This window comes from Acomys russatus, chromosome 7, assembly GCF_903995435.1.
Source record: "Acomys russatus chromosome 7, mAcoRus1.1, whole genome shotgun sequence".
Lineage (NCBI taxonomy): Eukaryota > Metazoa > Chordata > Mammalia > Rodentia > Muridae > Acomys > Acomys russatus.
The window spans coordinates 24,816,970-24,889,058 of record NC_067143.1 but is presented as its reverse complement, the minus strand read 5'-3'; the positions used below and the strand labels follow the sequence as shown (position 1 = coordinate 24,889,058).

Below are 72,089 nucleotides of genomic sequence, written 5' to 3'. Positions count from 1 at the left end.
TCATTTTATTTTTTTACTTTTATTTTATTACACATGCATAAAACAAACTACTTACAGCAGAGAGAACCATGTGACAAACATGAGTTCTATAAATGTTATGTTCATAGTGATTTGGCTATTTGTATTTGTCAAACTTGAAGTAAACATATTTCCTGTCTTGTTGGGTCTAAATTTCTGAATGAAATTCAATATCTATCCTATCTCATCTCTATTATTTTGATCTAAAAGGATCTTATGCCCTAATCAACTAGACTTGATTGTAGGACTAAACTATCTGTTCTTCTACACCTCTCAGAGATTTGAGAAAGAATAAAACTTAAATTCCTCAGCGAACCAGAAGTGTAGGTTGGCAGCTTCTAAACCAAACAAAAGGACTGAGACAATTTACTGCCTGAACAGTCACCCAACACTCTCTATAACTTTGGTGCCTCATCTTCATCCTTCTGGCCCTATGTCTCTTCAGACTTATTCTCAAGGCAGGAACTATTGAGGACTTGCTTACCCTGTCTTGGCAGAGTTCGACCATTGACTCTGCCTGCATATAAGCTGCCCATTTTAGGCAGTTGTTTGTGGAAGGAATGAGAACATTTTGCCCAGTGGCTGGTTTACCACATTTGAAGCCATCTCCATAAGGAGGTCCTTTGATGCACATCATCTTCTTTGAGGTCAGCTGTGTGTTGTTAGGAGTTAACTTGTCAAGTCAAAGAAACTTAAGGATAATAAAAACATCTTTAAATGCCATATTCTGTGTGTCTCTGAGGCTTCTGAAGAACTTATTTAACTATTTTACCTCATGTATCTATAGAGTCCTATCTATCTGTTAGACTTAGGATATATATTCTTGTGCTAAAATCTGACAGGTATCTGGCATGCCCATGTTTTGTATCAACATGCTAAATTCTATACCAATTACTTAGACATAACCTTCATTATGAGTAACAATTGAGGCCTTGAGTTAAGGAGTAGGTTTAATCATCTACCTTTTGTTCTATCCTCCCTCTATATTTCCATATCTCCCTTTCTTTCTTTTCAGCTCCTATCTCCTTACCTATGGATGAAAGATAAAGGAAAAGAGAGATGTATGTCCCTGAGTTCCACCTAGTTTTTTCTCTGTATAAGACCAACAATAACTTATAACCACCTCCTGATGAAAATAAGCATTTGTAGAGTAACAGAGCAAACAGAAACCTAACTGACCCCACTTAGAGGAAATAGGATGTCAAACTTTTGAGATTTCTTCAGGCTGAATTGGGGTGAATGATACTTTTGAAGTGGCCCCCAAAGAATGGGGGAAATTGTTTTAAAAAAAACCAGGGATTGCATTTGTGGTCCAGTTTCTAAATGTTGAGAGATTCCACGTTTAATAGGAGACTGAAATGCTGGTCCAAATTAGATCAGAAACTTTCACAATGCTGTCCAGGAAGCTGCCAAAATCTGATGGGTAACAGCAGCAGGGGCATCTGGGGATGGAGCAAGGAGGATGCAGGATGTCAGCATCCAGCATGCTGAGAGGCATGGATCCTGTCAGGTCTGATCCAGCATCAGTGTCCGGTTCTTTTGTTCTGCAAACATAATTTCTCAAAAGCATTATACAATTCTAACATTATAATTGTATGAGGTGTGCGGGATGTACAGAACATTTAAGGCTCGTTCTGTGCTCACTATATGAGCCAATGTAAGGCATCTGCAAATCTTCCTTCATGCCATACTAAGTATGGCTTCTAGTAATAAGCCACTGAGAGTCTGAGGCCAACATGAAACCTCTCTATGCATTTACATTTGTATCTCTACCTGTCTTAGAGTGTAGTGGCATTAGAAATACGTTACTCATTTGTTCTGCAGTTTGAAATCTTTACATCTCAATTGCAGCCCCTCCCTTCACTTTATTTATTATTTTAAAGATGTATTTATTTATTATGTATACAGTGTTTTGCCTGCATGCACACCTGCATGCCAGAAGATCTCATTATAGGTGGTTATAACCCATCATAGGGTTGCTGGGAATTGAACTCAGGACCTTTATAAGAGCATCCAGTGCTCTTAACCTCTGAGCCATCCCTCCAGCCCTCATCTTTACTTTACAGTCATTTTAGGATATATATAGCCTATCTATGCTTACACTCACAGAGATCCTTTGACTAATTTCTAAGAATCCGCAAATACCCTCTGTAACCTCCTCAAAGATATCTTAAGTTCTAATTAGCTTGACTATGATGCAGTTCTATCATGTTTTCCTTTTTAAAAATTGGGCAGTAGCTATTTAGAGCATAAATTACACAGATAAAACTCAACTCACACTTACAGTCCTTTGTAATATACTCTCTATACTTTTTCCTGAACTCCCTTTCCCTATTTCTCTACCCAGACTATCTCAGACCCACACTTGTCCTACCTCCCTGGATCCCGAAAGCTGTGACATACGGATCATACCTTCAGTTGCAGAAGAATGCATTAAATCTTCCTCTGCTTCCAGGAGACCTCCTCAAGGATTCCAATTTTGCTTCTTTCCTAATGTCTATCTCCTGTTCTATGATATTGTCCTAATCCAAAGACCAATTTTCCCTCCACTGTGTCCCAGAGATGTAGACATGCTAGTTGCATAAATGCTTCCCCTAAGTTAACGTTCCATGTTGATCTGCTTGGGACTCATGCACATTGTTTTATGTATCTCTCTTTGCCTAGTAGTTATTTGTAAGACAGTGAGCAATATACCCAGCACTCAGTGTTCCCATTTCCTCTGATTTACAATGATCATAATGAGACCCCTCCCAGCCCTATTCCCAGGGCTCCTTTGAAGAATGGACGAGTTCATCTGTGTACAGAGAATTCATCTATGTAAATAGAGCCAATGGAGTGTTTTTAATTACTGTGACTAACTATTCTTAATATCTGTCCAGAGAGTGGGCATTCAGACTTTCCTAACTTAGCCTTTTCTATGTTTACTAGAAAATCAGCTGCCATGTGTACAGTACTGACCACTGAAGCATGCTGACACGGAATCTGATAGCGTTCTGTGAATAAACATGGCCTTCCTTTCTCTGAGAACCAAATATAGATTAGGAGACCTATAGTCAAGACCATGGACATTCAACATGCAGTCTGTGTGAAAAATAACACACCCGAGAGAAAGGCCAGGCAGAAACCAGAGGGCTGACAATGTGTCATGTTAAATAATGCAACCCATGATGGTGCCTGATGAATAAATGAACAACTTTAATGTAAATTCATATACATTATAGAAACATTCACTCTCAGAATGAGTGTCTAAATACCATGCAGTAAGCTCATATCTAATTTGAGGCAGAATTCTGAAGATTAGCAATCTAAGTAAAATCTTCTCATGAGTATGACTTGACTTTATTATATGATACAGTTGTTTCTACCTGACTGATTAAATAACTGATATGAAGTTTGATATAGAAAACAATGGGAAGAATGGGGGCATGGAAGGACCCAGAGGGTTCAGGAACACCACAAGGAGACCATCAAGGATGGCAGATCTGGACACAGGGGGCCTGCACAAACTGTTACACCAAGCAAGGACAATGCATACAGTGAACCTAGAACCCTTGTTCATATCTAGTCATGGTTGTGGGGAGAGTGGAGACTGCCTCTGACATGAACTCTGGTGCCCCCGATTTGATCACTTCCTCTTGATGGGGAGGCCCAGCAGCAGCACACAGAGGAAGGGGAAGCAAGCTATCTGGATGAGATGTGATAGGCTGTGGTCAGGTGTGGAGGAGTAGGTCCCCTTCTGTCAGAGGTCTCAGGGAGAGGAATAGGGTGGGAAAGGATGGGATGGGAAAGGGAAGATACAAGTGAGGGGATAACAACTGGGATGTAATCTGAATGAATTATAATAAATTAATAATTTTTTAAAAGAAAATATTGGTAAATTGTATAAACACACAGTACCCACATCCTTTCAGTAGTAAACATAAAATAGTTATCTATTAGTGATCACTTTTTTGTTGTGTGACATGCATTATAATGGAAAATTTTGTCATGGTACCATGGATCTTAAATGTCATCTTCCGGTTTGACCTTCAATATCTCCTATCCAAGATCTTAGAGTGGGAACAAAGACCTGAAACACAATTGCAGTAGATTTTAGCAATTAGAAACATCACACACATACTTTCTTTGTGTTATTTCCTGTTTTCCAATGAAGCTTGAATCTAGAATTCTGTAAGTAGTCCAGTCTTTGTCATCTTCAGTTAGTCACTAGTGTGTTCCATGTTCAAAGGAAAACCTAACTTTCCTCAGACCATTTAAGGGAAAGGTATAGCATCTGAAAACTCTAGGCAAGGTGTGGAACTACGCCCAGAAAGAAGTGACACAAAGGACCCCATTAGTTTTCTGGGCTTAACCTGATCCCTGGTAACGCCTTCCTCTGTGATCTCTCAACACAATATTAATCCTGGCAACACCCAAGGAGAGGAATGAAACCTTTCCAGCTTATATTTAAACTTGACTCCAAAGTACATATGCTTATTGGACTCATAAACCCAATGCCACCATAGCACTCATGAGTCAGGAAAGAAATAGACAGTGACTTGTCCCTAGTAATATCATCTTTATCATCTGTTGTATAAGCGTGCCTTGTGTCTGGCAACCCCTTAGCCAGACACCCAGCCACTGTTAACTGTTCAAGAAGCCCTATCTGCTGCAAGAGCTAAAAAAAAGTCTGTGCTCTTAGAAGTGCTTTGGGGAGGAGAAATGTATGAAACAACCAAGGCATTAATCTGATAGTAAAGGAGGCATTCCTTAGAGGAAATGTGCCCTTTCTTTAACACCTCTGCCTTAAACTGGAAGGCAGAACCGGGGTATTGGCTTTGAAATTGAACTTTATCTGTAATCCCTATTTTTATTTTCTGTCTTACCCCCCCTCCCCACTCCTGAAGGTTCTATAAAATGTTAGGGGATAAATAGGAGTGAGCTAGTCTTGGAGAAGTACCATAGACAAGGTTTGACTACTAAACATACCATCCCATCATTAGCCTCTTCCCTCTAGACACATAGGACCAGAGTCTAGGGAGACACTATGCACAGTGGGCAGGAGGCACTGGCCCTCCAGATCATACTTTGTCTTAACACCTCAAATCTGCCTACTTTACCATCAAGGGTGCTCACCCAGTCTCTCCCTAAGTTTTTTTTAAATACAAGGTGGTGGTTTCCTCTCTCCTCTTTCATTCTTCCTCCTTCTCTCCCCCTTCCCTTTCTGGGGCATTCTTTCCCTGCCCCCTCTCATTCTTCATCTCTGGTGGCAGCCCAGGCCAAGTTTGTTGCTTGCAGCAGAAAGACTCAAATGTTTTCATGATCTGACTGTTTTCAAACAGGCTGGGCTCCTGTGAGCCTTACCAGCTGTGACTAATAGCAAAGCGAAGGGAGGAAGAAGCTTCTGGGCCTGCAGGCTTCAGACAGGCAGGCTCTGGGGGAAACAAGAGAAAGCCATTAACTAACCACAGTGTTATCTTGATTCTGTCGGAGAAACGAGCCAGGGACGCCTAATGAACTAGCCTTAATGTTTCAAACTGAATGTGCCTCTGGGAACTCTACTAGAACAAACAGTGTGACAGATCAATGCTTGGTTCCTATATCAAGAGGAAAGGTTATTCACTCCTCTAAGGAATTAGGGGATTAGTCTATCTCTATGATATACTTTCTCCCCTTTTTAAATTTAACTTTTCATAGGATGTGAAGGGATAAACAGTGGGAAGATTCTGGGAGGATATGGCTAGTATAGAGGCAGTCTTTTCACACCCTGGCTTTAAAATGCTCAGCGGCAGCAGGATTTCCTCCAGAAACAATCACCTCTCTTTTTATACTTTCAGATCATAGCTCATCCTTCAGTGCTCTTGCTTCCAGTGCTCTATCAGGAGGGAGATCCCTGGAATCAAACCACATACCTTTCAACTCGGGAGCCTCAGCTGGATGTGGGTCAAGGGGAAGGCATGAGAAGCTCATCCTTTCAGTTCACAAATTCCCCCAAGCAGCCACAAGCCAGAAAGACTGTCGAGAGTGCCTGGGTTGCTTAGCCAAAGCTTCCAAACTGTTCATGTCCTGGGAGGCTTAACTCTGTCAGTCATTTTGAAGAATTTCTTGATCTGAAGTGATGTAAAATAGCCAATTCTTATCTTGTCAGGAGGTGCTGGCTGAGATTGGAGGGCACTTTATAAGTGTCATATGGAAAAGTGACTGAGGGAAATACCAACTGTAGCTTATAGGAAACTGGAGGGTTTTATTCCATATATATGGAATTATTTATGAGTATGGATACACACATATATGAAAATGCATACTGTATGTGTGTATATATGTATGTGTATATGCATATTATATATGTATATATGTATACATACATATGTAACAAAACCCAAAGAAATGAAAAAGAAAAAAATAAGGCTTGATCAGTAGGCTAGTCTAGAATCCTTTGATCTGGTCATTTCGTATGTAAGCACTGCTTGTTTTCATTCTTCAAGGGACTTACTTTAGATCAATTAATATAAATCCTGAGGAGATAATATTTTCAGCTTGAAGACCATCTTCTAACAGGGGCTCCGGCAAACTTCCTGACAGCTACTCTTCCCTAGCTGCCAGGTGTATTTAAACTTGGAACTTACTGTGTACTGGTTTGGATTTCCCTAGATGCCAGGCGTACTAACCCTTGAAAGCTACTGTGTGCTGGGTAGGAGTCCCACCACTGGTTGATTCTAAGCACATCTTTATTTTCATTTTGAAGCAGGGGCTTGCTAAGGTCTCTAGGCTGGCCACGGGCACATTCTGTGGCCTTGGCAGACCTGCTCAGTTGAGATGACAAACCTGAAGACTATATACTTCTTTGGGAATCACAAAATTATTTTTTTCTTTTTCATCTTTTAAAAATATTAGTAATCATTCACTTTACATCCTGGTCATAGACTCCCCCATGTTCTCCCCTTAGTCCAGCCTCCCTCCCTGTTCCCCATCTCCATCCCCTACTCCACAGAGAAAGGGAACCCCACCAACCTACCACAACATATCAAGTCTCGTAAAGACTGAGGCCATCCCCATCTCCCTTGGCCCAGTAAGGCAGCCCTGCCAGGAAATAGTGACAAAAAAGGCAGACAGGTGAGTCCATGTCAGAGCCAACCTCCACTTCCTTCACTAGGATCCCCACATGATGTCCATTAACTACATCTGCACAGGTGACCCAGGTCAAGTCCATGCATGGTTCCTGGCTGGAGCCCCAGTTTCCACAAGCACCCCCCCCCCACCGCTGCCGCTGTGGGCCTTGGTTAGTTGGCTCTGTGGGTCCTCCCCTGGAGCTCCAATCCCTTCTGAGTTCTACATTCTACCCCCAACTCTGTCTCAAGATTCCCAGCGGTCTACCCCATGTTTGGTTGTTGGCCTCAGCATGTGCTTCCATCAAACAGCTGCTGAGTGGAGCCATTCAGAAGGCAGGCATGCTAGGCTCCCATCCACAAGCATAGCAGAGTATTGCCTACAGTGCCAGGGGTTGGCTGTGTCCCATGGGTGGGTCTCAGGTTGGGCCAGGCATCAGCTGAACCTTTCCTCAATTCCTCAATCTGTTCCATCTCTTTCTCTTGTACATCTTGTAGGCAGAGTAATTCCTGGGTTGAAATTTCCGTGGCTGGGTTGGTCTTCCTCTCTTTCCTGTAAGAGTCATGTTTAGTGGGTGTTCTCTTCAGTCTCCATGACCCCCCTCCCCTGATACTAGAAGTCTCAGCTAGAGTCACCCTAATATCCTCCCAGGAGCCTACCCTATTATAGGTCTCCAGCTTGTCACAGAGAAGCCTAAGGTTTCTTTTCTCTCTCCAAGCCATCTGTCTTCCTGTTCCCACTCAGCCCAGGTCTGATATTGACTCTCATTGCTCTCGGTGCTCTCTCACTTAGCATGTTTCCTCTAAGACTAACTTCTTAAGTGCTAAGGAGCTCTTTATGAAGCAGGCATACATTGAATTGGAGCTTTTTACCATCAACATGACAAATCTATTAACAGAGGTAATTATTCGGATAGTATATAGTCACTTAACTTTTCTGTGGATAATTTCCTTCTTCAAATATTTAAAACTTAATACTTTCACCCGTAAAGTCACATTTCAAAAACTGTTTAAGAAAACCAATCCAATGTATATATAAAATGTCACCGTAGTAATTTTTATTATGACAGAGATAACATTATAAGACATACTGTGCATAACGTATACTATATAATAATATAGCTAATCATATGCCCCACCCCATGACAGAGAGTAGCCATGTTAAACAGTTTCTCTTTTACTTAAGAAAATAAATTAATAAATTAATGAATCAATACCTCACACACTGATGGGAAATTTAGGTAAATACCACTTGAATTAAGGACATTAGTCCACCCAGGCTGCCAGAAATAAATGCTTCCATAGGGTAGCTTAATAAGAGGAAGTATTTCTCAGAGTCCAAAAGGTAGGGAATCCAAGACCAAGAAGCCAAAAAACAACATTACATTGTGAGGCCCCTGTTGGTGGCAGTAGCATAGCACCTGCTACTGAGGAGGTGGAGGAAGGGAATAAAGGAAGAGGTATCGTGTCGTTTCCTTGTATCTCTTCTCATAGAACCAATAATCCTTGTGACCTAATTAAACATTAATCACTCTAACTCCTTAGAGACCTTATGATCAAATGCAGACACACTGAGGACAAGGGTTTCAACATATGTATTTAGGGAAAATATAGACACCTAGTCAATAATGTAAAATCTTTTCTGTCAGTGGTAGTATTATTAAGGTTAAATTGGCTAATGCTATGTCATTTTACTGACTCCCAACTGAAACTATATGACTAGACCAAAGTAATCTCGCACCGATAACTCAATGCATGCTCTCTTCTTTGCTATTTCCAAAGCAATCAGAAGGCCTTGACTCTATTCTTAACCAGCTGTGACTAGACATAAGACCAGTAAAATTTCTTTTCAGTGTCTGGATTTTTTCACATCTTTAAAGAGAAAAACTAGATGTGTTTTGAATTTCTTTTAGCTCCCAATTTCATGAAGTGACTATTTCTAATATCTCAGTGTTCTCACACTTATGATACAGCTTCTAAAAATTATAACATGATAAAGACTATATTTTACAAAATTCAGAGTTAAAATTGTATGCATGTGTGATTTATGGATGTGTACTTATTTTCTCACCAGGTTCATTTATAGAAATCTTTCTATATTATTGTTATATGTAGAATAATGAAATATGTAGAATTCACTTTAGTTGGATTCTTGAAGTTGAAGCCAGTGGAATGAAATATAACTCAAATTCAAAGAAGAAATGGGATCCATATTTGGAACTTCAGCAAAGGCAGGAAGAAGGAGGAACATTCCAGGAGTACCATGTAACTCATTTTTATGGATGTAATATTAAAAATCATATTTCACAATCTGAGTCTTCATCTTTATATTAATATTTATTGCCTGGCAATTTCCTTCATCTATGCCATAAAACAATGACATTTTTTTCTGATGGGTTCGAACCACCAATTATATAAACAAGTAGATAAGGGCATAAAACAAAAAAAAAAAAGAAAAGTATAAAGATCATATTTCACTTCAGTGGGTCTTGAAGACTCTTAAAGTTAAAGGTTATCAACATTTGGGCCGGCTCTTGAATGGTTCTTCAGTCATCTATATTTATAGGAGTTTGTGAGTTTGTGAGAGAGGTTGAAAAAACCAGCTCCAGAAAAGGTTCCAGTAGAGCAATGAGTGGCATCTAGAAAACATTAGATGATACTTAGAGATAAAACATTACATTGAAAGTTTTGATGCCTTAATGGATTGTTACTTTAAAAGATACTTATCAGCAATTACCATTAATATACTCACTGGGTAGAGAAGGCCCAACTCTACAAAACTGGCTGGCTACCGTTTTGTATACAGGTATTTCACATGTTTTAATCTATGTTCTTATAACATCCCACTCTTAGTGTATACATAAGCAAAGATCTAGTTCCAACACCCTTCTTGGAAATGCCTGTTTAATATTAGGGAAAGCTTGGACCTCACTGGTTTATCAGAATCAGAATCAATGAATACAAAGTGTAGCACATATGTAAATATGTGAAATTTAGTAATTAGGGAAATCTATAAGATGGTTGGTAGAATTATAAACAACTGAAAATTGCCCTCTTTTGGGGCTATTATTCAGAAAAAAACTGGGCTGCTTATATGACTAGTTTAGATGGGTACCAAAGGAGGCTATAAATAAACACACACACACACACACACACACACACACACACACACACACACACACACGATATCTAGTTACTTTTCCTCTACACTTTACATTCTATATATCACCTAGCATCTTCTTGATCTTAGAGTTGACAAGACTGTATATGATCCTGTAAAACGGAAATAAGTAGAAAGATTGGAGCTTTGCAATCATACAGGGCTGGGCACCAGCACCCTTCCCTCCCTTCCTTGTGTACCCACTGTGTTGTGTTGGCATTAAGAATTTAGAGACAGGGGACTGTACATCCCAGAATATTTTGGAGATTGCTGTGCAGACTAGGCTAGCTTCATCCTTTCAGCAACCCTCTCTCTCCTGCTTCCCAGATTCAGAAATTATGAACAAGTAGAGCTCTTTCTGCCAACTCTATTTTGGTTCTTGCTTTATGTTCTTAAGCTGGCATGACCTGTGCACTCAATAATATCGTTAGGGTCACACAACCTGAAGTAACTTCCTGTCTCTGGTATCATCCCACTTTATTTTTACATGTGAGAGTTTTTAGCAACTGGCGTTTTAATTTAAACATACATTTTTTTTCCATTTTGCACACTAAATGTAAACTGTTAAAGCCAGACGTCTCTCTGCCTTGCCTGCCTCTGTCCCAGTCCTTAAAACAGCACCTGGCCTGAGGTAGCTACTCAGTACTTACCTGTCAGAAGATACTGAATGATTTAATGACCTGGAGTTGCCTCATCCCTCACTCGGGAATGCGTTGCCTATCTCGGAATGTTTCCCGGTAGAGAGGAGGAACACATACTTTAAATTAGTGGCCCACAAAGTATCTAGAAAGCATATCCATTCTCTTCTCTTTCCTGTGTTTACTTCCTGATGCTAATTAGTGAGAGAAATGAAAGTTTCTAGGACTTGAACTTTAGCCATCTCCTTCACTTTTCCATGGTGTTGAAAAGGCTAAGATACACATCCAGGAAATAGATATGCCTGGCAATCCCTTGGTTCCCTGAAGTCTCCAGGGCCACCTCCTTCCTTCAAAAACATTGCTTGCATTCTGTGACTTTAGGTTCTCCAGCGGACTGCTGGGAAGTTCTGCTTACAAAAGAAAGATAGCTCTTGAGTTCATGTTAATGAGTGTTGTCTTTTTTTGTCATTCTCGGGTTACTATTAAGTGTTCTAGTGCATGGGAAAAGATTGGCATCTGAGGTCATGGCTGTGTGGTGAACTTATAGCCACTGACATATCAGCGAGCATCTAAGGGAAATACTAGAGGGGCCATCAAGGCTGTTTCAAATTTCCTGATTGCACATACTAAGACAGGATAAGCTCCAATTACGTGAGTATTTACTTCATATAATGGAGAATCGGAGCCTCATGTGGAGTCTGATCTCTAAGCAGCCAAGTGTATCCAAAATTATGAAAAATAAAATCAACTCTCTATAGTCAGAAGCTCAGGAGAGCTAAGAAGCCAGATCATATCATTTGGGCAAGAAGAAAGGATCATGAGCCTTTAGAGAAAGGGTTGTGACTTTTTACCTAAGGTAGTATGGACCCAAAAAGCAGAGCTTTGTATTTCCCTTTCTTGGTGGTAATTCAGATAAGGCATGGGAATTTATCTTTAATGGCTTTAAACCTTTTTTTCTGTGACCACAGAAAGACCATTTGTACATTAAAATGTGCCACTGATCTGAGATCCAGTTGCTTCTGGGCCTGTCAATACAAGTCAGGTTTCTTCATAAAGCAACAGCCAACTCATGCACAAAGTTTCCCGCACTCTGTATGAGAGGACTTGGGCCTGAAGACAGCTGCTTACAACAGCTGTCTACTTACACAGCCATCTTAGGGGAGAATGATTAATGAACTCACTTGGGCAGCGAGGAGCCCAGTTCGCTGATCCATAGATGCAGCACAGGTATTGATGTGAAACTAATGAGAAATTTGATGCTCAAATTTGAATGTTTATTCCAATTACCAACACACAGATCCAAATTTTTAAAAAGCTAAGCCATTAACCTTTTGTTAGGCATGGGCAGTGTCAGACTGTGGCTTTATGCTGTGTGCTAGAACTTGCAGATGGAAGTGAGTGGTGTCTCACTTGACACGTGGCTCTTTCCTAGGCAGATAGGCTTCCTTGGATTCCCCCATGAAGTTTTCAGCTGTGGAAGGAAAGAAAGAAGGAAATGTTTGCCCCCTGACAGCTACTTAGCATTAAACACATGGACAAGATGATGAATCCTCCCCAAATCAAATTAACATGCTTCTAGAGAGAAAGCATTTCAGTATAAGGCTTAGAACTAGGGCATTGGGCCAATAGACCATCTCTGCACTCATGAGACAAGTCCTAAATTATTATTACAACACTAATTTTTTACCCTTTACTAGAGAGACTTACTAGCTCATCTTTATGCCTAAGAAAGGAAAACCATTGTACAGATTAATAAATAAATAAACTCAAAGCCCACAAGGAGTGATTTACTTAATTGAGCAAGGTTAGGCAAGCTAGAACAAAGATCCCGAGAGGGGTGCAGCAAATATATTGTGGATCTATAGTCTACACACAGTGACTGTGTTCTCCCCACCCTTGTATGACTCTGACAATATAGTTGATATTATTCATTGGTTTTCTTTGCACTGGCCAGGATCTGGACAGAACTTCCGATCAAACAGAGTGATGGTAGAGGTGAAATCTATGTATCAATTTTAAGTGTCAGAGGCTAGGAGCCTTGCCTCATCCCTCTGTCTCCATCTGGCCCACTCCTCTCAGGCCTTTGCTTACCTCCCTCTTATAAATGAGGCCTTCTCTTACCATTTCAGAGGAATGTGCAACTACCAACTCCATTCTGCAAACCATAGGGTTCTCCTTTCTCTACTTCTTTTACTTATTTATTTGCTTATTTACTTACTTACTTCTGATTTTATTCCTCCATAGAATATGAGCCCCACAAGAGAAATCATTTTAAGAGTGGGCGTGGCCTTATACTCATGATAAAAAAAACAACTTTTGTTTCTTGACTACTGTAACCCCATGAACTCGATTCATTTCTAAGTCATAATGAATGTTCAAATGGTTAGGTAAATCAAATAGTAATTTCACTATAATGTTACTATGGATACCCTATGAACAAATGATTGGAATAATTCTTTGCAGCCTTAATATTGAAATAGCTCAAGAAGGTTAAATTCATTTCTGATTCATCAATCAAGGCTGTGGCCTGTTTCTTGACATGGGGAGATCACTGATAACCAGAGACCCAGAGTCCTTGTGTCCACCTACCATGCTGATGGTACACTTCCCTCCTCCCAGGACCCTTCCAAATACCCCATGATGTGCCCATTCTTTCTGAAACTGATTGTTAGAGCCTTCAAGTACTCAGCACAGGCCTTCAGAAACTGCAGTAAGCGTCACATCAGTGTCTGCCTTGGACACAATGCTGGGGTTATCCCATTTGCTCGATTGTCTACTAGCTGGAAAGTACGTATGATTTAGGCTTGCTCTTGCCACAGAGTGGAAGAAATCATCCCAATGTGTAAGATATATTCTCAAGCAAGGGCCTTTTCAAAGCTGAGGGAAATATTTCAGACTTTGGGAACTTCATTTTGGGAAATGGCAACTTCATTGCTTAAAATGAGGCCATTTTGTGAAGAAAGAGTTAAGCTTTCTTCCAGAGGAGCCTGACTCTAAGCCAGTATATGGCATTAAGCACAGAGAAAATTGGGCTGAATAATCCCTTTAGACTCTTTAAGGTGCTGAGCTGACATTTTGATATGCCGTAAGTTGGCAACTCAACGTTTTATACTTTATCTTCAAATTCCACATTTTAAAAGTCTTATTTTCCCCTTTCAGAAGCCCACTATACCTGCAACTACCTTAAGCCTTATCAAAAAAAAAAAAAAAAAAAAAAAACTGGATGTTTTCTGTTAGCTCAGTAAAATGAAAAGTTATTATCCCAATTTTTCTTGAAAAAGGAACTTCATTATATTTACATTATACTTATATTTCTCCCTCAAAACATTTAAGACTTCCAACATTTTATAAGGACAATGTGTTAGAAGATGTGACGGAATAGAATTAGTGCTGTCAAAAATAAACTTGCTATAGGATCGAAGCATGAGTCCCAATCAGCTGAGGCTCTTTTTATAAGGTTTGATTACAGATGTAAGAACACAATTCTTATTCTATTTCTAATCAGACAGTCTACTGAGCATGTTGCCTTCTGAGACTTCCAAATTTAATTGAAAAGGAGTTTTCAAACCCAACTAGTGCATTAAGAAAGCTAAAACAAGGTAAGTCAGTATAGATAGGCTCACAGTTGATGGCCTGAGTCTGGAAATTATTGTACATGTGATATTCTAATAATGAACCAGCAATACCAGGTTTGGAAGTTGAGTTTACATTGGTTTTCACTCCTCAGCAAGCAAACATGCAAGTCTCCTGAACTCCATCCCTATTCTTCCATCTAAGTTTCTTCATTTCAATGTCCCATCAGTATCCACTACTTTTTTTTTGTCACATGTCTCAATGCAAGTTGAAATACCTTTCCCTTGTTGCCATCCTTCCTGGCATGTGAGCTCTGTGAGAGCTGGGCTGAGTCTGTCAGAGTGAAGTATCTCTGGGACCTGAAATAAAGCAGGAGTTAAGGAAATACTTGCCAAATGTGAGTGGGAGGCTCGAACCGGCTTTAGAGCGTTCCCGCTGTGCCAGCTTTCTGCTGGAACTTCATTACATGGAGGGCCGCTGAGACTGCAGCTTTAACCTACTACTTACTGATGCACAGCAAAACTTGCATTTGCTCGGGCTCAGAAACATTTCTGTAGAAATGGAATGTAACCAAAGTGCTTTAGTACCACACTTAGCACCAAGGACATCTTCCATGCCACCCGACAACCTATTTGAGAGTCGGAGGGGGCCTCAGCTGCAACAGCCTTGTTTGGGAGGAAACAGTACTGCAAGCCACTTTGCACACAGGAAACATTTAGCTCTGACAGGCTGTGGTGTCTTCGAGAACTTGCTAGTGGCACCCATGTGGCGTTGATAATGTCACTAGCTCTGCACAGCAAGTAAACAGTGAGCGGCCCCGGATGAACAGCGGAACTAAAGACCCCAGCCCTGTCACCCACACCAGAGAGAATCTTGTACTCCTGATAACAGAGTGGCATCTGCTAGCAGTGTTAATGCTAAGCTTTGCATGTGTCAAACATTGATGGAGAAGCACGTGCTGAGGGAAGACCTTACCTGGAGAACTGTTTATTATACGTAAAAGCATAAAGGCTCTTATTCAGAACAATGGGGTCCAATTAAAACAGGACCTCCTCAATGTCCAGCAACAGCAGTATTCTCTGTATCTTAGTCCTTGTGGATTACTAAAGGGAATATTTCTCTCATTTTATTTCCTACTTTGCTTCTGCCTTATGCAGGCATGTGTGTGGTGTTTCCAGATTTGAAAGGCTTCTTCGTCTTTGTAATACACACACACACACACACACACACACACACACACACACACACACACACACACACACACACTTGAAATAAAGTGCCTGATCTCTTCTTTGGTTTTAACCCCTCTGGTGGGTCAGGGGTCTCTCTCTGAGGAGTTTCCCTGTGTACCAGCAGTCATGCGGAACCTGTTTGCTGGCGGTCAGCCCATGCACTTGAAAGGGAATGCCACGGAGATGGGCTGACCCTCCTGGCCTTGCAACCAAAAGGGAGCCCTGTCAGGCGTACCTGGAGGGGGTGTCTCTCCTCTGGGTAGCATCCTGGCTGTTCACTTCAGTGGCTGTGTTTTAACTTTGTCCTTGTATTCTTTACTGGCCACTGGAAAAGATGAGTGTTTTCTTGCCCTAGCTTCAGAGGCATTAAGCCCTTCACCTTGACTTCTCTTAGAAAGCAAAACCAGGGAAGGTAGCAAGGAAGGCGTGCTGAAAGATGTAACAAAGGACTCTGAAGCTCTTACCACACAGGTAATTATTGTTGTCACAAACATAGGGTGTGGATAGGCTGTGTGCTTGCTGCATAAGATGTCTATTTATAATGCTTCCATTCCCTGTTTTACATATAAAGTCTTCTTAAGTTGATGTACAATTCTAGCTTTTGAGGTTGGTAATCTCTGTCACAAATGTTATTTTTGGAACCTGTCCTTCTGAAAGGAAGGCAGCTACTATAGCTTCACAATTATGGATAAATCTCATAAAACCAATGACCTTAATGAGCTTTGCAGACTGTTATATATGAGGTGCAAACCTGAAGCTTGCAGCTGGCTAAAGCTATGTATGTTGGTAATAGAAATAAACAATATTTGAAGTAAAACTTTTCTGATGGAACATATACATTTAGTATTATTTTTATCTGACTTCACAATTGTGTCACAGTTTCAAACACACCTTCTCGAAGTTTTAAAAAAGTTAGTGATTAACCTTGGACAAAGGATCACATATCTTGCATTTCAGGTTGGGTAATTACAGGCCAGGATGATTCCTAGGTGCATTTCAGAGAGATGAGTTAAATTTTGAAAGGGAAGCCTTCCATTTTAGCTTTCTGAGCAGAGGCAAGTTTACATACTCCAGTTTATATACTCAAGGGATTACTGCTAAGGAAGATGAAATGACTGTGGTGAGATCAAACTACCTCTGGAGCCCCTTTGCCCAGTTTCTAAATTCTCCTGGGGGCTCCCCATTTACTTGGAGAAAACTTGGGTCAGTGGTCAAGCAAAGGTAGATCAAGGGAAGCAGGGATGAATATGCACACCCACCTCCAGAGGCCTGGACCACAGCAAAAATTGGTGATGCCCAGATAATGCAACAGAGGAAAGCACTTAGGCAACACTGAGAAGCTATTGTTATTATCATTCACAGTCCTTAGCGCTTGCCTGTGGTGTCAACACTTTGTTCCAGTTCTTTTTCTAGCTCAGAGAGAATCATCTGGAATCCAGGGCTTGTGAACTCATGCATACAAAAGAATATGGAGTCTGGTTTTGTTTATATACTTGATGGAAGCTTCTGTTTATACAATGTTTTTATATTTTTTATTTTCATTACATATTTCTATATATACATTTATATTATTACACACACACACATATATATACATATATATGTATATATATATGTATATATATATACCTACAGCAAGAAGAACCACAAAACAATCAGGAATTACATACACACACACACACACATACACACACACATACACACACACACACACACACACCCCTACAGCAAAAAGAACCACAAAACAATCAGGAATTATACACACACACACACACACACACACACACACACACACACACATATATATATATATATGTTACATTCATAGTGTTTTAGCTATTTGTATTTGGCAGCCTTGAAGAAAACATCTTTTATTTTAGAAATGGGTAAAACTATAATATCACAGCTACAATGAATTAAATTAGAACTGTTTGGAGATGAACCAAATCACATAGCTAAGCTGGAATAATGTTTTTATATGTGACTGAAAAATCCTTGCTAGGTGGAATTAAGTATTTGCTGCATTTATTTAAGTATATTTTTAGAATGTTTAGTACATTGGTTTATCAGTGTATTAGTGTGTTTCACTCCCTCGTGTGTGTGTGTGTGTGTGTGTGTCTATGCATGCCACAGCACATATGTAGAGGTGTGAACACTAATTGGTGATGTCACTTCTGCTTCTCTCTTTTTACCATATGAGCCCCAGGGATCAAAGTCTTCATCAGTCTTGCAAGCAAGAGCAAGCACCTTCACCCGCTGCAGCATCTCCCCTGACCCCATCCCACACTGCATTCCATACACAAATTATTGAGGCAGCAGTGCTGCCCATGATAGGATTTTTAGTACTTTGGCAAACTTGTTGAGCTCGCAGGGGAGTGATCAGTAAATTTAAAACCCTCTTCCTTTGCAAATGAGATATCCTTACTATTGCTAAACAAACAAACAAAACACCACAACTACCAACAGCAACAAAAACACTCACCATGTTCAAAACTCCCACTCCAAATGTCTTTTTCTTTTGGAGTTTGACCTTCGCACTGACAGCCCAGTTCCCCAGCTTTGGAGTTACATGTGGCCCAGTGTAACTTGTGGTTGGGGTGGGAACAATGCAATGCTCTCTGGTGACACCAATCATAACCAGGAAACCAGGAGCAAGCTTCAGAGTGAGGTGGGAATGGGAAGACTGCAGGTGAGTGGAGCTTTATTTCCACGTTTGAAATAAAGTTGGGTCATACCCGTGGACTTTCATGACTTGTACGCAAAGCTCTGGAAGGGAAAATATCAAAGGATTCCCTTTTTCTGAAGAAAAACAATGTTCGTTTTCTTTTTAAACTTATACAATTTGTTTCTTCATTTTTAAAGATTTACTATGATTATGGTTGCATGTTTATGAGTCTATGTGGGTATGTGCTCCACTGTGCATGTGCCCTTGGAAGCAAGAGGCATCGGAGTCCCCTGGAGCTGAAGTTACAGGTAGTTGTGAGGTGATTGGTGTTTGCTAGGAACTCTGCTCCTATGGATGAATGGTACCTGCTCCTAACCATCGAATCATCTTCCTTCATGGTCTTTTAGCACCTGGATAGTAGAAGATAAAGGGTTCCTTACTTCCTGCTGGCATCCCGCTTGCTCTTAGGATTTCCTGCTTTCTGAGTGGCTTTGCTACTTACTGCTATTGAGTCTAGAGCACGTTTTGTGAACCGAGCATTATGAGGTTCCACTAAGATGTGCGAGACACAGAGACACAATCTTCTGATTAATCACTGTGGTCAGAAGTTGTTGGTTTAAATGTCTGAGGTGATATTCGTAATTGTTTTTGAAAGAGTTTTCTTTGAGATTGAGGAGATGGCTCAATGAATAAGAACACTTATGACTCAAGCAAGAGGGCTCGTAACCTCTATTGTGGCAGAGACAGGGGGATCCCTAGAGCTCACTGACCAGCCAGCCTGGCTGAAACAGCAAGTTTCAGTTTCAGTGAGAGATCCTGTTCCAAAACAATTAAGTTGGAAGACAGGAAACAAAAACACCCAGCCTTCCCCTGTAGCCTCTGCCTTTGTGTCCTCATGTGTGTGCACCAGTGCATACGTGTGTACACACCACGTATATATTCTATACTACAAACCTACACATACTCAAACAAAAACTTCCCTTTGCCCTGATGTCTTTGAATGGGCCTAGAGTTTACTGTGGCATACACATATTTTAATGCCCTTATTCACAAGTAAATAGTATTCTTTGAGGAGGGCGAAATACAAAGTGAATGGGGCTCCGAATGGTTTCAAATTAACTAATATAATTCCATTACTTCACATCCCCCTTATTGGAGAAAATGCAGCCTCCCAAATGGGACTTAAAAAGTGCACCGTGCACCTCTCTGTGTATTCTGCTGTTGCACCTGCGTCAGGGTTTGGAAGCACTTGTCATTTACGAGGGAGAAGAAGCACCACCGGACCAGCCCCTCCAGGGTCGAGATGAGAATCTGTTCTCATCACTCCCCATGGCATTAGCTCTGATGCTGGACGTGTGGCAAACGAGGCTTCTTTGCAACAGTTTGCTCTCGAGGTTGGTGGCCTCCAGTCGGGGCTTATCTGTAAGTTGTGTCTCGGGAGTGAGGCCAGATCAATATTGTATTCTTTCAGGCCTCTCTAAACCCAGCGGGGAAGGCAATCACCGCAGTGCAGCTCCCCGCACCTTCCGGAGCAGATCAATATTCCGACAGCGCGAAGCTTTGTTCCATGCCCAGCTCTAAGATGTTCTGCATGCTCTACATGATTGCTTAAAGGCTTGCTTTCCCTTCCCCATATGACAACACCACTCCCGCCCTGATCTTCCTAATACTATCACTGTAATTGCCTTGACATGAAATAGCAGCACAAACCCAGCGCCCGGCTTTGAGCTGTTTTATCTTTTCTGAACATCTCCATTTAGTAAAGGGTGTTGATTTGACTTTAATATGTGGCTGGAGCTTTAAAGCGAACGTGCACTTATTTACACTGGTTTTCAACCCCACTGAGATTATTTTACCTATGGGAATCATGGAAGGGACTATTTCAGGGAAGAAGAGGAGGTGAAGGACTCAGCTCAGGAATATTAGCTTAAACTTTATGCAGCTTGAAGCCCATTGTGCTTACCCCATACCGCCACGGCAATTGTCTCAGAAGGGCTGTGTCTTACCTGCTTTTTAAGTGGTGCTGGATGAAATGAAATATTTATTTGGCTGTTTTCGGCCAACATTCCATTAAGTAGTAAATAGCAGAAAGGTTCAGAATATCCTATTTTTCCAATTTTTATTTTTCTTCTTGTGGTTGCCTGACAAGCAATATCATTGACAGGTTTTAAATTTTTACTATGCTCACTTCCCTTCTTTTCTTCCCACACATCTCATATCTGCCCACTACAATCGAGATGTGCTTTAAAATATAGTTGTCTGTGGGTATTCATGGGAGTTGCTTCCGGAGATGCAAACACCAAAATGGAAAGATGTCCACGTCCATTATGCAGGAGTATAGATCTTGCACAGAACTTTTTCATAGCCTCATTTGTATTTTGAGCACTCTTCCCATACATTATACTGCGCTATACAATGCCCATACTACACAAATTATTATTATACACTGCACTGTTTCAGGACTAATGACAAGATTAATACACATTTAGTACAGTCATGATTTTTCCCCAAATATTGAATTTATAGACATAGTAATCATCATATAGAGGACCAATAGAATCTATTGAATGATAATATTATAACCCTAATAACAAATGAAAAGCATGGTGCTAAACTGTAAGTCAACTCTAGACATGATGGTGCAAATCTGTAGTCCTGGCTCTGGGAGTCTGAGGCGAGGGGTCTTGAGATAGCCGAGATCACATAGAGAGACCTCATATGAATAAAATAATAAGTAAATAATATTAAGACATAATCTGTACTCAGTGTCCTTAAAAGTGTCTTGGTGGGCTCATCTTCCAAGGTTTTGCCTTGTAGCCTGCACCAGGTCCTCTAGGACTCTGCTGTGGGTCTTCCCTTCTTTTAGACACAAAACTTGGCCTTTGCTTCTCTCAATTATTCCTACATTTTTTTCTTTTTCTTTTCTTTTCTTTCTTTCTTTCTTTCTTTCTTTTCTTTTTTTCTGAGACAGGATTTCTCTGTGTAGCAGCTCTGGCTGTCCTGGAACTCGCTCTCTAGACCAGGCTGGCCTTGAACTCACACCAATCCGCCTGTGTCTGCTTCCCAAGTGCTGTTATTAAAGGCATGCACCACTACTGCCCAGTTTCTTCCTACCTTTTAAAAATGGGTGCCTTCGTGCAGTAAACTTCAAACCCTTACCCAGATCTAGCCAATGGATCTAGCCATTCTCCACAGTTGAATGGAGAGTGGGATCTGACTTTCACACGAACTCTGGTGCCCCATATTTCACCACGTCCCCTGGATGGGGAGACCTGGTGGCACTCAAAAGAAGGATAGCAGGCTACCAAGAAGAGGCTTTATACCCTATGAGCATATACAGGGGGAGGAGGTCCCCCTCAGTCACAGTCATAGGGGAGGGGAGTAAGGGGAAAGTGGGAGGGAGGGAGGAATGGGAGGATACAAGAGATGGGATAACCATTGAGATGTAATATGAATAAATTAATAAAATATAAAAAAAATGGTGTCTTGTCAGAGTTTGGCCGTCAATTTGGCCTGCATCCAAGCTTGCCCTTTTTAAAGGAAAAATTCTGTCTGTGGTAGAAATGAGGACCTTTTGCTCAGTGGCTAGTTTGCCACATTTGAAGCCATCTCCATAAGGTAGTTCTTTGATACTCATCATCCTCTTTAAGGTAGGCTGGGTGTTGCCAGGAGTTAACCTGTCTCATTGTCAATTAATCTTTAAAGTAATAAACACATTTTTAAATGCCATATTCTGCATGTCTCTGAGGTTTTTGAAGACCTTATCTTTCTATAGAGTCATATATATCTGCTACACCTAAGATGTATATTCTTGTGATAAAAGTAGACTAGCAATTGAAATGACCATGATTTAATCTGCAAACCTTTAATTTGTATAACTATTTCTCCTAAACAGCTTGCTATCGCACTTTCAAAGCATTGAAAGTAAACCTTGTATTACAATTAAGTTATATGGGTAGAGTAACTCATATATATAGTGTATATTATATATAATACAGTAACTCATATAGATATATTGTGTATATTATATATTATATGGGTATAGTAATTCATATATATATAGTGTATGAAGAATAATCTTATATTTGAATTCTATACCACTGCATCTAGAACTTATTTTGCATCTATATACAAAATTCTATACCAGTGAATTAATCAATAGTTCCTGCCTCACAAATATGTCTGTCAGATATATTGGGCCAGAAGGCTGAAGAAGGTGCTCCAATGTTATAGAGAGTTTTGGGTGACTATTCAGGTAGGAAACTGTCTCTGTCATATTTTCATTTGGAAAGCTACTAACCTGCACTCCCGGCATACTCAGATAACCAAGTTTACTCCTTCTCAAGTCTCTGAGGGAGTTGAAGACCAGGTAGCTTAGTTTTACAATGAAGTTTAATTGTTTAGGGGTTAGGATGTTTTTAGGTCTACATAGGTGTTCTAAGTTGATAATGGCAAAATGTGATGGAGATTTATTTACAATTTATTTACATTCAGAGTTTTAGACTCACTAAGATAGGAAAGATGTTTTCTTCAAGGTTGTCTAATACAAATAGCCAAAACACTAAGAACGTAACATTTATATAATTCCTGATTGCGTCATGGTTCTTCTTGCTATAGGCAATTTGTTGTATATATGTGTAATAATATAAATGTATATGTAAAAAAAATTAAATTAAAAAAGTGAAAAAAATGGTGTCCGTCTCAGACACCTTGGTAACCCTAAGGGACTGGTCCAGTGTGATGGCTCACAGTTGGAGCACTCGGCTGTTAGGGTGTTCTAGGTAGTTACTGTTCTAAGTATTTACACCTTCAGGGATGATCTGAGACTCTAAAAAAAGTGGGTGGGACTTCAGGCCAGCTTTAGGAATCTTAATGCTTTTACTGCTAGGCCGAAGTGGTTTTAAAAGTGATAGAGGACAGTGAGGGTGGAGGGTATATATGACTTGATTCATCTTCCTCAAAGCTTACTTCATACTACTGCTGTGTTGTCTGCCATGGTATGCCAGGACAGATAATTTTGGTAAGTTTAATCATTCATAGACCTGATCTACCATGAATATTATGAGTCACAGAGGACATTTGCATAGGTATTACATGATAGTCTATTGTTTAATAAAAACTACTTACACTTGTGGGCTTGATGCATCACACTATGGAAAAAAAAAGGGAAATAATTGAGAATACTTTCGGTATTGCCAACTGATTAAGTGAATTGTCACTTTCTTGGCAGATGGTTCAGCTGACGTTGTTTTATCTGGTAGTTTAATTTAATACACAGTCTATTTCAGGATGAATACTTAAGTAGAACCTCTGAATATGTTGTCTGCTGAGATATATAATTTAAAAAATCTAATTGAAGTATTCAGATGTTTTAAGCTATTTCATGTATTTATCTTCCTATAGGTGGGGATATATCCAGCTTGTCAGAAACACACTTGTCACGGGGACAGACTCAAGAATTGGTTTTGCACATTGAAATGACTAAAAAAGCAGCCATATAACAGTGTAGTAGTGTGGACTAGAATCTGTAATAGGGATAGGATATAGAGAAGATGGTCTGTGCTTGTAAACACTGATACAATTACATTAATATATATTTTGAAACATAGCATATCACTACTCTAGAAGTCAAAGGCAGCATGGACAAGACGTTAAGAAATTTATTTATGGTCCTTTTACCTATAATGCAGATATAGACAATGAAGACACAAGAGAGGGAAATTCATTATATACTAGAAAGGAAGATACTCGTGGCAATTGTGGAAGTTGAAATAAATAAAAACAGAACTTTGATTTAGTTGTTATTTTAGAACTGTACAAAACTTTTAATAAATAAAAGCTTCTGTTTTTGTTTCTTTTCCTTCCTTCCTTCCATCTTTCCTTCATCTTCTCATCCTTTTTTTTTTCCTTTCTTTGCATTTCTACCAAAGTTTACAAGTAGCACAGGGGGAGATGAACATTGTAGTACTTTATGACTTTTGTCATTGAGATTCCATTTATTTTACCCCAAATTCACAATATGCTGCTGGAATGTATTTCAGACTGAAGAATAAAGATTTTTTTTACCATAAAAAGAAGTTATGGATACCAACATTTCATCAAGTCACCTCTATTTTTCTTTAGGTGATATTTGTTAAAATAAACATTTTAAAATTTGACAACTTATATTTTTCTTAAAGTGGTATTTGTTACAATAAATACATTTTTTAAATTTCACAATTTACATTTTTATGAAAAAGTATTTTTCATACATTATATTCTGATTACTATTTATCTCTCTCTAACTCTTCCCACATTCTTCCAACCTCTTCACCCACTGAAATCCACACCCTTATTTTTCTCTCTTATAAAAAGACATCTAAGGACTTTGAGCACTTCTTTAAGTGTTCTTAGTTGTCTGTTTTCGAATAGAGAGAAAGAGTGTGGATTTTAGTGAGTGGGATGGTGGGCGGTGGGAAAGCTGAGAATGTGCGAAGGGGAAGGGGGAATAGGAGGGAAGGGAAAAGGTGGGAAGATGGAAAGATTGGGAGAATGTGGGTCCTTACTCATCAGGAAAATGCCAGTCAAAACCACTCTGAAGATTCCATCTTACACCTACCAGAATGGCTAAGATAAAAAAAAACTCAAGTGATAGCACATGCTGGCAAGGATGTGGAGAAAGGGGAACACTCCTCCATTGCTGGTGGGAGTGCAAACTTATTCAGGTGCTTTGAAAATCAATCTGGTGCTTTCTCAGAAAACTTGGAATAGTGCTACCTCAAGACCCAGTTATACCACTCCTGGGCATATACCTGAAAGATGCTCCACCATGAAACAAGGACAGTTGCCTAACTATGTTCATAGTATCTTTATTCATAATATCCAGACTCTGGAAACAACCTAGATGTCCCTCAACCAAAGAATGGAGAAAGATACTGTGGTACATTTGCAGAATCCAATACTACTCAGCTATTAAAAACGAGGAAATCTTGAACTTTGCAGGCAAATGGATGGAACTAGAAATGATCATCCTGAGTGAGGTAACCCAGACTCAGAAATACATGCATGGTCTATATTCACTTATAAGAGGATATTAGCCCAACATAGATGTCCTCTGAGAGACTCCACTCAGGAGTGGATCAGAACAGATGCTGGGACTAGCTGCTAGACTCCTGATGGACTTCTGAGAATGGTAGGGAAGAATGGGGGGATGGAAGGACCAGAAGGCTCAGGAGCCCTAAAAGGAGACCATCAAGGCAGTTGTATCTGGAGCCAGGGGACCTGCACAATTTGTTGTACCAACCACAGACAATGCACACAGGTAAACCTAGACCCCCTGTTGTTCAGATCTAGCCAATGCATAGCTCATTCTCCATGGTTGTGGGGAAAGCAGGGACGGCCTCTGACAGGAACTCTGGCTCCCGTGATTTGATCACTTCCTCTTTGTGTTGAGGCCAGGAAGCACACAGAGGAAGGGGATGCACACTATCCGGATGAGACCCAATATTCTGTGGTCATATGGTAGAAGAGGACAGGCCCCTTCTTTCAGAGGTCTGGAGGAGGGGAATAGGACAAAAGAGAGAGAGGGAGGATGGAAACAGGAAGATACAAGCCAGGGAATAACATTCAGGATGTAATCTGAAGACATTATAGAAAATTAAAATAAAAAAAACAAACAGAAAACTAAAAACAAACAAAAAACCCAAAACTGGAATAGAACAAAACAAATAAGCATAAAAAAGAGTCAAAGAAGAAGCACAAGAAACACATACAGATGCAGACACGAGCACACATACACACACACACACACACACACATACACACACACACAAATGACCCATAATATGTAAGTATAAGATATGTAATCCATAATATGTAAGTATAAGATATGCAATTCATAATATGTAAGTATAAGGTCTGTATGTAAAGTTAAAAAAGAAAAGATACCCAGACAAACCATTATAAGACACAAACCTTCCCCAAAATACTATTTAGCTTGTTTTGTGTTGGCCATCTACTGCTCTTAAGTGTGCTTTGTGTTCAGAGTGGAGCAACTGTGGAGAAAACTAATTTTTCATTTGCAAGTGGTTATCAATAGGGGATAGTTTTGGGGTTGGGATGGAGACTTGTGTCTACTTTCCCTCTCAGCATTGTTATTCCATCTGGCTTAACCTATATAGGTTCTGTGCATGCTCCCACAGTCTGTACTTTCATGTATCAATCAGTCTCCTTGTATCTAGGAGGCTTGCTTCCTTGGTGTCTTCTATTTCTATTGGCTCTCATAATTTTTCTGCCTGCTCTTCTGCAAATTTCCTGAACTCTAATGGAAGGTTTTGATGGAGACCTGCCATTTAAGGATGAGTGTTCCAAGGTATCTCATTATCTATACATACTCCAGTTGTGGGTCTCTGTATTTTTCCCAACCTAGCTTCTAAGATAATGGCTAAGAAAAACACTGATCTCTGAATGTAGCAGAATGTTGTTAAAAGTCGTTTAATTGCTATGTTCCTTTAGTCCAATATTTGGGTTTTCCTTGGGTCCCTGGCCTCTCTAGACTCAGATTCTTGCCCATTGGAGCCATGTCAGGAATGTTTTCCTTCTCATGGGCTAGGCCTCAAATCAGATAAGGTAGTGGTTGGTTACTCCCATAACTTTTGTGCCAGTACTACATAAGCATATCATGCAGGCGTGTCACCATTGTAGATTAAAGGGTTTGTAGCTGCATTCATATTTACCTTTCTTCTCTGGTACTTTGCAGAGTATCTTCAAGTACCATCAACAGTAGGTGTGAAAATTCTAGGTAGGCATCAGCTTGACTTCTCCATGTTCAACAAGTTATATAGCTACTGTCTTCAGCAATAGGGCCTTACCATCAGTTTGTGTGGAACAATCTATAGCCTGGTCAATAGATAGCCTAGATTGTTTGGGAGTTTCTCTGGGTCCTCTTTGTCAAAAAACTCAATTCTATTTAACTCATTACTGGCACCAAAGGCTTCATTTAGTAGTGAGAGATGTCTGGTTGGGACCTTCTCATTACCTTAAAATATATGCATATTTGAAAAAAAAAAACTAAATGCAATCACAGTTACCATCAATTGATCATCGTTTTGTTTCAGGAATTAATTTTTAAAAGACTCATTTACCTAATGAAATATGTCAGAGTTTTTTGATAGGATTTACTCAGAGACACACAGGTAGTACTAAAATTGTCTTTGTGTTATTTTTCTTTTTAAGTTTATAAGAGATTTAAAATAAAAAAATAATTATTAAATTTCAATTTTATAAAAAGTAGTATAATGAATCTACAATGACTTCTGAGACCAATGAACTGAAATTGGGCTATACTTCTGAGATTAAAGACAGAATTCATTGCTGGACTGCCATACAGACAGCAACTGTGACCCATGGAGAAGTTGTTGGACTACTTTTCCTCCAGGTCACCCGCCCTTACCACTAGCTTGATGTCCTCATGGCTAGCTTGGTGTTCTGGACTGCCACTTATGCCACAGGATTGTGATTTGCTGAGGGTTACAGGTTTACTATAAGAAAAAAAACATAACTCAGAACCACTCACCATAAGGCACATGGTTTACAGGCACCTATGACTCTCTTGGCACACAAGTAGGCGACCTACTGAGTATTATCAAGAAGGGAGGCTCACTTATGCTTCGAGATCCATATTTTTAAACTGTGACTTGATTCAGCTACAACTGATTGAAATTTTTCCTATGTGACCTTTTTCTGTCAAAGTTTGGAATGATATCAAGTGCTCTAAGATTTGATCCTTGAATAATATGATTTGCCTTTCTTGTAAAACTGTTTGCTGTCTTAAATGACTTCATGAGAACAAGCTATTAAATGGGTCCAACGAGTCAAATATGAGTAATAGGAACAGATACCCTGATCCCTTAGGAAATGTCAAGGGTTTAGAATCTACCTCCCAGGAATAAGGGACACAGTGTAGAAAAAAGTCTTGCTATATAGAATCTCTTACTATACTATAAAGTGCATATGAGAGGGAGATTCCTGAGCATTTTTTATATATTAAATATCCACAAATATAAGGAAAAGGCCAGGATGTGTAGCCCAGAGGTACTTTATCTACAAGGCTCTGAGTTTGATCCTTATCCCCAGAACCACCTACACCAACAAAAACTCTGAGAGTAGACTTTAACTTTTATAAAGCAGTTAAAAAAATACCCAAATATGATAGGGATATTTAATGTAGTGTCATGTTCCAAGGTTTTTGTTGTTTTTTATTTTTAGAAATTACTTTTTTCTTTAAATTTTTTATTAAATCTTTGAGAATTTAATACAATGTACCTTTTAATTTTTATTTATTTATTCACTTACATCTTGGTAGTAACCTCTTCCTTCCTCTCCTTCCAGTCCTATAGCATTTTTATACTATTTCTTCATATGTGCTAAGTAGTTGGCATATAGTAGAAACCCCAATAATATTTATGAAACGAAGCAAATGCCAGTATAACAGGCATGCTCATCTCGATCTATAAAATGCACAAGTAAGTTTTAACTCTAGGGATATTTTTCCTGTTATTTAGAAAAGGGACAACTTCATACATCCCAGGTCAGCTCATTATCATCAATTTTACTTGCTTTTTAGAGATTCCCTACTGTTCTTGGCTAATTCAGAAACAATGTTTAGCCCTCATTATTTCTGTCATTAAGTACATCCATAATCCTCTGAGCTATGTTTTCTGGTTGTATGCAGTTCTACTTGGCCACGAATTTATGAACCATGGTACCTTTCAGAACTAGAATAGAAAACACTACTTCTCTATTTACAATTTGCAGTTGGCAAGCTCACTTATAGGAAGTGTGGGCTTTGAGAGCCCTTATTTCTTTAGGGGCTATGACACTGTAGCTGGTTACACAGCACTGAGAGAAATAGGTCAGTCTGTTTCTGGCTGAACAAAACGGGCGCCCTGCTAACAGGCCAAAGGTGTCGTTTCCTTAAGTTAGTCATGTACTGTAAATGTATTCCTCATTCTGGAACATGGGAGTTATTTGTGGGACATCATGGTTTTTAAATCACAGTGCCCCCAAAATGCTTTACAACCAACAAGAAACTCCTGCTTCTAATGATGAGCAGCTGTAATCATCCTCTGTGGATAGTATGCTCCAGAATCAAGAACACCTGTTTAGTCCAGGGATTTCGTAAGGAAAGGTTCCCTGTGGCCTGTTAGGAGGAATGGTGGAATGCCCTGTAGCTGTGGCAAAGTCTTCAGTCTGGAATCCTTTCTAAAGGATTGTGGTTTGGGTGGCATTGGTGAGGGAACAGATTTACAGATCAATTTTGTTCCCAAACTACTGGCATCACACACACACACACACACACACACACACACACACACACACACACACACACGTATCCACCTCACAAACTTGGGGCTCCAGAGGTATTAGCAGGGTGGAAAACCTGGTGTTGAGATATTTTCTAGGCTGCATTAGATATCTAATGTGAGTTTAGTTTTTACATTTGATTTATATTTATTAAGCATCACAGTATAGCAGTATATCGGTAGTTGATGATGATAATAATAAGGATAGAAAATTCAGAATATTTTACAGATAGGGAAGAATAACTAGAAGAAAGGAAATTAAACCTTGGTTCTCTCCTTGTGGAAACTCACATGCTGTCCCTACTGAGGAAAATTCAGAAGCTGCAGGGCCACTTGAGCCATGTTCATGAGGTTTGTGACATGCTCCAGAAATCAGCACACACATACAGTACAGGGCTGTCTTAAGGAAAGGACACTTTTGGCTTGTGAGGAGGGTACCTTTTTTTTCAATCAGGAACACAATATATCTACAAGCAGCTCACAAATAAAGTTATAGTTCTTATGCTTTTGTAATATAATGAATAGCCATTGATGAAATGAGGAATTCAATACAAATAGAGAATGAAAAAATGCTTATAAAGACGTTTTTTACTTAAAATTATTTTTTTCAGAAGCTTAAACATGGCTAGCAATACTGACTTAAGAAATAAAAAAAATGTCTCCCTGGACAAAAGGGTCTTTTTAGGTCATTTTACAGAGGATCTTAGCATGGTCTCCATGGGACTGTGGAAGATCTACCTTCAAATGTGTAATTCAAATATTTTTCTGATAAAGTAATAGATTTCACTGAATTCTCAAATAAGTCTACTATTCCTACTGAAAAAAAAAAAAACGTTATGTTAAGAATCACTAGACTTTTGTCTAGTACCTGAATAATTTATGACCAAAATGCACATGTAGTGAAACAGAGTTCAAAGCAAGAATTTTCTGATGCACATTAACATTTTTTCAAAAACATCGTTCTCTTCTTCAAATAGATGGAGCATTCTGTCTGGTGCATGAGGTTATTTGGGAATACAAAGAGTTACACGGAATGCTCTTTAGAATGCCTTTATCTTTGTTGTCTTCACACATAGGATTTGTAGACTGCTTTATAAAAGTCTTGCTTAGAACTATTGCATGTGAGATTTCTGGGGTTCTAGATGGTCTTTCTGAGAGTAACAAGCACAGCAGATTGAAGGGAAGAGATGACTAGAAGGCAAGATACCTAGTGCTCCACTGTGCTAGTGGTGTGTTTGAGGACTAACGATGACTGATGAGAGTGGAAGTAGGAGTCTGGTGAAGATAGAGAAAAGAGGTCGGTTCACAGTGGCAGAGTCACTAACAGCAGAAAGTTGGTGACTGAGAGCTGAGGTATGCTGAGTGATCAAAAGTAATCCTTATCTCCAGCTTGAAGATCATGGAGGGTGGCATCATCGTTGGACATGTGAGGACCTAAAAGGAGATGGTAAGCATCTTCCACACATATGGAGTCACAATGACATCTTTTAGTCTATGCTCTTTAGGGATGCACTACTAAAATGAGTGACACAGTCCATGAGAATTAATGAGGCATTAGTTGGGAATGTAGGAACTATCAGAGCATAAACTCCAGAGCAAAACACTCTGATATCCAAGGTGGAAGCAAATGACTGACAGGCCACCTCCCATTTTTCTGTTCAGGCTTCCAACAGGATCGATAACGCAGCCTACACAGGTGAGAGTGCGTCTTCTTAACTCCATCCAGTAACTCATTGGCTACTCTCTTCCAGAAACAATCACCGTCTCATCCAGAGATAGTATGAATATGTTTGCACTTGCCTGAGCATCTATTCAAGTTGATGCAGGATAGACAGCTTTGAACTAGAACAGGTAGCACAATACTTACAAAGAAAAGATTCGTAACTGACAGTTGATAGCTGTAGTTAGGTATTTTTTAGGGCACAGTGATTTTTCTGCAAGATAATGTCAATTCCATGAAAATGGAAACTCTAAACAAAGTACGTTTTAAAAAAAGTGGCTTTGACAGAGCAGACCCTGAGAAGTGATCAACAGAATGAATTAAACAAACAAACTGGGAAAACATTATTTCTATGAAATATTATTGGAAACCACATTGTCGTCAATCTATATCCTATTTTCTACTGTTATAATATTCTTGAGATTTTAAGGATACGACTAAATAAAGGTCCACAATAAAGTCTTACTTCTAAAATTTAAGACAATAAGTCTTCATGCTTCGGCGTCTTGTGTCCTGGGCTCTCCATCTGATGATCATAACACATAAATCCTCACAAAACCATGGCACTTCCTTTATCCAAACTACTAATTAAGCCTATTTACTGATCTTGATGGTGAGCTGGTTTTATTTCCACAGGGTTTAGAAACCCATTGGAGGGTCATTGACAGTGGTATTTCAGCCACTGAATCTGGAAACCCATGAAAAGCATACCCTTGAGTCAAAGGCTTTCGGATTTAATTTTCACTGTTAGGAAAGCCCATTGAATGGGTCTGTGTCTTAATACCTTCACCTGCAATTATTAGCAACTGGCTTTGCTCCAGCTTTGTTCAGTGAAATTCAGCCAGAATAAAATATTGCAAGTAGAAATGATGTTATTTAACTCTATTTTTATCCCTACAAATATTGTAAGATAATTCTCTCTCTCTCTCTCTCTCTCTCTCTCTCTCTCTCTCTCTCTCTCTCTCTCTCTCTCTCTCTCTCTCTCTCTCTCCCTCTCTGCTTGGCAGACATTTAATTAGCATATTTCTGTCACCTCTGGAAAGGCTTTAGGAAAGAGACCAAATAAATATAGGTCTAATTCACTGAAAAACACCATTTTTCTAATTATATGTGTTACCATATCAGTTTACAGGTTTTTAGTTTGATGAGAAATATTTAGAACCTACAGCTTTGTAAAATATGCACATATGAAGGCATAAGCATAGGATTATGTTAAACACAAGATTTTAGCAGAAAATTTCTTGAGTCTCCCTTTGGTGTTAGAATTAAAATCAGTGATGAACACTTACTCCTAATAACTATCCTAGAAATTACGTAACATGCAAGAGGCATGAAATCAAGCCGTAGGAAATAAATAATGATAATAATAAGTCCTCTCTCTCTCTCTCTCTCTCTCTCTCTCTCTCTCTCTCTCTCTCTCTCTCTCTCTGTGTGTGTGTGTGTGTGTGTGTGTGTCTGTGTCTGTGTGTGTGTGTCTGTGTGTCTTTGGAGGCAGGAACTAAATCAACACATAACTACAACATCATACTAACCCTGCTATTATTGTAATGTGCAAAAAATGAGAATACAAGAAAGTGGTAGTCAATTTTCAACATGGATTCTAGATCTCAGGCCAACTTTATCATTCCATGGCCTTTGCGCTAACAATCAATGTTTCAAAAGGGAGCCAGGAAGAACTGTATACACATGATAATGTCACCCTTGACTAATCCTGTGTGTCCATCAACAGATGTCCAGAGGGAACTCATAAACTCCATCTATGGAGTAAGAACAGCGTAGTGGCTTGTGGGTGATTAGCAGTACCTGGAAAAGAGTGCAAAACAGACAGGAATGTATGGATTATTGGCCCAGATGCTGGTCACAAAATATTTTAATATTATGAGGATATAGCCTTTTTGATCCTATGGGTTGTTTTATCAGTAAAGATGAAAAAAGGGGGAAAGCTGAAAGGGACTGTACTTTCCTATAATATTCATATGTTAAAATCCTAAACACTAATATCATGTTACTTAGAGGTAAGGTTTCAGAGTGATTTAAGCGCATTAGTGTCCGTATAGAAAAAACAGAGTGGACCTTGCTCTGACCCTCTACTTTCTCTGAGAAGGAAGGGAAGAGAAGAACATTGCCAATCATCTACAAACAAAAAAATGGAGAATGCCCCAGAACCAAATCTGCCATTACCACAGTCTTCAGTTTCTGTATCTAGAACTGCAAGGACTAAATGTGTATATTTATTTTAGCCACGTCTGCTCTAGGAGGTCACCACAGCAGCCTTAGGTTATTAGTTTGTAGCTTTATAATTTTATGGATTAGATTCCTCCTGCTTAGCCTCCACAGTGCCAAGAGTGGGATAGTTCTAAAATAGATACTGTCTCATCTTTTGAACCTCCTCACAATCATCCTATAGCTTCCATACATTCTTGTTCCTGATTTACACACAGCTACTTAAGATTTTTTTTTTTTTTAAAACTAAGCACATTGTCCTGAGAGCTATTAAGGAGATATGCTCTCTCCTTCAGATGTTTTACTATGGGAGTCAGTTCCCTGACTCTCTTGTTTCAAAGTCCTTTGTCCTCCCACCTCTCTGAACACAATTATCACTCTCGTGTCATCAGACTATACAACTGACTACCTTCCTTTCTGTTATCACAGACTCTTGAGCCTATAACATGTTCCTTTGAGATTCTGCTCCTTGTTCATGGGTCATTTTCCTCACATTATTGTCACAGTTCTTGATAATCCTGCTGCCCATGTAGATGATCATTCTACGCAAATTAAATCCAATCATATTTTGGATGCCCACTCTCTGCTCTAAATTTGATTCTTCATTCAACCTCATACCTTCACTTTTGTCGCAGCTCATACTGTTTTTCATTAATATTAATTAGCTACCCCATCTCAATTCTGAATAGTACTTTCTAAAACTATTTCTTCTTTGTTATTTTTAATTTACACCCATCTCCCCAACTGTACCTATCCTTTTACCTCTACTAGAATGTTATCTCATTCCTCTTTTTATTTTTCACCTACACATGGCTACACTTTTCAGGCATGTGTTTTAATTCTATGAAGCATCAACATAGTCATTTTATTATTCAACTGTTCTGAGTTCATCTTATTAATATTATAACTGGCAAAACCTCACTTAGTTAATTCTACCATTCTTTTATTATTTTTTACTTATACATTTATATTATTACATATATACACAATAAACCACCTACAGCAGGATGAACCACTAAACAATCAGGAATTATATAAATCTTACATTCATAGTGTTTTGGCTATTTGTATTTGGCAGCTTTCAAAAAAACATCTTTCCTATCTTGGTGCACTGAAAATTCTGAATTTAAATCAATATCTATCATATCTTGTCATTATCAACCTAAAACATCTATCTAAAACTAAAAACATCTTATCCCCTAAACAATTAAGCTTAATTGTAAAACTTAACTATCTGGTCTTAAACACCATCAGAGACTTGAGAAGGAATAAAATTAATTACATGAGTATACAGGGACTGCAGGTTAGAAGCTTCCAAAATGAGAAAATGACAGAGATGGTTTGCTGCCTGAACAATCACCCATAACTCTCTATAATGTTGGAGCATCATCTTCAGCCTTCTGGCCCAACATATCTGACATACATATTTGTGAGGCAGTAACTATTGAGGACATGCTTATCCTGTCTTGGCAGAGAGTTGATGAACTCTGCCTGCGTCTAAACTTGCCCATTGTTAGGCAGAATTCTGTGTGTGGTAGAAATGAGGACATTTTGCGCAGTTTTTCATATTTGAAGCCATTTCCCTAAGGAGATTCTTTGATGTTCATCATCTTCTTTGAGATATGCTGGGTGTTGCCAGGAGTTAACCTGTCTTGTTGCCAATGAATCTTTGAAATAATAAAAACATATTTAAATGCCATATTCTGTATGTCTCTGAGGTTTTTGGAAGACCTTATCTAACAATTTTACCTTATCTTGAAGAAAACATCTTTCCTATCTTGATGTGTCTAAAACCTTGAACATAAATCAATCTCCATCACTTCTTGTCATTATCAACTTAAAACATCTATCTGGACCTTAAAACGTCTTAACCCCTAAACATCTAAGCTTCATTGTAAAACTAAGCTACCTGGTCTTCAACTCCATCAAAGACTTCAACTACAAACACAAATGTTCTCAGTTGATGTTCCCTCCTCTCAAATGAAGTTGACATAACACTAGCCAACACACTGCACAATTACATTGGTGTTAAATTCTATGTCCTTTGTAGTATTATACAAACATGGTTTCAGTATGATCTTCTCTTTTACAAAATTTCCAGCAGAGATCCCAAAGTCATTTTCTGTACTTACTATTTAAACTCATTCTTTTTCCATGTAACCCTGAAACTCAAGTTTTGTATTAAAATAAGTAAATATTTAAGTCAAACAACACTGTATTGGAACATGCATTGATCGCACTCTAATGAAGTGTGATCTGGGCTTTTGAGGTTATTAATTGTCCACTGTATTTAGCTAAGGGTCTCACATGTGGGATATTTATTATCGCTATGCCAGTCTACACATGTTATTTTTCATTTGCAGAAAAGGATTCTGATACACAAGTTATCTATGTCCTTTTGTGTCTGGATATATATATGTGTGCAGGTGCATGTGAGGCAGTTGGCATGCATGTCTATGTGTCTATGAACATGACTTTTGTGCCCGGAGAACACCCTCTAGCCCTGATCCTCAGAAGCCATCCACCTTGATTGTTTTGAAGAACTGCTACTTGTCCAGACTTATTAAGTAAGCTCATTTCATTGGCCAGGGAGGCCCACCCAGGGGATCTGCCTATCTCTGCCTCCCTAAAGATGGGATTGCAATTGTGCACCACCACACCTGGCTCCTTTTAGTTGAGTTCTAGAGACTGAATTCATTCTAGCAAAGGTGATACTTTTTTCTAATGGAGTTCTCTCCCTCAACTCTGTGTTGATTTATATCCTTTAGGGACTTCAGAAATTTTAACTACATAATTACTTCCTACCAGATTGTATCTGATCTTACGGTGTTCAGTATTTCCTGTAGGCTTTCAGGTCTTATGCACACATCTTCCTTCAAGCAACTCTTTTCTATCTGGTTAGATGTTACCTTAGTCCTTCATGCTATCATAATAAAATACCAGAGCCTCAGTAATTCATAAACAACAAAGTGTTATTTCTCACTTTTCTGGAGGCTAAGATGTCCAAGATCATGGTACCAGCAAATCTTGTGCCTAGTGAGGACCATAGCCAGAGGTGTGTGTGTGTGTGTGTGTGTGTGTGTGTGTGTGTGTGTGTGTGTCCATGAAATGAAGAGAATGAACACTATAAAAGAAGCAGATAAGCAGGAAAAGCGTGACTATTGTGTGTGTGTGTGTGTGTGTGTGTCCATGAAATGAAGAGAATGAACATTATAAAAGAAGCAGGAAAAGCGTGACTATTGTGGCTTCGGAGGCCACACAGGTCTCTAAAGCTTCCTTTATAGCCTATTCATGCAGACAGCCAGTATTATGTAATCATTTTCCACCAGGTAACACCTCTAGCATCACAGAACAGGGCTTTAAGCTTCACCCTACATTTGGAGAAACACAAACGTTAAAACGATGTCGTTTTTACTTCATTACTTCCTAGCATTGTTATATTCTGTTATATTAAAAAAAAAACTAAACAGTCACTGATGATTTTATATACATGTATACAAAAACTGAAATGAAAGTAATACCTGAGCCAAGACACCCTACACAGATTTAGCAGGTGGGTGGTACAGGCTTCATGTGGGGCTGTCTCTGACACAGACTCGGCTGCCTGTTTTTGTTTGTTTGTTTGTTTTTGTTGTTTTTATCTTTCTCTCCCTGCCAGGGCTGCCTCAACAGGCTACAGGAGAAGAAGATGCTCAGTACTGATCCAATTTGATGAGCTGGGGTAGGTGGGTAGGTGGGGGATCTACTTTTTTGAGGAACAGGGAAGGGGGACAGAGGGAGGAAGGGTGGAATTAGGAGGAGAGAGGGGAGGAACTATGATAGGAATGTAAAGTGAATAAGTACATAAGTAAACCTTTTCAAAAAAAAAAAAAGAAAGAAACTATGCCTGTAAAGAGAGTGCCTGCCTTGCACCCTGAGACCGTCACTGTCCACCTACGTTCTTAAGACTCTTCTTCCTTAGTCGCTGATTACAGTGTATACAAATTCCATATTTGTTACTTGACATTCATTGACATTGTCAGAGGAGGGAGCTGTTGGTTACCCACCTCTTAAGGTTTAGTTTTATTCCTTTCTTTTTTAATTTTAATTTTTTTTCTCTTAAGAGCCTTCAGGGTTGTGTTTATTTATAATACTATCCGACATAACAGATCACATTGAAAATTCTAGTTTTCCAAGCAGAAAATACAGTCTTCTACCTTTGTCACACTAGGCTAAATGAGTCCGTGTCTTTGTATATATTTTTAATTCCTTGAACAATTCCTACAATATATTTTATCATATTGTCCTCCAGCTTCTCTCAGATCCATACCCATCTCCCTACCCACCCAACTTTGACTGTTGTTTCTTAAAAATCTGAAAGACAAAAAGCGTTTTGTTGTTGCTGGTGTTGTCTTTTTTTCTTTCTTTCTTTCTTTCTTTCTTTCTTTCTTATTTTTTTAGAAGTACTGTGCAAACAAGTGTGAACTCTGGAGAATACCCTTCAAATGATATATTTATATTCAGAGTTTTCCTAGCTTTTACCACCATAAAATTTCCTTCAGAAATACTTATTTGTTCCTTCTCCCTATTTTGCTATGCCAGAAATCATATTTGTCAGGCTTACTATGAGATATTAGTATGATCAAGTTCACACAAGTGAGCCAGCTTACAGCCTGTCTTGGTCTCTATTGGGGTTTCTCCATGTTTAACTCAATGAGGAACAAGTTGTGTTGTCAAGAAGGGCTCTATGACTTCTAGTTTGAGGTTGACTTGCTACCTAAGAATGCATGTGTATAGTGGGCAGGGAGAGCGATTCTTTTTTTCTGAGAATATAATACATATTGTTAAGACAGTCAGTATTCTCGGTTTCAGCGCACCAGGATGCTGAGGTGGCTTCTGTGGAGTGAGGAGAATGATTTTTGATGTTGCCTCCAGACATCTTGCATGGTCCTGCAACAGAAAGAACATCGCAGACAAGCCCAATCACGGGCATGGCTGTACATGCCTGTAGATCCTTAAGATGCCAAACAAGTTTTGAAAACTACATATAGAAAGAAATGGGAAATGTTGGAGCAGTTTCCTTTAGATTATGTGCATTTGTCTATCATTAGATTTTAGAAGGGTAGTAACTTTTCTTAGAGTAGCCGCCATGTTGGCTGTGGGCGAATAGATTTTACAAATAATCACTGAAGTGCATCCCTGGGCTGAGAAAGGGCTTTGTTACAGAGGAAGTGGCCTCCCACCCATGAACAAGGAAAATGTTGCCTCAAACAAGCACTTGAGGAATGGAATGAGGATGCTGGACCTTTACTGCAAACAAGGTAGGTGTGTGCTCAGTTCACATAGTAGGTTCCCAGGAAGGTCAGGTTACCATGCAAGGACAGGTTAAGGCAAATAGTCTTTACTTGTTAGTTTTCTTTCTGACTCATACCCAAAATGGGCAATTCATTATGGATTGCATCTACAGATAACAGTTATTTTCATATAATCTATGCATATTCTCTTAAGAAGACTTAGAGTTTCTAATACAGCAACACAGTGAAAATCATTGGCGTATTTTACTGTTCAAAGAATAATGACAAGAGCTTTTTAAATGTAGATATTTAGTATAAATAAAAATAATGTATCAAATATTCTTAATCCTTTGCTTTAATCAGATCATGGAGGCTCTGTGGGAGCAGATTCTTACTGGATTTTGAGGTGGAACTTTTCTTTTCTTACTTACTGAAAGTTCTTGTTTTATTGGAATTTTGAAAGGAGGATAAGCCTTGTCAAAAGGACATTGAGTTTGCTATCCAGAACAATCCCATAGACAGCAGCCCTGATAACTTGTTGTGATAACCATGCATTCCTTCTGGTACAGCTCTGTTGGGCTGAGCAGTACAGGGGTGGGGGAACGATAGTTTTAGGGCTCATCCTTTCCTCCACAAAGTGCCAAGACACTTTCTTCTCATCCCTACTCTGGCTCTCACCCTTGCTCCCTACAGGAGCAAAGGTAGCCAGAGTTAGCACAATTTTTTGTACCAATATTTGTATATTATAGCTTCTAGGTGCCAGGCATACCAAGGAATGTTCATAGGCCCTCATTTAATTTCCCCAGGGAGACTTTTGTAATGTAGCTTTTACAAATGAGAAAACTGAGTCACATGATGGTTAAGTCTTTGGTTCACATTCAAGACTATGACTTCTAAGCTTAGCATTGGCCTTTACCAAACCAGCCTTCCAAGTTTAGCCAAGGCTGATGGTGCAACAGCCTGGGCACAAAGCTGCCTCCACTTATCTCAGTGGCTCAGACATTACACAGTGGAGCCCTCTCCTCATGTCACCATCCCACCGGACTCAGCTCAACTGAAAAGCCAGCTCCTTCATTTCTGTGACCTCCACTTACTGTTTGTGCTTCTCTCGAAGTGAACAGGCCCTGTGTTGCCACCATGGTCCTGCCTCAGCTCACCACATTGGAAAACTCGCTTGAATAATGAAAGAGTGAATTGATAGGTGGTTCAGGTTCCTGAAGATGCCACAGGAACAGTGTCCTAGGGTAGCACACAGCCTAGGTGGAAAACTCAGCTCTACCACTTGCTGTCCACATGATTACGTCTCAGCTTCCTCATCTTTTTCTGCTTTTTTAAAAAAGTTCTCTGAAAATGTAGTTTATTTTTTATTCTAATTTTAATGATATATTTACATATACACTTATATTATTATACATATATGAAATAAGCTACATGGAGCAAGAAGAACCCTGAAAAAAATCAGTAATTACATAAATGTTATATTCATAGTGTTTTGGCTATTTTTATTTGGCAACCTGAAGAAAACATTTTCTTATCTTGGCGAGTCTAAGATTCTGAATGTAAGTCAATATGTATCATAGCTCATCTCTATCAAATTAAAACATCTATCCAGATCTAAAAACATCTTAACCCCTAAATAACTGAGCTTAATTGTGAAAATAAATTATTTTGTCTTCAAACTCATCAGAGACTTGAGAAGGAATAAAGTTAATTACCTTAGTAAACAAGAAGTACATGTTAGCTGCTTCCAAATTGAAAAAAAAAAAAAATGGCAGACACAGTTTGCTACCTGAACAGTCAACCATAACTCTCTATAACATTGGAGCATCATCTTTAATGTTCTGGCCCAATATATCTGATATACATATTTGTGAGGCAGGAACTATTGAGGACTTGCTTACCCTGTCTTAACAGAGTTTGGCTGTTGACTCTTCCTGCATCCAAGCTTGCCTATTTTTAGGTAGAATTCTGCCAGTGAGGACAGTTTGCCCGGTAGCTGGTTTGCCACATTTGAAGCCATTTCCAAGGAGGTTTTTTGATGTTCATTATCTTCTTTGAGGTAGGCTGGGTGTTGCCAGGACTTAACCTGTCTTATTGTCAAAGAATCCTTAACGGAATAAAAAAATATTTAAATGCCATATTCTGTAGGACTCTGATGTTTTTGAAGACCTTATCTAACTATTTTACCTTATCTGTCTCTAGACATACCTATCTTTTACACCTAAGAGGTACATTCTTGTGATATAAATAGAATAGTAATTGACATGACCATGACTTGATCAATTAACAATGAACTTGTCTAACTTACTTATCCTAAACAGCACTTTTAATGTATTGGAAGTAAACTTTGTATTCTACTTGAGTGGTATGGGTACAATACCTCATATTAGAGTAGAAATATATATAATGTGTGTGAACAATAATCTTAAATTTGAATTCTGTACCAATGTGTCAAAACTAAACTTATTTTGCATCAATATACAAATTTCTATATCAATGAATTAAATATAACCCTGTGAGCAAAATTAAGGACTTAAGTTGAGGAGATGATTCACTAATGTACTTCTTGTCCTATTAACCCCATATATTTCTGTATTCCTCTTTCTTTCTTTTCAGCTCCTATCTCCAAACCTAAGAAAGAAAGATAAAGGAAAAAAGAGACATCCCTGATTCCAACCTTGTTTTCTCTCCAGATAAGACCCATAGTAACTTATAACCAACTCCCAGTGTAAACAAACATCTATAACCCAAGAAAGCAACCAAAAACCTACCTAATCACCCTTAAGAGAAATGGAGTGTCATTCTTTTAAGGTTTCTTCAGGCTGATATGGTGTGAATAATATCTTTGTAGGGTCCCAAATAAAATTGGGGCAAAATGGTTAAACAAAATAGGACTAGCATTTGTGGTCCAGAAGACGGAACTTTTAATGTGGTGATTCCATATAAAAATTGTCACTTGCATGGTGTGTTAACATGAATCCAGCCTTTATCACAAGAGAAGGACACCTGGAAGGTAAAGGCACATGGAAAAGACAGTGTAGAGACACTGGAAGAAAGTGTCTTCTGTGGTCAAGAATATTTTAATAAGAAACCAAACTTAAAAGAAAAAAAAAGAAAAGAAACCAAACTTTTGATCTCAGAACTCTTATCCTCTAGAATTCCTAGCAAATAAATTTCTGTTTGTTTTGTCCCCAGTCTGCGCTCTTCTGTTAGAGCTAACCTAACTGGCTATGCAATGTACTTTTAGGCTGAGAAGTTATTTACTTTAAATCTTTTAGTGTTATTTTTCATTAATACAGTACAAATCCAATATGGTGAGTCAGAACGGGAAATTGTAGACAAAGGGTGCTTACATCATTGCATCATTGTATGGGATCTGATCATCCTGAAACCAGTGAGGTAAACTGAGTCCACATTCCTGTTGCTTCCAGTGATTTCTCTAGCATCCTCTTGCTTACCTCCTTCAGCTCCTCTTCTTAGGCAGTTTATCCCATGTTCTCCAGTTCTATGTTTTACTCTCTGCAAGATTTTATTCTTGTCTTCTTCCCACCATAATTTGAAAATTGTAAACCAGTCATATTATTTTAATTTTTCTCACACTTTTTATTAATTGACTTTTTTTTGGCTCTCCTAATAAGTTCCCCACATTGTATATTTGCCATATTTATTTGACTATATTTATCAGTTTAAATCAACCAATATAATTAGAGATAATGTTTTTTGGTGCAAAATGTTTGTTGTTTCTGTTTGGTTTGGTTTGGTTTTGTGTTTCTTCAACATGATCTTACAAGATATCCCAGGTTGACTAATGATCTTCCTACTTCATACAATACAGACAGACAGATGTGTTCTACCATATCTTTCTCTAGTGCCAAGTTTTGATGGGGTTTCGTGAGGACTCTTAAAAATTACATGCTTTATAGCCAATGTTGTGAATACATATTTTTGGTATTTATAGAACATCTATAGAATTAGCAAAACAGTTTGCGAATCCTGCATTTGGATTTGTGATGAAATAATATCCCTCCTAGTCATGGGTTTCATTGATTTTTATCACAAGATACGTAACTAAAACTGTAGACTTTCAGATCTTGATTTAATGTCAATTTAATGGTCCTAGATTCAAATAGATACAAAGAATATTAGAAAAAGATTGGTGTTTTATAATAACCCATTGAGAGACTATGAATATGTAAGGAAAAAGTCAGTGCACAAAATTCTATAAAAAGAGAAAATGACTTCTTATTGTAGTAGAAAGAAATTTAAAAATAGAAGACCACTAATAAGTAATGAATAGGGTAGTGGGGTAAGAAATGGGAGATCAGTAACTGCTCCGCTTTATTCTATGCTGTAATACTTTCTAAAATGGCTAAATCCACTACTGTTGTAGCAAAAGTCACAGCACTCATTGTCTTAGTCCTTGCTTACTTTAAATTTGATATTAGGTGTCAATAAATAAAGGAAAACTTCAGAGATATGAAGTAAATAATGTATCCTAGGGGATATTTGTTCAAGTGAATAGGTTTGGAAGCTCTCAATAAGCAAAGTCCAGCATTGGCCTAGCTAAAGACATGGGTCTTTTCAGGAACTCTGCTATTTGCTTCAACAGTGGACACACTTTTGCATTAATGGTACTATTTGTTACACATTTCATCTGCAAAGCAATTTACAAAGGTATCCTCATGAGAAAATGATGGCATTCAACTAGCTTCCTAGCCTACCTATATTATCTACTGCCAAGGCAAAATCAATCTGTTTAAAGATTCTATGGATTAAATCTTTTAAGGGGAAATTCAAACTAAGTACTCAAAGTAACTAGTGCTTTGATTAACTATTTGGAGACATAAGCTTTCATTTGCTCCATTGTTTGTTTGTGTTTCCTTTTCTATCAATAAACTATATAATTAAAAAGAAATGGTAGGTTTTCTAAATACTATTCCCTACATTCATGTCATGACAGGAGATGCTGAGAAAATCAGGAGAAACCTATTATCTTTAACACAGTGGCAGTCAAGGCAGCCAGAGCAGCAAAGGGAGCCTTGGAGGAGAACTTTCTGTTGTATGACTTAAGTTTCTGCATAATCTATGGTTAAAATCAAGCATGTATTCTTGTTTTAAACTATCTTTATAAAGACTCCTGTGTAAAGAATGACCATAAACCATGAAGAAGAAAGAATTAATTGACCTGCAGTAGAATCTTCAGATAGTTTTCAGCCATTTCCCTAAAATAGTATTAGGGTTTCCTGGGGTCAGTGTGCCTAGCCATGGTCTGCCACACCATGGACAAGGGTCCCTGGGGGATCTGCAGAGGCATGCAGAACTGACAGGGACATGGAATTGGTACTGCCTTCCGTGCTTTGAGTAATGTCTTCTGCCTCTGCTGTGGGAGGATCATCGCTTTTCTCAGAACCAGTAAAGTTGAGGCATGTCTTGAATTTGAAACACAACATAAGTAAAAAAATCACACTCTCTTCCTTCCTTTCTTTCTTTCTTCACTTTACATCCCAAGAGTAGCCCCCTTCTTCTTCTCCTTCAGGTTTCTCTACCCTCCTTCTCCCCTCTTCTCCCTTCTCCACTCCTCAGAAAAGGGGAGCCCCCTTCCCTATCAACCCACCCCAGCACATCAAGTCACATCAGGACTGAGGACTTCCTCTTCTTCCTTGGCCTGGTGAGGCAGCACTGCCAGGGGGAAGTGATCATAACATAGCAACAGAGTCCATGTCAAAGATAACCCCTGCTCCTCTTACTAGGGTTCCCACATGATGTCCCAGCTGCCCATCGGCTGGCTACACCTGTGTAGGGGCCCTAGTCCAGTCTATGCAAGGTCCTTGGTTGGTGCTTCAGTCTCTGCAAGGCCTCCTGGGACCTGATTAGTTGGCTCTATTGGTTTTCTTGAGAAGCTCCTGTCCTTTCCCTTCTATTCTTCCCCCAAGTCTTCTACAAGTCTCTCTGAACTCTACCAATGTTTGGCTGTGAGTCTCAGCATCTGTTTACATCTGCTGCTGGGTGGAGCATGTCAGAAGACAGCTATACTAGGCTTCTGTCCATAAGCATAGAAGAGTATCATTAATAGTGTCAGGGATTGGCTGTCTTCTATGGGGTGGGTCTCAGGTTGGGTCTGGTTTTGGTTAGAAATTTTTATTCCTGCACATCTCATAGGCAGGGTAAATTTTGGGTCAAAGATTTGTGGTTGGTTTGGTGTTTCTCACACCCCACTAGGAGGCCTGTCTAGTTAGAGGATGGCCTCTTATGTTTCCATGACCCCTGCTACTAGGAGTCTCAGATAGTGTCACCCCATATCCTCCATGGAGCCTACCCAAAAGTGGCTCTGCAGCTTGTCACAAATGTGTCCTTGCCATTGGTTTCTCTGACCTATGCAAGCCCTCTGTCCTCTCACCCCTGATCTTCCTGTGTCTAATCTTTACCCTCAGTTATCTCTGTGATCCCTCTACTACTCTGTTCCCTCTCTTAGAAGTTCTAGGAGATGCTTAGATTTTGGAAACTATTAAAGGAGAGCTGAAATATATATATATATATACATACATACATACATACATACATACATATATATATAATATAACATTTAAAAATACAAACATACAGTAATCCACAAAACCTCCAGTGTACTTACTACTTTAAGTTACAATGGAATTTAAATTCTAAAAAAGAGTCTAGTCCCACTGAAGGCCCACACATACCTTGTTATGGCTCAGAATATAATTATCCTGTACATTTCTGCCTCTTCCTTTCATTTTAAAATTCTTTTTTAAAATGCACTCCTGTTTTTTGATAATTCCAGCCTGAGGTTATTCTCAGAGTTCAGTCATTTGAAGCATCAGTTAGTAATTACACTGATCCTCCAGTTCCAAGATAGAAGCAAAATGAAATGAACATAGCAGCAATTGCAAATGGGAATAAATAATGTAGAGTTGATCTAACGGAAAGTGGGAGTGGAAAGAATGAAAGATTCTATGGGAATATAAGAAAAATAAATGGTTTAAAGTCAAATGTACCATTAAGAATAATAAAACATCAGAGTCACATCATTATTACAATATAAGTGAAGTTTCTTCATGCTTTTTTCCCTTTTTTTTAATGTTGGAAAACTTGCTGATAAGTTTTTTGAATGATGCTTTATTTATTCTTTTTGAATGTCATATACGCATACTGCATATTTCCACCATGTCTACTCCCCTTCTCTCTCCCTGAGAGTCCTTCTGAAGCTCTCTTATGTCTCACTCCCAAATTCATCTAATCTTTATTCCTTTGCATTTTAAAATTATTTTATTTTTTTAAGTTAAATTGATACCCTATGAACATATAAAGGGGGAGGAAGTCCCCCTCAGGCACAGTCATAGGGGAGGGGAGTAAGGGGAAAATGGGAGGGAGGGAAGAATGGGAGGATACAAGGGATGGGATAACCATTGAGATGTAACAAGAGTAAATTAATAAAAAAAATTACTTTAAAAAAAAACCAAATATAGCATTCTCTCCCTTCCCTTTCTGTCCCCCAACCCCCTCACATATACTCACTTGCTCACTCTCAAATTCATGGCCTCTGACATCTTTTTCCTTACTCATTGATATGTATATATAATATATTAAATTAATATATTTTCATTCCTAGCTATATAAATTCAATCTTCTTAACTGATATTATGTTATCTGTATGTATGAAAATACCTTAGAATGGTTGACCATATTTCTTTAAAAATTTGTTAATATTTTTTAATGATTTTCCTACTGTACTGATAAATGTATGTGACGGACTCATATTATTTACATTATTATCAAATATCCATTCTTGCACTGCTATTCAACTATGTTAGGTACAAATAATGACAGCTTTGGCCCTACAGTATGTTTAAGAGGACTATGATGCTTCCTTTAGCTAAGGAATTATTTAAGCAACGCTCTGATAAATATAACATAGTCGTTTAATTGTTTAACTAGAGATATTAAAACTGAAGGTTTTAAAACCAGTAAGTTATGAAGCAGTAGTTATGAAAATCTTCCCCCATAGCCCTCTCCATGGTCTACTTTCCTATTGCTTATACTCCATTTCTCACCTGCTTTCCACAGCACCAGCACTCAGACAGTGACAATCACTTTAGATGACGATGACCGAATGTTACACAGGTTCAACAGCAAAGAAACTTTCAAGTTTTTGAGAATGCAGCCCCAGAAGCCACAGATTTTTAAAACATGCTGTCCTATTTCTAAACATCCAGCAATTGGAAATGTGAGCTGGAGGCAAAGAGGTAGCTCCAGAACTCTTACAGATGCCAAAATGTCTAAAAAATTTATTTCTCTGAAGATTTTCCCAGAACTATGTTACAGAGACTTTTTGATGCAGTACTTATAAATTCTATATTTATGTTTTTGGCTCAGAATAAGAGGCCTGTAGTACTTACAGGTTTGAAAGTGTAGTGAAGAAATTTATTTTATTGAAGGATAAAAAAATCTGAGGTTTTGAAGAGAAGTGTTGGATGAAGACATGCTCTCTTAGGACTTTCAGATAGCAAGAGAGAAAAGTCAACTATTTGAGGAGGTTCAGACTAGAGCCACAATATACATGTTTAATGACATCATATATTAACTTTGATGGGATGGGAATGAACAAAAAACTAGGGTTGTGTGTAGCTTACAGGCATGAAGAACATACTGCCAATTGAGCTCCCCACACAATGGCTCATGATCACATGCACAAACATATAGGCATCTCGGAAATACATAACAGAGACACAGCAAAAATGAAGAAGTCAGGGCAGTGTTTGACTGTGTTAACTGTGCTCTTACATACAGAGAAGGAATCTGTGTGCTGGGAGAAGTTGCCTCACTACCATCATGGTTAGAGCTTTCATTATTAGGCAAGAGATGCCAAATTTGTCACCCCTGTCTTTTTTCTTCTTAAATATATCTATGGTTTCTGGTAATGCTGGAAGACCATGTGCCCTAATTTGTTTATGTTGTTATAACAAAATACCAGATTTGGATAACCTATAAAGAGTAGACGTTTGTTCAGCTTATGGTTCTAGAGACTGAGAAGTCCAAAACATGACTCACATTGTCTTGCTGCATCTTAACATCTCAGTGAGCATCATATGGTGGCATACAACAAGGATACTAGTTGACACATTCCTTAGACACTGTGTCTTTGTCTAATTCTAAATACTTCCACCCAAAGCTAAGTTTTAAATACAATTAGTATATAAGTTTCAGAAGACAGATTTGTTATAGCACTTTGTTTCCTGGAGAGAAAGCTGCAGCTCACACATGTACTTATGATGGGTTTGAAATACAAGGGTGATCTCCAAAAACCTTATCCCAGAAATCAACTACTCCAAGTATTCTGGATGTTTTTGGCCAAACAATGTTGGACTGCTGGCACGGGAAGTTCCCTTTGGCTTTAGAGCACCAACATAGAGGCCTTTTATATAAGAGAAACTTTGTAAAAAGGCCATTTGCAACTCACCTTCATGCATTTTTGCACTTAAAGCTAAGGCTGTAATACTTCATGGTGTCATAAGAATCTTGTAACCTGCTAATATACCTGAAATAACAACAGCTATAATCAGATAGGTTTCCCCAGACTGTCGTCATTTGAACTGGACAGGGTTGTTTCTATTAAGATGGTGACACAATGGAACAAGGGTGTAATTACTGTGTCTAGCTAGGGCAGTGTTTCAACCCTAGGCCTTCCAAACTGTGTGAGTTATATGCTTTCAGTACTTTCTATGTCCACTTGCTGTGACTGGCAGACTAGGATGCTGCTGGCTGCCTCCACAGCCCTTATTTTCTTTGGGATGTCTATCAGCCACAAGCTCCTTCAGCTGCCCTAAAGGGTCCTTATCAACATTTAACCCTTCTACAGACATCACAGCAGGATCTGCCACAGAGAAAGTGATGTCACCTTTCCAACATAGGAGAACAAACCATTCTATTTAACCTTTAAGAATAGAATAAGTATTGGGTCATCCCTTACCCTCCACCTTACATACGGCAGGTTCCTTCTAAGATTTTTTGACATGCCATATACTGATACCTAAATTTGAGCCAACAGATCATCTTGAGATATTTTAAAATATATTTTATTAATTTTTTCATATTACATCTCATCCCTTGTATCTTCTCATTCCTCCCTCCCTCCCATTTTTCCCTTACTCCCCTCCCCTATGTCTGTGACTGAGAGGGACCTCTTCCCCCTGTATATGCTCATAGGGTATCAAGTCTCTTCTTGGTAGCCTGCTATCCTTCCTCTGCGTGCCACCAGGCCTCCCCATCCAGGGCACGTGGTCAAATATGGGGCACCAGAGTTCATGTGAAAGTCAGACCCCACTCTCCACTCAGCTGTGAAGTATATCCTGTCCATTGCCTAGATCTGGGTAGGGGTTCGAGGTTTTACTGCACATATTGTCCTTGGCTGGGGCCATAGTTTGAGAAGGACCCCTGGGCCCAGATCCACCCATCATAATGTTCTTCTTGTAGGTTTCTAGGACCCTCTGGATCCTTCTACTTTGCTATTCTCCCATGCTTCTCTCATCTAGAGTCCCAATAGGATGTCCTCCCCTCTGTCCCACTTTCCTGATAGTGAAGACATTCATGGGACATGCCCCTTGGGCTAGTATCCAGATATAAGTGAGTATACACCATTTGACTGTTTCTGCCTTTGGGTTAACTCACTCATTATGATCATTTCTAGTTCATCTCAAGATGATTTGCTGACAAATGGAATGAACTAGAAATCATTTTGAGATATTAAGCTATTCACATCAGTTCAGTTGAGGTAGATGTTCTTAGAGGATTATTCATAATAATTTACCAACACAGTTACTGTGTCTAGTTGAAGACTATATGAGAAAAGTCATTTAAACTATTCATGAAGACACATCAAGAATAAATAAGACAATCCAAATAAAATATCAGGAGACTTGTTTCTTTCAGTGAATTCATTTCCTCTGAAACAAGGTACATACTGATACAGTTATAGTTTACAACATGGTTGAATTCTTTTAGCTTTCTGCTTAAACCCACACTAGCATACAGCTTACAATCTTACCTTTCTACACATTTTTATGATGCTAACACAAACAGTCTCAGGGATGATAGGTAGAACAAATACTATCTAACAATTAAAATCTTTGTACTGTAAAGTCATTTTCACAAGACCTTTCTTTAAAGCTAACCTAAAATAAAAATGAATTCATAAAATGTGTATTTCACTCTTTCATCAAATAAATAATAATAAAGGTGATTACAGAACAAGCTAGTTCATATTAAAAAGGTGGATTGTCACTGGTTTTTATGAGAAGAAACTAGGTATGATCAACAGCAACAGTGTGCAAAGGAGAGAAGAAGAAGCATTACAAATAATGGGCTATGTAGTGTGCCATCGCTATTTAGGAAAATGATAAAGACAACTGTTAAATAACTGCATTGCCATCTTAACAATTAAGGGCTGAATGAACGGTGACTCTCCATGAGTTCCAGAGGAATGAGCTTCTTTAAGAAAATTAACTGGCTTAAAATGTAAAATTGGTTGCATTTTTAAATTTTATTTATGTACTTATTTGTGTGTGTGTGTGTGTGTGTGTGTGTGTGTGTGTGTGTGTGTGTGTGTGTGTGTGTTGTACTATGATGCATGTGTGGAAGTCAGAGGACAACTTGCAATAATTGGCTCTTTCATTCTATCATGTGAATTCTGGGGTTTGAACTCAAGCCTTCAAGTTTAGCAGCAAGCACCTTTGCCTGCTGTACCATATCACTAGCACAAAGGTAAAACTAAACTAGAAGAGCTTAGGATAAAACAAAGTCTTAGGTGCTCACTTCGGCAGCACATATACTAAAATTGGAACGATACAGAGAAGATTAGCATGGCCCCTGCGCAAGGATGACACGCAAATTCATGAAGCGTCCCATATTTTTCACACAACAAGAAAATTTGCTCAACCATGTTCATAGCAGCCTTATTCATAATAGCCAGAACATGGAAACAGCCTAACTGTCCCTCAATAGAAGAGTGGATAAAGAAACTGTGGTACATATACACTATGGAATACTACTCAGCTATTAAAAACAAGGAATTCTCGAAATTTGTGGATAAATGGATTGAGCTAGAAATGATCATAATGAGTGAGTTAACCCAGAAGCAGAAAGAATCAAATGGTATATACTCACTTATATCTGCATACTAGCCCAAGGGGCATGTCCCACGAAAGCCTTCACTTACCAGGAAACTGGGACAGAGGGAAAGGCATTCTATTGGGACTCTAAATGAGAGACGCATGGGAGAAAAGCAAAATAAAAGGATACAGAGGGTCCTAGAAATCTACAAGTAGAACAATATGATAGGCAGATTTGGGCCCAGGGGTCCCGCTCAAACTAAGGCACCAGCCAAGGACAATACAGGAGGTAAACTTTAAACCCCTTTCCAGATCTAGCCAATGGTCAGAATATTCTCCACAGTTGAGTGGAGAGTGTGATATGACTTTCTCATGTACTCTGGTGCCTCACATTTGATCATGTCCCCTGGAGGGGGAGACCTGGTGGCACTCAGAGGAAGGACAGCAGGTAGCCAAGAAGAGACTTGATACCCTATGAGAATATACAGGGGGAGGTAATCCCCCCCCAGGAACAGTCATAGAGGAGGGGAATAATGGGAAAATGGGTGGGGAGGAATGGGAGGATACAAGGGATGGGATAAACATTGAGATGTAACAAGAATAAATTAATAAAAAAAAATTAAAAAAAAAAGAAAAACAAAAAACAAAAAAACCCACAAAGTCTTAGGTACAGTAATGACTTTTATATACATCATCAAAGACATGCCACATTTAAGACTTGAAAGGCTAGATTTCATCATATAAAAATCCCTTATCCCATGGAAGACAGTGCCAAGAAAACAATAAGAGAAATAAGAGATTGGGAGAAAATATTTATGAAAGGCTTGGTAGATGACAAACTCTAAGCTAGTAATATAAAGAGCTCTTCAAATTTGAGGAAAACTACCCATGAATTTTACACTTAAAATAAGTCATAGGGGAAGACTGAATGCTTTAATGACACACACTCTTACCACTTCAATTCAACCAAGTACAAACAGTTCTAGCTATGGAAAAAAAAGTCAAGAAAATGAAAATGAAAAATTAAAACTATTTTTATTTTCAAATATCACTGTCTAGATAAGTTTTCATAAATCCTCAATCAATAGGTATGTCTAGGATACAAAATAAGCACACAAAAATCAATGGCATTTTGACAATTATCAGCCTACAATGGGAAATCAAACTCATTTAATCCACATAGAAGACAATTTTAATTAAAAAATTCAGTAAAGCAATTTGTGTAGAAACAATCTTGTTCTAAAATTTATACGGAAAGACAAAATAAATCAAAGAGTTGAAATTTTATTAAAGTGAGGTGAAAATGGAAGGATTATATGCTACCTGATTTCATGATGACTATGAACCTTTAACAATAGGCCAGGCAGGTATTGGTGAGAAGATGGACAAATAGATCAATGGAACACAATAGATTGTTCAGAAATAGACTATACATGTATGACTATTTGATTTTGACAAAAGTGCAAAAAGAACTCAATGGAGAAAAGGATAGCCTTTCAACAAATGGTTTTAGATCGTAGATCTAAAATTTGAAATATTTTAAAGAATACATGTGAGAATAAAACTTCATGACCCAAGGTTAAGCAAAGAACTCTGAGACCTGATATCTACAGCAGGATGTGTGACCAAGAAAAAAAATCATAAATTGTTCTTTATCAAAACTTTAAAAAGTCATCTGCAAAAAAATATATTGCTGAGATAATCAAAGAGAGCAAAGCCCCAGGCTGAGGAAAAATATTTGAAATCATGTATCCAAGACTGGACTGGCATCTCAAACATATAAAGAATACTTTCAGTTAAACAGCAGGAAATACACTAGCAAGCCCATGGTCCTGGCAACAGCATTAAACAGACAATTCAGTGTGTATTTGGATAATAATCATATGAAAAGATATTCTATACCTATTCATGAAAATATTAAGATTAAAACAATAAAGTATACTACACACACCCATGATAGTGCTTTAAACAAACATAGGCACACCTATCATATGGTTGTGACTTTATGTCACAACAATAAATCCAGTGGAGGCAGACAATGGCCAAGCATGTTTTCACTTTCCCAGTACTTATAAAGTTTTGGATACACTACATAAGTATGCATAGAGTTATTCTTTTCTTTTTGAATGTGTGCATGTCATGCACAAACATGTACATGTGCCTTTGTATATATCTGGGTGTGACTGTGCATACAGAGATCCAAGATTGATGTTAAGTATATTTTTTAACATATTACATCTTATATATTATAGCACGGTCTTTTTTAAATAGCTGGAACTTTGAGAGTTGAATGCGGCTGGTAACTCTCTACTGGGATTATAGGTAGACGTTCATGCCTACCTTGCTTTATGTATGCTCTGGGAGATCCAAGCTCTAGTTCCCATGCTTAACTCTTCACTATTCAGGCCATTTTCTTATCCCACAAATGCAAATACCTTAATGTTATAACTTTTTTTTTTTTTTTTTGGTTTTTCGAGAGAGGGTTTCTCTGTGTAGCCTTGGCCATCCTGGACTCACTTTGTAGACCAGGCTGGCCTCGAACTCACAGTGATGAGCCTGCCTCTGCCTCCCGAGTGCTGGGATTAAAGGCGTGCACCACCATGCCCGGTTTAATGTTAAAATATTTTATTAATAAAAATTTTATCTTGGACTCCAGTGAATCTTTACCAGGAGCAGTTTTAATCTCAAGAAAATAATTGTTTTCTTTGCTCTTTTGTAAGAATCAATATCTCTTCTGCAAATTTTAATATAAATTATAACTTTTGTTAATATTCAGAGAATCCATTCCTATTTCTAGTTCTTTTGATTTCTTTATCAATCTATTCAACTTCTCTAGATGCAAAAATCCTAGGTGACATCTTCTAACACAAAGCTGTTTCATTTGTACAGAAAAATATGTTCAGTGTAGCCATATCCTTGAGTAATCTCAGTTCAGTGTTAGGGATAACTTGTGTAGATCACATATCAGTACTTGCTGTTTCGCCTTGATCTTTGATGTTTCCACCCTGTCCTTTTTATTTAAAGCTGTGAGCCGACCTCCGCCTGTCTCCGACTTCTTCAGCTTCCCCAATGTTCTCATCCATGTTGAAGACAGTGTTTTTCTCTTTTGATTAGCCTTTCCCTTAAGGAAATGTCGTTGATTTGATCTTCTGTTAAAGCGTGATGGTTAGTTGTCAACTAAATGTAAATGAAATGTCTAGCCTGCTAGTAAAACACACCTGTGAGTGTGTCTATGTGGGTATTTGTGGAGACAATGAGATCATTAGGGTTCTGAACCAGAAAATGAGTTAATGCCTTAAAGGGCTCATGACATGACGGAATTTTCACGACATAGTAAAAGGTCCATTGGAGGATGTGTTCGGGGACTAAATTTTGTCATGGCTTCTTCTTATATCCCTGTCTTGCTCCCTGTCTGTCACCATGAGAACTCACACTGCTGTATTTGATTGTCTCAAACAAAATTGTTTTTTCAGACTAGCTAATTTGCATTTGTATCACCAATGTATGAAGGTGTCCTCGTTCCTTCAGTTCTTGGCAAGTCTTACATTTTTAATAAGAGCTCAAGGTCACCCTCACCTATCTAGTGTGTTTGGGACACACAAAAACCTGTCTCCAAATTAAAATAAACTATCACAAAATAAAATAAAATGAATTGAAAGGATAGGATGCCATACAAGAACCTGAAACCAAAGGAAGTGGTGAACACTAGAAAAGTTATTTTGATAATAATCATAAAAACAAACGAGTTCATCAACATCACCAAATGCAGGATTAATATGTAAAAGTCATCTCTGCATTCTAGGCACTAATGCTTTGATAATGCCATGCTTCAGACTGCTTCCCAGCTTAAAGAACCTACTCTTTCATATCAGAAGATGTGATGATCACCTGGACCTCTATATCTTTGACTCTTTTCACCACTTTGATGAATTATTCAGTCTGAGGTCTATCAAATATTCACAAATACAGGATTTGGCTTCCCACCAATGTTTATTTAAATTCTATCTTGACACAAGTCTTGCACATTTAGGTGACTAGGATAAGCTCCATCACCTGCTATTTCCATATTACGAACTCCATTGTGTTTTTTTCACTATTACCAACCTGATTTACATGCTGATCGAATCATGCAGATCGACCAGAGCATATCCTACCTTGTAAAGACAATGACCCACTTTCAGCCCAATCCTCTCTTGCAGTAGCTTAGGTGTAGTGCATGGTGAACCCTGAGACACAGATGACCTTCACTCTCTTTGTTCCTCTACACAACAAGCTAGCTTTGCGGAGCAAAAAGTTACAGAAAATATGATAGCATCCTTCTATGTAAAGAGTACCCTGTACTAAAGCACTTTTGCTCTCACAGGTTACAAGCCCCAGAACTCAACCAAGAGATATTTACACCGCAGTAGAGGAAGGCTGTAAAGCTGATACTGGCTTCATTGGAATGAGGTCTGGGGAAGCTAAGTCTAGAAGAACACTTAAATCAATGTGCTTGCTATATGGTGAAAAGCACTGGTAAGGAACCTAATGAATCTTGTAGTAATAAGATAAGCTCTCATATCAATTATTTCTGAGGAGCATCCACTAGGCAGACAACTAAGACTTCTTCTGTCCAATATCATCTCAACATGCAGCCTATATAATATCCTTGTAAAGAAGCATAAATGTAATTATACCACTCTTTTCAGTAATTTATGAAGCTGACCATTGTTAAAAACAAACCAGCCCACCAGAAAATTGCATTGCCATACTCAGAAACAAAGACAGGCCCAACAAGCACATTACCATCTGACAAAGCATTTGATTGCTCAGAAAAGTTATTCATTTAATCTCACATTGATATATGTCTGTGTCTCCTTTGATGAGCCATTGAATTTAATTGGAGTAACTTACAGGAGAATGAAATATATACAGAGAGCCTTTCCAGTCCACACAGAGATTCTGAGCTAGTTAGATAGCCTGACAGAGAGAGCCCTCACACCTTATTGCTGTCTCATGCACTAACTTTGGAGCCACTCATAAGTCCTAATGTACCACCACGTGTGCCTGTGTACTACTTTATGAACCATCCCTTTGACTGCTCATAGGCCCTGTGCATCCCTCATGCACTGCTTCATAAGCCCCTACTACCTCCATGGAAAAAATCGTAGTTAGAGAGTCTTGTGCAAATAACATAGGCTACTCTGACTCCAATTTGTCAAAGGACAGTATCCCACTACATATATGCATATATATGTATATGTATATATGTTATAAAATATATGTGTGTGATTATATATAATCACTACATAGATATATAAAATCACACACACACACACACACACACACACACACACACACACACACACACACACACACATATATAGCAAGTTCTGAGTATGTCACAGCAGTTCAAAGGAGGCCAGGAGGAAGTTTTAAACAGTTGGCTATTTTTGTGTTACTGGTTTAACTTAGAGCTTTTTTTCTAATAGATCACATAAACATCAAATAAAATTGAGCTAGAAAATAAATATAAGAATTAGATACTCATTATAGAGAAATAAGAAATATGGGATCCACTGCATTTTGGTAACACTTGCAAGAAAGTTGTTCTCTATCACAGGTATTGCGGTTCTCCTGAGAAGTGCTGATGAAATATCTCATTGCTAAAATACCATGGCCCTTTAATTGGCATATGGATGAAGAGAACCTTGAATACTTGACTATATCCATCTGGACTGTAGTCAACATTCCTTTGCTGGGATTGGATGTAAATGGCTGGGCCAACATATCTACAAAAACTGACACGCTGACTTCCAAGCTTTACTAGGCTTCTCTCAGTTAAATATTCTACATTTCTTTGCTGTCCTTGGGTGCCTTTCCAAGGATTTTGGGTGCTTCCTTCTCTATGCTTCCCTTTTCCCATGAGCCTGTATTGCATGGATAAGCTGCTGCTTGTTTAGGGAAAGTTAAATATCAAGAGAAATAAGGCGATGTTTCAAGAACTACACTTTTCCCTTTTTCCACTCAGACATTGCTCCAATGTGCAGATGAAGAGAATTCAGATTTTATTAATGTGAGCAAACTTTTCCAAATTATTTTCTTCACTATATTAAAACTTGTACTTATGGTAAAGAATAAAATCCAACTCATTATCTCTAGACCTTAAGTCTAATTCTATGAAAATCCTCCATGGTGCATAAATTCTGCATGAATAATTTTATGCCTCTTTCACTTTGACCTTTGGCTAAATTAAACAAAGCAATCACAAGATTTACAAATGAGAAACATAAGAAATACAGAGTTATTAAAAATTAAAATACATAACATAACCTTTCATAATAAAATGGATGTTTTGCTAATTTGATCTCAAAAGCATATTGATCAAATACATGTGATAACGAAGAAATATAAGGGAATCTAATTAATATGTGCCTGAATTAAGATATTCATTACAGTGGACCCTAAGATCATACATGTTAATGCGTTGTGAGGAAATTTCAACTACATTTTGTAATTGGGTCTCATTGTTAGCAAACATTTGAAACGGCGTTTTCCTCAGTTGTTTGTAAAGACATTGTGATTTGCCATTTGATGTGTCCTTCATCGTTTTCTTCTGTGCACAGAACTTCGAAAGAGCCTTTGTGTGCTTTGCCTTGTTCATTATCAATATCTAGATTACTGATACTGGAGCTTACACTTTGTGAAAAGTGTGGGTGTGGCCAAGGAGTAACATGAATTTCCCCACTAAGCAGATGTCTACTGACAATCTTCAAATGTGCTATCCAGTTTCACAGGCTCTTCCAAGTTATATAGTATGGGACTGGATCACAATAAAGACTCAGAAGGCCTCTAAACACATATTAAGTATATATTTCATAACTTTTATTGTCCTGTCAAGCTTTTGGAAGTCATTATGAGTATATGACATGTACACATGTATGCCTAAGCCATGCTACATGCGTGTAAGTCAAAGGAGATTACATGCTTAAGCCATGGCACATATGTTAACATATGCCATAGAGATATCTGCACATCCGTGTTTAGTGTAGTGCTATATACAATAGCTACACTAAAGACTCATCATAAGTTCATCAACCTACAAATATGTATGAGAATGTGGTACACACTCATCACAAAGTCTTATTTAGACATAAGTAAAATAACTGATATCATTTGCTATATAATATTGTGTCAGGGGAACATGAGAGAAGAAAGGATACTAGGAGACAGGAAACAAGAAGAGAGAGGACTGAAGAAAGACAGTAGAAGTGAATATGGTGAAAGTACATGATACTTAAAACTGACAATATGAAACACTACTCTATGCACAAAGAATACACATTGAAAATGTTTTAACTGCTTTTTCAAAAGCAGTAAGATTTTTGCAAAAGATAAAATAAAAAGAAAGCACACAAAACAAACAAACAAACAAACAATCAAACCCAATGGGCTTCTTCAAGAAGTCTGAGTTCCATTACCCTCACTGCATGCTACACAGCTATACTGATGATATTCTCCACCCACCCCCCCTGCGATACCTCCTGCTTGCATATAATACTTTGAGAGGACCACAGCTTGACTCCTGACTAGAGGTATTTGCTGCTGCCATTGATGCCAGAATTGCTGCAAATGGAGCAGTAGTTTTCTCAGGCACTCTATGAGAACAACCTTCCTCACATGGCTCCATTTTATAAAAGCTACCTTTCAGGGCATTCCATTTATTCTGTTTCATAGAGGACAAGGAGCTTGTCCATAACTACATAGGCAGAAATCCCTCTTCCTCCCTGCTTCTCAGAGATCTGCCTGTTGGATCCTCTTGCTCCTGGCCCAGTGATTTAATAGCATCCCCACCTCGTCCTGCTTATTATATAGAGACCTAAAAAGAGCATGTTTCTAGACATGAGAATGTGTAGCAGTAGCAACATCATTAGGTATAAAGGGCATTTGTCTCCACCATCTATACGCTTGTGTAATTAGTTTCCTTATGATTCATTCCATCAGTGGCACCTAATAGAATAAAACACAGAAGACCCACTCATCTTCTCTGTGTCTTCTGCCACTGGGGAAAGCCTCAGATGTCATGTTCCTTGTGCAGAGTGATAATGGCAATCAGCATGTTCCTTTTCAACTGTTGCTCAGTCATAAATGTTATATTTTGTTCCACCAGTTATTCCACATGGAAGAGAATCCATTCAATCCTGTATTTCTTGATGCATTATTTTCTTCTTATGAGAGGCCATAACTTTGTTTTACCATGGAATCTTAAAAGCAAAATATTTGTAGTAAGTGCTATATATAAAACTTTATTATTTCTGAAAAGGCTGGAAAGAAATATCTCAGCAAATAGGGATTAGGAAAGATTTCTGGAATCAGAACATTTTCTTTGCTTTTGAAAGAATTCATGCCTGAAGTGAGTGTGTGTGTGCGTGTGTGTGTGTGTGTGTGTGTGTGTGTGTGTGTGTGTGTGTGTGTGTGTGTGACAGAGAGAGAGAGAGAGAGAGAGAGAGAGAGAGAGACAAGGACAGAGACAGAGAGACAGAGACAGAGAGACAGAGAAAGAGACAGAGACAGAGACAGAGACAGAGAGAGGGGGAATAGTGACAGAGACGGGAGATAGAGAGAGAGATTTTCTAAAAATACTACAGAAATATCAGAATTCTTATGCCTTACCTCTGACTGCTAATTTCAACAAAAATGAAGACTAATTAACCTACTGTTTTAGGTTGCATTCTGTTGCTAGAATTAAAACAACAACAAAAAAATCAAACACGACCATGAAGCAATTGGGCTTTATTTCGTCTTATAACTCAGGTTACTCAGTACCACTAGTCCAGAATTGGCGCCATCCACAGTTGGATGGGTCTTCTCCCATCAATCACTAATCAAAAAAGTATCTACAGACTTGCCTACTGGCAATCTGGATGGAGGCAGTCCGTGGTTGAGGTTCCTTCTTCCCAAATAACTCTAGCTTGTGTCAAGCTGACATAACACTAGCCAGACCACTTACCTACAATGACTCATGTAGACACAATGACTTCTCCTAGAATTAATCAAATTCTGCAAAGAGGTGACAGAGAGATTTATGGTGGCATTTATTCAGCAGTTGAACAGCAGAGAGAGCTGTGTTTCCCCACGAGCCCTGTGTATGGCTGGATGAGGAGGAGGTATTTATCTGAACTCAGTGGGTTTTGCTTCTTATGGATGCCAGAGCTCCCAAAACACTGCTCTGCTTTTAGCAAAGGTAAATCTATCAGATGAGCAGTGACAGAGCCACAAACTGGGGGACACAGTACGAAAAGTCTATTTATGAAAATAAAAACTCCAAATTGGAGCCACATAGACAATTATAAAACTATGTAGATAGAGTTATGACTTGATGGTGATTGAAATATTTATAGTCACGACTGAGTTTTCCAGGTAGGGGGAAGTATCTCAGAGTGCTTAAGCATCAAGCCCAAAGTCACTCATTGACTTTAAACTAAGAATCTGTGACTTCCAGATGTCCACTCTAGGCCACTTGTTTTGAATTCACATTGCAGCATTCTAGAGTTTTCTTTTAATGGTATATTTTATATTTGTTTTGCAAAAATTTAGAATTTTGTCAATATGCAGTTCTATTTATGTTATATGATGACATATGTTATATGATGTTGCCTGGATGGGGATAGTTCTTCTTATACACTGGTGAAGGTCCTTAGTAAACAATACTAAGTTCTATCTACCTATTGCCAAGGATGCAAACAAATGGAGTATGGCTGACAATTACTATACTTCCACAGCAAAAAGGGAAACACAAGGGAGGAACCAGATCTTATAAACCTGCAGTAACAGGGTAAAGGGAGGACTACACACAGAGAAGAAGCTGACAAGACTGTCTAGGATGTGCTGAACACAAGCTGAGTTAGGGTATATGCAGGAGGGTCACAAGTGAGTATAAAAAGGGGTCTCATCAGAAGGGGCTGAGGGGGGAAAAGCAGCTTAAAGAGAGGGCAAGTCTCCTCCATGTGAAAGTGAATGAGCTTCATATGTGTTGTATAATTTCCACGTGTCCACTGATGTTACAAAGGAAGTGACATCACTAACGAAGTGTGAGCCAACAACCACACGAGTTATATACCCAAAGGTAATGAGCCAAGAAGATGTGTCTATGATACCCATTATAGCACTTTCACAGTAGGTGAGATGTAGAAACAACCTAAGTGATGTCAACAGATGAATTCATAAAGCATGCATTCTCTCTGGCATGTGATATATACAGGAGTACTGTTTATGCTAAAACCTTGTCATTTGTAATGAGGAGAGTGATTGTTCTCCGTCAGTAGGAAGCTGAGAACACATGCTACTTAGTGTACATGACTAAGAATGAGCCAAGGCTTCACTTGAGTTGTATACAGAAGGGGGTGGTGGAATTTAGGGTCTTCAGAAAGGAATAACAACAACACTGGCAAACATGGTAGCTTCATACAAGGAGTCTACTCCTAGGAGGACCTCAGACCCTGCACTGCCATCTTGATATCTTCAATCATTTTAGGTTTGAATGTATATTTTTGAGAGAAATTCAGATCAGACAATGAAGCATGTGGTGCAGACTTTGAGACTTTACTGGCCACAAAAAAAAAAATGATTATATATTTTAAAATTTTGGTTGGTTTTCTCCTAAAGGCCTGGGGACTGGACTCAGGAGCTTATCCATGCTAAACAACAGCTCTTCTACCCAGTTACCTTCCCAGCCCTTGAGATATTATGAATGAAGAGACCAAGAGACCGTTATCCAAGTAAGGAGTAAGTATAGAGGCTTATGCCTATAATCTCAACACTTGGACAGCAATAGAAGTAAAGAAGGAGGATTGATGAAAGTCTGAAGATAGTGCTGGCTACATAGTGGGGTCCAGGTCAAACTGGGCAGTGGTATAGGTCTGAGTATGAAAAGGGAAGAAAAGATGATAGAGGCAGACAGGCAGATAATTAACCCAAAGTGGGGGTTAATATGATATGACTTCAGTGGAAATCAAAAAACTGGGAGCAGATATTCTATGTATCTTAGGAATGCTGGGAATTAAATATAACTCACTCAACCAAAATTTCCTGGTGTACTTCATACTAAAATTTCAGACAATACTGAGAATTAATAAAGCTTATTGTGACCATTTACAAAGAAGGCCTTACATACTCCTTCTAGTTCTTTCTGTGAGAACAAAACATTATTTCTCTTCCTTTTAGATGATATTAAGAAAAATGGGGAAAAAAACTACAGGAAAGCTTGTATCTGAAACAGCTTTGTATCCAGACCTTCGAAAGGGTCCTTGGTTCTCAACAAAAGAGCTAAGAATCCAATAAAAGTACAACAAAAGAATATACAGATCAAAAGTTGTCCATAAAATTAATAAAAAATGAAATATCATGGTCATCTGCTACAATGCTGAAATTAAGGAAAAAGGACAATACAATGTTCTAGTGACTATGTGATGCCCTATAATACATTTTTGTTGTTAAGAACAATGTTGGCTAAGGAAAGCACCTTAGAAAATAATTGATTTGTTTCTCATAACACCTAACTTTTAGTTATATGATCCAGAAATCCTACTCTTAGGCATAACCTGGTGAATGCATATATACAAGCATATATATATATATATATATATATATATATACACATGCACAATGTTGTTAGCATTCTTAAAAATAATAATCTATTATTCTTAATAACTTATTTCATTAAACACAAATATTTATTTAAAAACTTACTTTATTAAGAATAACAACCCATGATGCTAGAGAGATAGCAGTTCAGAGCATTCACTACTCTTGTAGAAGCGTCATGTTTATTTCCCAACACCTGCATGGAAGCTCACATACCTGTAATTCTAGTTCCAGGGAATCAAATACTGCTTTCTGGCCAAGGTGGGCTCTTTAATTGGGCATAGTATACACAAATTCATGAAAGGATGTGTGTTCATGCAAACACACATATATACACTTACTTTAAATAAGAATAATAACTCATATTCAACTCATAAATAAACATAAAATTTTAATTTTACTACATTCATATTGTAGTATATTATTTTTTTTTTCATTTTTTTTATTAATTTATTCTTGTTACATCTCAATGTTTATCCCATCCCTTGTATCCTCCCATTCCTCCCCCCCCATTTTCCCATTATTCCCCTCCCCTATGACTGTTCCTGAGGGGGATTACGTCCCCCTATATATTCTCATAGGGTATCAAGTCTCTTCTTGGCTACTTGCTGTCCTTCCTCTGAGTGCCACCAGGTCTCCCCCTCCAGGGGACATGGTCAAATGTGAGGCACCAGAGTACGTGAGAAAGTCGTATCACACTCTCCACTCAACTGTGGAGAATATTCTGACCATTGGCTAGATCTGGGAAGGGGTTTAAAGTTTACCTCCTGTATTGTCCTTGGCTGGTGCCTTAGTTTGAGCGGGACCCCTGGGCCCAAATCTGCCTATCATATTGTTCTACTTATAGATTTCTAGGACCCTCTGTATCCTTTTATTTTGCTGTTCTCCCATGCGTCTCTCATTTAGAGTCCCAATAGGATGCCTTCCCCTCTGTCCCAGTTTCCTGGTAAGTGAAGGCTTTTGTGGGACATGCCCCTTGGGCTAGTATGCAGATATATTATTTAGTGATAAAAAGGAATAAATTTCTAGTTTTTGAAATGCTCAATAAAAATTGAAATGCTCACAAGAAATAGTATCTGAGAGAACCCAGGTGGAAAAAAGCTGAAAATCGCATTGATTTTTATGATACATGGGTTTTAATCATGACCCCAAAGTCATAGGCTGATGCCTGAACCCTCAAAGCATCCGACTATGACCTTATGTAGAAATAAGGACGTTACAGAGATAATCAAGTAATAATAAGGGCATTAGATCAGCTCTATACCAATGTCCCTGCTATTCTTATAGATCTCTATTTATCAAGATACATCAAGCCCCAAGGAGAAGACTGTGATGGATCCTTTGCTGACAGCTCTTAGAAAGAATCAATCCTATTAACTCCTTGAACTTCCAGCTTCAGAACTGGGAGCAGGACACATTCCTATTGCTTGAGCCAACCAGGTGTTTACAACTTGTTATGGCTGTCATAGTCAAACAAAGCAAAACAAGACAAAAACCAAAACCCAAACAACAATAAGAAAACACGACATGGTAACAAACCAGCCATGGTGTTTGCAGAGCATATGGGGAGCAGGGAATCCCTCCTGTCAGCAGGAGCCAAGTTTTCTGGATCACCAAAGCTGAGTGAGTGACAACGACGGCAGCCACGTGATACGATATAGTCATCAAACTCATCAAGTTCTGCATCTCGAAACGATGGACTTAATGACACCTCAGGGCACCTCAGCCTCTGCCCTGTGGTTTCACTGCCGAGGTGTCCTGGAATCCATCACCATCACCTCCAGTGATGTAGAGCCATCAAACCAAGCAGGAAAAAGTGCTCCCATCTGAGCAGGAGGAGCACAGTGGGAAGAGAGAGACAGGGTGGAAAAAAGAGGGGAGAGGAGAGAGGAAATGCAGTGATGTTGAAATCTGGAGGAGAGGAGTCTTATAGTTAAGCAGAGTCACTTGGAGGATGACACTAGGGAGAAAGAGAGCTACAGAGAGCTTTTAGGGAAAGCTGTGTTGTGTACTCCAACTGGCCTGTACTGCCCACATGCCCCTAAGAAACTTTTAGTAAAGACCTGTTACCTTTTAAGATATTCAGATTCAGACATAATTTCTACTTTGTGCTTATTAAGATTCTAAGATGAGACTCAAATAAATGAAAGTCCATATTTTCCTCGGGCTTCTCATTCATTCATTCATTCATTCATTCATTCATTCGCTCATTCATTCTTTCATCCACTCACACCCATATCTGATTACTCCCAGAGAGCTAGTGAATTTCATTAAGATGCATCACTCCTGTCCTCTGCCCTGTACATCATGCATAATTCCCCCTGTGATCTGACGCCGATGTTTGACCATTGATGTTTAACTGAACTGTGCCTACTTCCATTTTGTGCAGTGATGGTCATGATTGAAAGAAGATGGCCTAAGGAGTACCCAAAATCTCAGTTAAAGGTGCACGTAATTCAAGTGGGGTACACTCTCTAGGTACTTACACATAATGTTGCACACCACACACTTTAATATATTACTGTGTATTTTTTCAAGGAAGCACCTATGTAATCGTCTATTAAAATACAATTGAAATTATATACACGGACTGTTTCAGCACATCGACACAGGAAAATTGGGGTCTTTGATTCTGTGTAGTTATTAAGGCAGTTTTGAGTGGCTTCGCAGGTTTTACATTGCAGCCAATATTTTAACATTTCGACATAGAGATCTGCTTGTTTCATCTTCTATGAGTACAACACAGACACTATCTCTGTTCACATGTCACTCGGAGGCATCGACAGAGAAATGTATAGTTCATACTTAAGGCAGTTCTTGGAAAATTAACTTACAAATGAAATGATCAGAAAAATAAAGACTCATCACCCCCCCCCCCCAAAAAAAAATAATGTGAAAATGCTATAGTTTACCAACACTTGGTCCTTTTTTAATGGGTAAGAACATTGTGGAATATAAAAGAAAATCCTTAGAAATGAACGCCTCTCTAGGAGCTGCATGGGAGTGAAGACATGCACAGATGTCTTTATTAGGCACTGGTCTAAGCAGCTTCCCTGGAGGGGACCCTGGTGGCTAAGCATCAGGAGTTGGATGCCTAACCTCTGAGAATCTCCGTGCTCATTACAGCGGTCCTTAGCAGTGGTGACCTCGCAAGGAGGGACAGGCTATTGGGATTTTTTTTCTGTTGGTAGCTCTGCATTTATTCTGGGGGTAAACATGAGAGATTCCACATAGTTCCTCTCAGAATGAACAGTTGTTCAGGCAGGAAACGTAGAACATTACACTATGCGTTTCCTTGACATATTTGCCTGCACAGCCCCTTTATTATGCAGCTTCCTTTTTCCTGTGCACTTGCAAGTTGCGTCATGCCTGTTATTTATATCTGTGTCAAATAGAGAATTCTGGATCCCGGATTAGGTAGCTGTACCCAAACCACCAAATTCTTTAAGTTACTCCTTTTTTCTCTCTTGTGTGTTATTAAAGCAGCTGAGATGACAAACAGTTTCATCAATGCAGCATTGCTGCTGCTGGTGGTAATGTTTTTCCTGTTTGGGCTAGACACAACTTCCATAGTTTAGGTCAGATGAAAGGAAACAAACCAATATTGTCCTGAACTCTACTGGAAGTTTTCACTGTATGCTACCAACTGGTGGAAATCTGGCATTCTGCTCTTAGCACTGTGGTTTCTGAGGGGATCATGGATATGGCAGAAACTGTATCCTTGGATGTGAGAATTAGAGTGCAAGTTTATTTGTATATCTACCTGCACTTTTGCAAAAGCCCTTGAATCTCTCCTGACATATAATCAGGTCAATCTCTTAACTGAACGCAAAGAGGATAAAATTAAATATTTACTGTTTTTATGAAATTCCACCCTGGTGCAGTAATGATAATTTCCTCTGGGGTACATCCTCATGGAAGTACTTCAAGGCAGACTAGAATCTCCAGTTCCACTTCTGCTTTATCTTTGCTGTGTTTGAAACACAAAGGGCGAGGCGCTATGGAGCTGGACTTCTCGCCAGCCTGTGACTCCATCGCCAGGTCTCTCATAGTCATTTGGGAAATTAAAGGGAGAAAACTCATTTCAAAACCTCTCTTTTTGAAAAGAAGCCATTACAAAATCAGTGACTTTGCATATTTTCACTGACTTTATGTCCACCTACACAGAAAAAGTACTTTTCTGTGACTCACTCGGGGGAAGAAAAGTAGCACTGACCCTGGCTTTGAGTCACTTGTTTAATAGAAACCGGTCCAGGAACACTGTAAATGTGGTTAAGCCACAAGTTAATTAAGTTTGACACTGTTTCTAGGAGTTGGTGTGGGTGAAAAGAGAATTATAAAGTTTGTTCTTTGACATTAGGGTGATTTCTTTTTGTTAAAAAAATATGGTAGTAATAACCTTGCATTACGGGATTAATTTACATAGAACCAAGAGAAGTTTGTTTAAAATCTTAATAGCTAATAGTCCTTCACACCTCTCTGATCCTTTGTACACATTCTTACATATATTTTTGTTGTGTTCCACTCTTTGTCTTTTTATACCAGAGAGACATATTTTAAAGCATGCACACAGCAGTTCCCTCAAAAAGGATATCTTTGTGACTGCATGCTGCAAAAACACTTAGTACTGTAAGCGGCATTAATCACACAGTAAAGTAAATAAAATCATGTTGGCATTAAACAGACCACAGAAGTATATAAGATGCATGAGGAACTTTTTTTTTTAAAACTTTCAGATAGATTAGAGAATTCTGTTAAAATGCAAAGGATGGAAATGTGCTGGAGGCATGAGTCTGGGGCAGGCAGCAAGATCCGTGTGATCTATGTGGTCCCTCCAGGTTGCATATGACCATTGTGGTCCTGAAGCAGGGCAGTGGTGAAAACCCACAGGAGACCCTCATCAGACTAAGCCAATTAACATTCTCTCATGGAATGAGGGAGGCCGAAAGACCCAACAGACCCCCCCCCTTCCTTAAGATCCAATGCTTTATATAAGAGGTAAACTATTGATTGGGGTGGGGCTTTTTATGTGAGTGCCCCAAAGTCACCCAGTGAACTTCCTCTGGTGTAGGTTTTTGAAAGTCACCCACATTCCTCCAAGTAACTCCAATAAACTCATTGGTCCACCATCCAAGACTTAGACAGGATTCTTCGTTCAGTCTGTGACTGCTGTGGATGTCATGAGTAGATACGTACATGCCTGCCAGATAAGCCACACAAGTATTGAAGATAAATAATCTTCTGAGATTTATCTATCCCCATTCTGTGAAACTTAAAATATTCTCAGAAATGTGATATGTATCATTAACAAAGAACACCCTGACCCATCCATCCATCCATATAGTAGGATCGGAAAATATGTTCTCACTGCAGGGAAGAAAAGGGGTCTGATGTTTTTAGTACCCTCTCCCATACTTGTGGCACTGGAGAGCTTACAGACTAAGACACCTAGGCCATTTGTGGAGATTTCTTAGGGCCAGTTCAACTGTTTTGGGGGTTTTATTTAACTTGGGCTTGCTTGCTTCTTAATGGGGCATGCTCCCTGGATATGAGTTCTGGAATCAGATCTGAAACCAAAGCATAGAAAAAGAAGTTTTGGTGAAAAAAAATGACAAAACCCATCTATGGAATGACTACCGGGCTGCTAAACACTAGTGGTTGCCATGATCCTTATCATAGTAATTAAAGATGTATGATCTTGTGTAATTCCAAGATAGACCAAGCTGCAAGAGTTTTTGTAATCTGTGCTATGACAAGGCTTGACTGTGCTACCCTGGGCCTGCCATCACTCCTCTTCTCTTCACAGTGAATAACCCTACTCTTGTGTAAGAAATATGGAATTAATTAATGGAGTTAATGAATAAGTACAGGTTACCAGCTAGGGCTAATAGATTCGTTTCAATCTGACTTACTGTACACATTTGACCTCACAAGTTCAGGCAAAGGACTGTGAGTTTGTGTGATGTCAGCCTTCACTCACTAATTCGCCTTAGCCTGCTTCAGACCCATATAGTTTTTGATCCTTCTTTCCTTCCCAATGTTTTTCTTCTTCTGATTCTTTCCCTCTACCCATCTTTTGCTCTTGTTCATTCTTTCATTTTAGGACAAAGTATTATTCCGTAGCCAAGTGGTTATGAAATCACTATGCAAACAGGCTATGCCTAAACTCACAATCCTCTCCCCTCAGCCTCACAAACGTTAGGATTTCAGGTATGTAAAAATCACACTTTGTAAATTTTCATCTTTCAAAACTATGCACTCACTCATTCATTCATCCGTTAATTCTATAGCCCTAGAAACTGAACCCTGGCTGGGGCCATCATGCACAAATGAGGGCTGGGGGCTTCTGTCACTGAGGTAGCTACCTCCACAGCCTTTTGATTACTTTCCTCCCCTAATCTTGACATTTCTAAGGATTTCTAATCTGGCATCATTGATTTTAATTGTCTTCATCAGCAGACTGCTTACAGAGATAGTAGGTATTTCTGACGTCTATTCTTCTCTGAGGTATTAGGCCCAACTCTACATCCATAGATGTAATTGACCATTCTTCTAGGATGGGCTGTTTCCTTCCTGCTACACCTACATAGGAGAAGGGGTAAGGAGACAGGTAGAACTCAGATTTTTGGTAACACAAGATACTCACCAAAAAGCCTCTTCCAGCATCCCTAATAGATTTAATCCACACTTCTTTCCTGAGTTATCATAGCAGAAGTTCTTAGGCCCAACCATCTTGGGCTTTTTGTTTAATCTGCTTGAGGTGTAATTATCAGGGAGTTGATATTTTCGTTTTATCGATGTTCTCCCACCTTCTAGGAGGAGCGCTCTTAAATACACTTATAGATTGGTTAAATAAATGAGTGAGTGTTGAGAAATTGTCCCTGGCCCTGAGTGCTCATAGTGTGGTCGGGCGGGAGGGAGGCAGTAGCATCAGTGTCACTCAGCTTCTAGGTAAGGAAGAACTTCAGACCTGACTCCAGTTCAATTAGTGGCATTGCCGTGTGATTATCACAGGCATGGAACAACTGGAAAAGCCACTAACTGAGAAATCCAGTGATGCATCTTCTCTACCACTGATTTCCTAGAAGATGCTGAATGGACGTGAAGACCTGAGAGGTCAGTCTTTAAATTTGGAACTCTTGGTGACATCAGAACTTCGACTAAAACCATACAAGCAAAGAAGAGCTATAAACATCCCAGGGTATAGCATTCCATTGTCAAGCCACGACTCATTTTCAAAACTCTAATTGTTTCAGTGAACCTTCGATGGCCTAAAATAATAACTCATGCTGCTATCTTGACGAATGATCAGACATGAATGGGATGGCTTAGAACAATGAGACAAATACGTAGCCTGAGCGCATGTGGTGGCTCTCAGAGTGCAGCTGGTGGCCCATTGGGTTAGTGTCTCTCTAATAAGGCCAGGGGTCAGGCTCCTTTCCAGTTGCTGTGTGTGTGAAGAAAGCACAAGTGAGAGGGCTTGTACCTTGAAAAACTCCTCCTTTTCCAGACCTTGGGGGAGGGGGAAATCCATTGCAATCCTAATAATTTGAGCTGTAGATCAAGAGACATATTTTTCCAACTTCAAAGCACTCAGGAGCAGAGCAAGAGATAGTTTAAGCCAACTTTTTTTTTTTTTTTTAATCCTGAATCTATTTTTAAACCTTTGGTGATTGGTTTTTAGTTGTTTTTATTTCTTTTATTCAGCATCTATATATACCTGTGACCCCAACTCACTAGCAAACAGCATCGGAGCCATGAGAGCAAGGAGTTCTCTTTTTATTGTACTCTATTCCTTAAAGATGAGGCTGGGCTTTTTGGCTCTGCTCAGTCCTCAGTGAGATGTCTTGCTTTGTTTCATTATGTATCAGCCAGTATAGATTAGTGCTGTAGCAAGACAAACTGGCCCAAATACCTTAAAATTTTGAAACAGCTAAGATCTCTTCCTTGTACCAGTTCCTGGTTTGACAGGTAGAGCCGAAACAGTGGTTTTTAACCTATGGGCATCAAGGGACATTTTCACTGGGGTCTCCTAAAATGTCAGAAAACATAGATTTTTACATTACAATTCATAGAACTAGCAAAATTACAGTTCTGAGTAGCAATGAAATCAGTGTTATGGTTGGGGTTCCCACAGCATGAGGAAGTGCATTAAAAGGGCTCAGCATTAGGAAGACTGGGAACCACTGCAGCCTGGATTGAGTGCACTGCACCCTTGAACACAGTCAGTGGTCACACCAGAAAGAAAGAGCTCTGGAAGGTCCTGACCCGATGGTGTGCTTGATCCAGAGGTGAGAAGTGTCACTCTGTTAGGAGCTCATCGGTCACAGCTGTTCACAGGATGAGACCCACTCAGGCAAACGCTTCACTCGTACCACGTGCCTGGGATGCAGAGACCTCGCCTTCTCTCCCTCTGAAATGTTCCTCTTTACCATTTTATTTCCGTTTTCTCAAAATCTTTACACTGACATTTTCTCCCCCAGCTCTCAAAACAATTTCTTGATCACTGTGACACAGGTGAACAGAATTCTGAGATAGAACAGTTTAACCAGAGCCGGCTGTTGTCCTTCTGGTTAGATAAATGTTATTAAAGATCAGCTATGTCATCATAAAACCTACTATTATGATATTTTCCATTCCTTCATCACTCAGAGGCAGTGGTTGTTATTGGCCATAATTAATTACCTGTATTTATATAAAGTCAGCATGTTAGGATCCCTTTGTATTGGTGATTATTTTGCTGGTATCTGATGCTATCATTCATAAGCAGAAATTTAAAATCTACCGACTTAATGTAGATGTTTTCACGGGAAAGCATGGCATCCCACTTCATTCTGTGCAATAGGTTTAAATTACTTATTTTTAATATGGTTCTTTTTCTAGATTCATCACTTTTTTTAGTTTTTTCTTTTTTCTTTTTTTTTTTCTTCTTTTTCTTTTTGTTTTTGTTTTTGTTGTTGGCCAGTTTTGTTTTGTTTTTAACTTGGCTGTGCAATTTTTATTCATCAAATTCTAAGGTATGTGTTTCTTTGTTATTTTAAATTCTTTCTGAATAGAGGAATCTTCTAAAATCGATAGAAATACATAGCATGCAATAATAAGACACACTGACCAGGAGAAAGTGATTGATCTCTTACCTACAAAAATTATCAACTTGCTGTCTACTTTCCTCTGTACTGAATTCCACTACTTTTTTTTTTTTTAATGTTATGAGCCGAAAAAGATAGAATTCATCAGGTCATCTCCCCTATTAGTAACTCTGGGACAAAGTACTCCTGTAATTTACTAAGGTTGCCCCGTTATTCTAAAAGCCTCTCAGACGGTGATGCGAGAGCCTGCATTCTCACCCTGAGACATTCAAAGGCAGCCGGTGTCTCACCAGATTTAGGAGAGATAACATGCACAGTAGAACGTTT

At 38.8% G+C, this 72,089-nt stretch overlaps 1 non-coding gene across 1 annotated transcript; it reads left to right on the top strand.

Annotated features, from left to right (window-relative positions):
- Positions 1-50,747: 50,747 nt before the first annotated feature.
- On the top strand, positions 50,748-50,854 carry LOC127192484 (U6 spliceosomal RNA). The gene has a single exon (XR_007830971.1). It is a non-coding gene; the product is annotated as a U6 spliceosomal RNA (small nuclear RNA).
- The last annotated feature ends 21,235 nt before the right edge of the window (positions 50,855-72,089 follow it).